Here is a 72,089-nt window from a genome sequence, read left to right on the forward strand (position 1 = left end):
AAATATGCTTCTCTCCTGACCTTCTCTAGGCAATTCCCTCCTCTGTGGTGAATGCTAGCTGATCACAAGGTTTAAACATCAAACTCTCATTTCTGGATTCTATTACTGGAGCACATGAAAAAGCATCTCTGTTGCCTAAATCTTTGTGGGTTGTATTTCAGAGCCCAGTGTTCCACACAGCAAGATTCAAGACATGTTCCAGTACAGTTTTAAAATGTCTAAAATATTATTCCAACATCTCCTTCTGTTGTTGAGTGTGCAACACTGACATTTACACTGCACTCAGTTCCTGAGTCCATACAACATATACTTTGTGCCTATACATATGCAGGTCTGCAAAAGCCATAGACACAATTTTTAAAATTATGCACAAGTATATGTATGCTTTTTGATGATATCCACATTATATAGTTTATCTCCAGCACTAACGAATTTTTATGTACTTTTAATTCACTTGAGTGCAATGGACTACCAGTATGCCAAGAGTGAGAACTCAGGGTACACCATGTGTGTACATCAGTTGTTCATGGGGGTACATCAGTTGTTCCATATTCGGTAGCAGCTAAAGCTACTTAAATCACACCCTAGTCAGTTTTGGTAAGTTACGATATAATCTCCTACTACAGTTTCCCATTCCACTTAGATCAGGAAATAATTTTCTCTTAATTAAGAATCATTTGATCATTTGAGTTTAGGTCATAGAGTGTACTGCTTTTCTTATTGACTACTAATTACTGGGAATCCAAGTTTTGGCAAAACAGCTGCAGTAATTCCCAACTTCTGGTTTTTCATCCTGGCTGGGTTGTTGGGGTTTTTTTTCTATTTTTTAAAAAACAATTACTTCCTCTTGGAGTATCACCAGGAGGTGCCACTGACATCAACAGAACTGAGAAGATAAGGGGGCAGAGCGTGGCTTCTTGACCTAGCTGGATAGCCTTTATGTGCTAGGCTTGTCACGTCTCAAGCTTTGGGCATAAGACACATCCCCTCTGCCTCCAGCTCTGCTGTGTCATCTGTACCTCATAGAAAAAAAATAGTAGGGACCTACTCCAGCATGAGAGTGCTGCAGCATCGGAGAAGCTGCAGTGCTCTGCTGCAGCTGGGGGAGGCCCTTCTCCCCACCAGATGCTTACTATTGTGGCTCCCCCACCCTGCTCACTCGAGCTGGCAGACAGACAGACACATCTTTCATGCTACCACCTACACGCACCATGTCAGACTGCACACAGGTGTGTGTTCACTGTGTGACAAATACTGGACCCCATATCACAGCCTGACATACCCATTTCGTAGCACCGGATTCCAGCAACTTGAAAGATCTGTGTAAACCCATGGGTAATCAAGGACATCCATTACTCTTGGGCTGCTAAATACCTAGTGTGGAACTATGTCAGTTATCAGCTGTACACTTTTGGCACCACTGCTCATGAAGGAGCACAAATAGCTCCATGACAAAGACAGTGCTGACTGAGTACAGGAGAGGTATTTTCAGAACACAAACTCCTTCATTTCCTTCATTCTCCTGCCAAACCCTCTAATTTCCTTCTCCTGGCAGCAATTACAGTGAAGCTATGTAGCATCAGTAAGGTTTCATTTCCTATGGTTATGGTTTCTGTGACCAAAAAACGCAAGATCTTATGAGGGAGATTTTTTTGTTTTTTAGTAATAGTTAGCATAGTGCCTAACTCTCCCTTGCGTCCCTGCTTGTATAATCGTTGAAACCTCATACAAAGTGTATGTAAAACACTACCAGATCTGCATGATATATTATTCACATCTAATTTTGTAAATGAGTGTGTTGTGAGTCAGGCTGTAAAGGACAGTATTTGTCATACCATCTGGTTCAATACAGTGATGTACAGAGTGACATACCTCCATAAGGCCCGTATTTTCCCCCATCTTTTCACTGTGTAGCATCTTATTTTTTAAGTATCTGTATTAGGATCAATGGAGCTACTTATGATGTAAGGTATTACTAAATGCAGGGCTGTCAGAATCCCATGCTATTTTTCAAACTTACTTTTAAACTCCGTGAGTCTTAAACCACATTTGTTCATGAATCTTGACATGAAGCTATAGTACTCCAATATAACTAAGCCATGACTCTTCCCATTTTTGACCTAATCTAATGACCTGTAGCTTCTGAGTTCTATTGTAAATTTAATTTATGAAATAGCAAAACCCATGTATTTATCTTAATACATGACAACCTAAAACAAACAGGTACACCTTTTTATTTTATAGTAATAAAAATAGGTTTAGTGTTTCTAATAATTATTTATTTGCAACAGAAGTTAAAAATCCTTGTGAAGTTCTGCTAAAGAGTTTAGTGCCAACAACTTACAGAACATTTGGGTACCTGAAAATAGTGGTCTAATGATCTATCTAGTGTTATTTTTATTGAAAACTGGAAGTGGCTAGATTTCAGCTACCATGTTAGCGATAAAACGATTCGCTCTGCATTTAAGATGTTGACTTAGTTATGACAGCTTTTTAGATTAAGTTACAGAGTCCCACAGATGCAGCTTTTATACAAGTCATGTAGCAATTTCCTGACATAGAAAGTTTTTCAGCAATTTATCACATACAAGGGGACAAAATTAACAGTACAACAAATCACTGTGAGCATCAAGTAGCCAATGTGTAAGACACACCTACACAATTGTTAGAAGATGAACATTTGTATGGCATTTTCAATCTATAAAAGACTATACCCTCACCCAGCAACTCTTAAATAGATGCACGATTGTAAATTGGCAGTTTCAATGAAACCCAGGACGCTATTAATTTACTTACGTTATGCACATACTCAAGGGCTTTGTTGCATCATAACTTGTCAGGATGTCGCAGCATAAATCCCTGTAAAGGTCTCTGTAATTGTATCTCATTATGAGATAATTACTGCCTGTATTGTGCCAGAAATCTGACACTGTATGTATGTGTATTCACTACCAAAGTGCTAAAGTTTGCTTTAATAGAATCCAACCTGTTACCACTGATGGGCTTTGAAGTTATCAGTTAAAGCCCCAAACTCATGAAGCTCTATGATTTGCTTTAAAAACCTTTTCTTTTAAGGGACTGTCTGTGAATAACTTGAACAGATAAATAACCACAGATGTTGATACTGAAGCAGCTGCTTCAGCTATGATCAAGAAAAGTGTCAGCAGGAAAAATAAGCCAGACAGGAAGAAGGTGAAGGTGATCAGCAGTTACAAACAGCCATACTTTAATATTTTAGAAATTCTGGTCCTTTTGGAAGATTTTTTGGAAATTCCCATTCCGATCACAGTTTTGCTACCTCTTATTATTCACTTTCAGAAATACAACAGAGAGTGATACTGTCTTGTGCTCAACTACTTGAGCACTAAAAACTCAAACCAAAACAACAGTTAATGACAACAAAGGAGTACATAAATTAGCAGTCAATAACTTGAGGTATCCACGTGGTTGGTAAAAACTGGAGCCAATATTTTCCCTTTTTTAATAGGAAGGTACAGTCTGTGAGAACTACTGGCACAAGCCATAACAATCCATTACAGCAAGAACCAAGTCTTGCTTCACAATGAAGAAAAGCTAAGCAGAATATAATATCTGTAGTCTCACCAGCCATCCTCTAAGATAAACATTGTTCCCTAAAAGATGTTAAGCTATATCATACTGCAGGTTATGCTGTCTTTGACTACATAAGGTCTAACAGCCACTCACCAATGTTGCCCTAGCTTTAAGGAATTGACCCAAAAGTCAGCAGAATACTTTCTTAGGAACTGGAGACTTCCTGCGTGCTTTAGTCCAGCCCGTGCTATCTCAGACAACCACATCACACAATCCGTTCACAAATGTATCACTTCCTTTACAATATTAGATGTATCTTTCTCCCTCCTATTATTCACAGGGTGTTACTACCACTTCTCTAACAGTCAGAAAATATTTTCTGATTTCCAGTCCACAATTATTTCTGTCCATTTAAACCAATTTGTTGTCATGCCTTGTTAAACTAGTCCTCTTCCTGCTGCTCATGCAATTTATGTGCTCATAGAGGACAAGTATACTCCTTCAATCACTTTCAAAAGCTGGGCTCTTTCAGCCTCCATCATAAAACAGGTCCTGTATTTCCTCCATCATCCTTGTAGCCCTACTCTTTCTTTTTCCAGTTTTGAATTCCTCTGTTTTGAAAAACTTTCCACTAAAACAGAAGGCCAGGCATTAAGACTTAGGATCAGTACTTCTCATGAAATGATTTTCAGTTTATAAAACAAAGGGAATCCTTAAATAAAGATACAAATCTTACCATCTGGTTCCAGTTGACGGCAATTCTATTTGCATAACCAAAGAGGAAGACACACAGGAACACAATGGACAGGAACCACGCAGTCACTGCTACAAACATTACCCATCCCTGCAGCAGTGGTAGTGGAACTCGGGTAGAAGCTACCAAAATCCAGACTATTGTTCCAAACAGCTGCAAGGAAAGGAATATAGACGATGAACTGAGAGATAACTTTTATTCAGTCCTTTCTGCCTAAGAACTAATATCACACATCAACATGTCCTCAGATTACTTTTAGGAAGCAAGTGGAAACACTTCAAAAGTACTCAGAGAGCTCAAGTGCCGTTCTCAGAAATGATAGGCACTAAGTGGCGGTAAGACGAAGCCACTCTGCAATTCTTAAAAGCTCTTAAAATAGTCTTGAAAATGGGATTTACAAACCCAGTTGACTTGCGTGCTACTGCTGAAAATTTTACCCTTACTCTTATTTTGAGGGAAATAAAAGAAATGTGAAAACATGGTTCACACATACACAAATCTCTCTCTATAGATACTAAAGTTAGCATGACAAGGATGTACATCAGATTTGGATTCAATCTATTAGTGTTTAATTTTGTAGTCCTAATCAGATGAGATACAGAAAAGAAATGAAACTGCATCTGCTTTTTCAATGCATTTGTAATGAAATGCTGAAAGAGAACACATTAAGCAATAAAGTGAAAACTAGAATACAGAATAAGGCAAGTTGTAAATTATGTTGTAATGACTAGAAAAACACACATCTTTCCAGAATTATCATAACCCGGGGAAGAACTCAGCACCGCCAATTTTCTTTTCAGCATACTGATCACAGCGAATGAGTGGTGGGGATGTTGTGCTATGACGGGTTGATGGAGAATTTACGTACTCTAAGGCTTGCCTGGTTTAATCAGCTCTTGGCCTAACAAAGGGTACTATCTCTCCCTGCAAATCCTGCCTCTTTATTAAAAAGGATAACTGGAGAAAATAGCAATTGCCATCTGAAGTATATTCATTTATTACAAAAATATTTAACTTCATAATCCAACCTGCCGTGTAGCGACAGCTACAATCAATTCCCAAGCAAGTTACTACCTTCCCGTTTAAATCCTACAGATTTACAACTACAAATTCAGAAGCTACATTTTCAGATTCAGAGAACTTTTGAATTGAGGTTGGATAAGAGATACCTTTCAAAAGATGCCTGCTATAAAATGAGTTGGTTCCTCTCTCGTGTTACATTGCAGCAGCATATATGTAAAGATGCATTGCTAGTCTCAGTTCAAAACTCCCAAGGGTTTATGTACTAGCCTTCAAGTTGTTCTCTAGGGTTCCTTTTTTAGCTGCTGTGAAGAACCAAACTTTCTCTAGTTTCACAAGACTGCAGGTGCAAGCCTGTTACTCAGAGACCAGACAGTGATGGGCAGTGAGGAAGCAGAAGGAATAGCAGAAAGTGTTTGTTAAACAAAAAGCAGAGTCACATGAAATGTTTTAAGTATTTTGAATGTGCAACCTTGTAGGCTTCTTTAAAAATAAATTCAGAAATCTACTGTAGAGACTGCTAATCTCAGTGCCCACTGTTGTGCCATTTCCCTCATACTACACCTGTCCACTTCAGCCTGGCTGTCATATGTATAACAGGTTGGCCAACCTAATTAACCTCTTGTCCCTACTGACTCAGGGCCTGATTTAGCACCTAGACTTGTGCTCTGGGCTCTTTGCTCGGATGCAGTTTTACAGCTTGCAGCGTGGGCTCCATCTCACAGACTGGCACCCAAGCAGTATTCAGCTCTGACCCCAAGAAAAAAAAAATTAATAAAATCCGATGAGTTCTGCCAAGGGCATTTTTGATGGGTGGTTTGTTTTTTTTCCTCCTCCTAATTAGTGCCACGGTTCTGCAGAGCCTCATACTAAGCCTTAGCTCAAAGGTCCCCAGCCTTGTGTACACCAGTAAGGTGTAACACGCACACGAAATTAGACATACTTGTAGGAGTTTGCACAGGACCCGTAACACACGCGAACAGGCAAAAACCAGTGCAACTCTCCGCGGTGGGGTTTTGGGTCCGAGACTCTGTGTGGCCCTTCCCGTCTCTGCGGGCCTCCCGGCGCCGCCCGGCCAGGGCGGGGGGGAAGCGCCGCGCCGCCGCCCGGCCCGAGGTGCGCACAGACGCCGGGGCGGGTCGGAGGGAGCGGGGACGGGTCCCGCTGCCCTTCCCGGCATAACGCCGCGTCCCAGACACCAGTCCCGGGGCCGGAGCGGGGCAGCCCGGGGGCTCCCTCCCTGCCGCAGCCTCGGCCGCCCGCACCTTTCCCGCTCACAAAATGGCAGGTGAGGATCGCGGGCGACGCGGAGCTGCTGCTCGGCGGTCCCCGGGTAGAGGCACGGCCCCCCCCGGCTCCGGGCACCACCGCCTAAGCGGGAAAGAGACGGGCGCGGGGCAGCGGGGCGCGGAGCCGTGGTGGGGCGCTGAGGGGAGGGAAAAGCGCGGGAAGGCCGGTGGCCGCCCGTCCCCCCCCCGCACTCACGATCTCCAGGAAGATGACGGCTCCCGAGTAGGTGCGCAGGATCTCCAGGCCGGAGGGCAAAGTGACCCGGGGGGGCGGGAAGTAGGCAGCGGGGTTGGGAGGCGGCGGCATGGACGAGGCTCCCCTGGGCAACATGTTGCTGTGGCGGCGGCGGCGGCTGCTGCTGCCAAGCGCGGCGGGGATGGCCGAGCCGCGGCCAGGTGGGCGAGGAGGAGGCGGAGGCGAAGGAGGGAGCAGGTGCGGGCGAGCCTGTGCGCGTCGCCCCGGCCGCCTCCCTCCTGCCCGCCCCAGCGCCGGGCCCTCCCCGCCGCCTCACCTCTCCCGGGCCTGGGCGGACGTCCCCGACGTGCCGGGGGACCGGACCTGCCCTCCTTCACCACACCCGGCCGGGCCCCCGGGCCTCCCTGGACGGAGGCCGCGGCGGTGCGGGCGGGCAGCGGCTGTTTCTGCTGGCTGAGCGCTGTGCCCGCTGGTGGGGCGGGCTGGAGGGCGCTGCGCCCCGGCCCGGGCCGCCCGGCTCCCCCGACGAGCCGTGGCGTGGCCGGCCGGTGGCTTTCGGCTTCCCCGGGAGCGCTGTGAGTGTTTGCACTGGAGTGCAGAGCTCCTCGTTCACAGGTCCTGAGTCAGATCCAGCCAGACTTACGGCGTTATTTCCTAATGCCAGTTTGCAAAAGGTTGTCATTTACCTTCTGGTTACAGATATTTCAGGCTTCAAAATTATGAGGTGGCACCTTTTTCTTTTTTTTTTTAAGATGCCAACTAGGTTGCCCATTCAAAATACTAAAAACATTTCATGTGTACCTGCTTTTCATTCAGTCTGACTCTACTGTGCGCAACTACTTAACAGTAATAGAAAATGTTTGCTTGATGTAAAAGTTTTGGGTGGCTGAGGGTCTAGAAAGGTCCATGTTCATCAGACCACTTATAATGCATTTTCCCATGCTGCTTAGTATAAATACCTTCCTCAGATGAAGGATGTGGCATCGTCCAGCAGCTTTGTTATTTCTCCCTGTGTGGCTTAGGATGGCGTGTCCTGTCACTGGGATGACTAAGCACTGTTTCGGCCAGTGTTATCCCATGTGGTGTTTCTGGGTGTTTATCCTCAACATATACAGCTGCGATTTTAAATGTAGCATTTTAAGAAGGTTTCATGCAAGTGTATGCATCTGCTCCAGAGGTTGAACCAGCTAGGGTGTTAACACTGTATTCTTTATTTTTAGATGTGTGATGTTTTTCAGTTGTGCTTTTGTGATGGCAAGAAATGCCTCAGCCTGAGATGCCTGTCTTCCCCACCCCAATCCAAGCTCTAGGTGGGGAGCAGTCGGCTCCTCTAAACACAACTCATCTGTGCTTGCAGCATACCTAGTACATAAATAGGTTTGGGACACTAAATGCAGTAATAACTGCTTAGCTTTGAATCACGGCTGCTAAAGGAGGAAAAAGCAACAGTTTCTATTCTTTCTTGTGCTCTCTTCTCATCCCTACGCCCCTTGTAGCTGGATGCCTCTTGCACTCTTAAGAAGTGGGAGATGTGGGATTGAATCCCCACTAGGCTAAAGAAGGCACTTAGCCTGGCCTCCCCTCTTCTCTGATTGCTTTACCCCATTGGTTATCAGATAAGATGATGAATACCTCTTATTCCTCTTCTAGACCTATTTTAAAAGTGAACCTTGTGTCCCATCCATTTATCTTCAGGGAAGGGCTCCAGGCTCTGGAGGCGCATGCCTACAGATCCTGACTTGGGTGTGTTTTGGAAGGGAATGGGATTCAGACTCGTGTCTAAGTGATTAGGTGTAGGTGGTTCGTTCCTGGGGTTGCATTCTGGAGACCGTATGTCCAATTAACTTCATGGTCTGGCCCTAAATCTGTTGAGACTTCCCTGCAGAGGGAAAAATCTGAGTGGGTGGAAAATTGGGTTGATCAGTTTATGATTTGGAACAAGAAATGTGATTATCCTTATCTTATACAGAGGAAGTACAAATAACACTTGGTCATAAACATTTCCAGTTTTATTATCCAGCCACGCAATGAATCTGTGTGAACTCCAGCACCAGTGCATTTTACTGATGGTTACACACCATGTGCAGTCATTTTTTCTTGTAAATACCATTCATTTTAACCTGTACATTCCTTTTAACACTGATTTTCTTGAATTTTAGGAGGTTTTCACAGTAAAGTCTAAGTTTCACTGTTAGATGTACATACACACAAATAGCCTTAAAGTAGATTTATGGCCATACTTTTTCCTAAATCCTAATAATTTAAATTAAAGTAGCTGTGTAAATTATTTTTACTCGTAGGATTCGCTTCAATGCCATATGGGATTCTTCATATACTGATTCATATGCTGTTTGAATCTTTAAAAATCTGGATTACGTAAGAGATTAGTATCAGGATTGCATTTTTAAGTTTCCATGGGAAAAGAACATGTTTGTGTTGGACTGCTTTTTAATAGCATTTTTATGTGAATAATTGCATCTTGGCATGTTACAGGGTAAACTAATGATGCTGCTTGAAGTCCACCAGAGTCAACAAGTAGACAGAAGTATATTGATTCACTGTACATAGGAAGGTCTGTCTATACAACCAAAAGGACTAAAAACTTCTCTTAAATAACTGTTAACTAAAGTTCAGACTTTTCCCCCTTCATGTTCTTGTGCTTATGGCAGCCTAAAATAAAGTTAGGATTGTCACAGAACTGCAAAAACATTTGCTATAATTTTTAGATGATAAAAAATCATTGATGATTTAAATTCCAAGTATAGTGATATGTGCATATCTTTAATGTATATTGAAATTAAAATATCTGGTTCTGAATGTTGTAATTCTCTCCTTCCCCCAAGTGACCAATCATTAGAAAAATGCATTAAATTATGAAAATCTGTAGTCAGCTATTAACCATCACATATAAGCTCTAGGGATTAGAAGAGATAAATTAATATTTTGAAAAAATACAGACATACATCATGCTGGATATGAAAATTACTTATACAGTGGTCCTGTGTAGCAAGATTCAGACTACCTTTTGTGATGTATGACATAACACTTCTGGAAGAGCTGAATATTTTTAAGGATACTAGAATAATAGGTGAAAGTAATGTCAATATAAGAATTCATGGCCCTTAACACCTTATCTGAGTGTGTTATCAGAAGCCCCTCTGGAAGCAGATGCAACTCTGCTAATCTCATGTTTCGTGTTGCAGTGTGCACAAGGGTGGTCTGCCAAAATGGCCAAAGTGCTGGAAAGTTTAAAAACAATAAATGACAGTAACCTTATTCTCTACCTGTGTGGCTTTGTTTGCCTACATGTAGATCTGCACAAACAGATCTCCCTAAGCCAGAGCAGAGCTGAGCCAAGTTTTTCTGCTAGTATCAGGATCTGTTTCTTTCTTCCAGTTCGTTTCTTGATCTGGAGGAAGTTGCCCCCAAAAGCCCTTTGTGTTTCTTTTAGATTCGCAAAGCTGCTTTTCTGGAGAAAGAACATAGACTCTCTTAATCCCATGGTTAGTTATATATCAAAAATAGAAAGTCTGTAAAAAGCAGACTGTTTTGTTTATGGATGAATTAGTTTAACATGCTCCTGGAAATTGCATGCAGGATTCTGATCTCAGGCTGGTGCAAACTCAGGAGTCATTCCCCCTTAGACAGTGAAATTAAATAGGCATAAAACTGGTTTGCATAAGATTAATGATAAGGAAACCCATCATTTGTATAGTGTATTTACTCAGTAGTAACAGAATTTTATTGTCATGGTTGCACCAGCGCGAATTAGTGTGCAAATACCACATTGTTGAGGTTTCTTGGGAGGCAGCCTGGCAGTTTTTATTTTAACAGGCAGGGCCAGGCTTTTGCTTGCATGCTGCCCCTTTTTGCATCATCAAACTAAGGGAAATATAAGTGTTGAAATCACTTGCTTGATCCAGTTAAACTGAGCTTGGGATGCCTGCTGGAAAGAGAAGATGAAGATCAATGTGCCACCTGTTTGGCCCACCAGCCCCAGGGATGGCTGGTTACCAAATCAGTCCCCAGAGTAGCTTGAAGCGGTCTGAGCGCTGCTCTAAGGAGTGATTTCTGGCTGGCGTGTAAGGCTGCGGTGGTACTCTGGATATGGCCTCTTCCCGCAGAAGTGTCTTCTGTGCCCAGAGCTGTGAGAGGAGAGGTGTTGATCTGGCTACTTTGGGTCTCCATAGTCCCAGGATGCCTTTTAAAGCAGGGAATCTTTAGCTGGCTGGTTAAGGGAGTTTGAGGGTCCTTTCACACAAGGACCACACAGCCAAGAGGCTGGCGTCGAGCCAGAGACCCTCCTTGGTGGAGTAGGCTGCTGTTACTGAGACCAGAATGAGGTCTATTCTGACCTGTTCCGATAACATCATTTCCATGTTCCTAAGGATGCCACCACTTAATTTATTTGACTTGGTGGCACTGCAGTTCTCTAGCAGTATAGTATAACACGCGGTCAAAGGGCCAATCCTACTTTCATTTACACTGAGAAATTCCTCTTAGACATGTGAGGGTGCAGTGAAGTTAAAAATGCGAAATCTCATCATAGTAGAGAGGAGGATCCTGAACTCGTGTGGTGCAGGAGGCTGGGTGCGTAGGGAGGGACATAACAGAGCAGAGCAAAGTCAGCAAGTGGGAAAATGTTGCAAGAAGTCAATGTGCTGCTCTTGGCATAGGTGGGCCAGCAGGGAAAATGGGTTTCATGAATTGTCCCCAGCAGGGAACGCAAAAGTCTCGGAAGTACAGGCTGGAGCATAACATTCTTCTAGATGAGGGATAAGTAAGTGGCACTGGTTGTTTCAGACAGAATTGCCCAGGGAAACTGGTAGACGGACTGCACAGCAGCAATACTTACTGCTTTTTCTGCCCTGTCCCCCTCCTGCTCCATGGTGTCAAAGAGGAACAGTTCAGCTGGTTGCAGAGGAACCCGAATTCAGCAGCATGGGCAGGAGGACATGCCATCTAAGTGCTCCCAATGGAGGATGCAGCACAGTGGTCTGCCATTTGCCATTAGGGTTGCTGGTAGCATGGGGCTCTTCTCACTTTGTCATCAGTCAGGGCTTAACGTACTAATCTTTAATCATAATCCATTGGCCTCCAATCTTATCTCTCACTGGTCAGGAGTATGTATCTAGTGGTTTGATGAACTATCAGTGCTGACAGGGAGTCACTTTTTTTCCTCAGTTGCAGTTTGTTTGCTTTTTGGGGACTGTTTGTTTTATTGAGCGAATTCCTTGCTAAAAATCCAATAGAAGGCAAAGGATAATTAAGCAAAAGACAACGTTGGCTTCATTTTGTGATGAATGAATTCAGGAAGGAGAAGCAGGGAGACATATTAAAATATGCTTGTATAAAAAAGCTCTGGAATGTTTTGAAATAGCATAAAAACACTGCTGCAAGAGGAGTAAGCCTATACATTTCAAAGCACTCTGAGTTTATTCAGTTGTAAATAAAAAGGATTTATCTTAGTGTTAGAATATATACACATAATTAGGCCTTATCTCATGACTGTTAGGATGGTAAAGAGCTATTTGAATCTAAGTACAGGCATCATTAAGTGAATCATAAGTAACCTCTATATTTGTAGTTAGTTTCATTTTGCTTAAAATAACAGGGTCTTACTCTACTGGCATCTGTTGCTACTTACAGTAATTACTGGAGTTATAAGGCTGAGAGGGTGCTCTTCAACAACCGAATAACTGGCAGACCTGTAATCCTTTTACTGACTAGGCTTCATCTAAAAACTGTCTTTGACCCCGGCCTCCAAGAATCCTGTGCCTCTGGTGCTTACGAACTTTCTCGTGGTGGTTCAAGGTGCATGTAAGCCAGCGTAACTGAGTTGGTGCCAAATGAAGTGATCCTGTTCCCCCAGCTGTGGTTTCTCTTTGCCTCCTTTGCATCAGAGCTAGTGAAAGTGAGGGTGCAGAGTGGGTCAGACCAGGGCAAAACTGTTCCTTTTTTCTCTTTGATTGATTAGGCTTGTGCTGAAATTAATTTTCAGTACTAACAGATCAGTTTAAAAATAAACACAAAACTTAAGAGCCAGATAAACTGCTATGTTCTGTCTTCTTTTTGGAACATACAGTACATGGACTTTGTTTCTCTTTTAAGATGATAGATGGAAAACCATTATTATGATTTTTCTTTTAGGTAAGAAATGCTGATGCAGCCTTTAGAAGCCTTCATATAGTCTGAGCCGTGTTTCTGCACTTCTAGACACTTCGTGCTGCTGTGCCCATATTAAGTAAAGGGAAAAATCAGATCATCACAGTGGTCTGTTTATACCGAAAGAATATTGATTTCATTATGAAATTCAAATTGTACATAAAGAGGTGTTCGAATGTTCTTACGTATAGGTGATTTTAGGGAAATTAGTATCTGGAATGTATTTTACTGAGTCAAGTTTACAGTGATTTACATCCTGGCATTCTTCAAGGGTCTCAGTAGAGATGAATGGGTCACAATGTATCAGTGTTTGTCTCATTTTTTTGTTACTTAGAGTAAGCACAAATACATGTTCTGTAACCTTGAGCTTTAGATTATGAGCTTGCGTGTCCTCTGCAATGATAAACTCCCATAGGGCACTCAGGTGTTTGCAGGAGCTGGATGCCCCTTACAGAACACGAACCCTATTTCTAATGCACAATCTTCTGATGTCAGATTGAGAAATGCTGCCCGCTGATGTGCTTACATCCTCTGAAAACCAGCCCTGATACTGATGACAAGTTCCAAATAGTAACTGTTTCTGATTCACCAAGTGCTGCAGCAACATCAGAAGTTAGTATAACACGTGGGAACAGCATCTTTATTTCAAAAGACCATGACTTTGGGAAAATCTGTGGTTGCTCCCACCTGCATAAGGGATTCCCGTTCTGGGGAAGAGGCTGGAGGAATCTCAGCTGCAAATGCAATGAACTAACAAGTATTTATAAATGGGGAATTACTGTGAATATATTTCTTCAGGCTTATCTCAACTACTCAATTCCTACTGAACTCAGCCTCAGGTTCTTTCACAATGTTTTAGTAAGTTTAAGCATTTGACTAAGTAGGTTTTGATTCACAGGAAAGCAAACAGGCTTGATTTTTTTTTCCTTTCTTTCATAAATCCTAAACCAGTTAAACTGCATTCCTGTTAGCCTGGCGTCCTTCGTGAAGAAATAAGTATTACACACAGTATGTATGCGATTTCTGGATAGAAAACAATCTGTGGTGCTACTAGCATCCTTTAACTTACAAAGCATTAAGGGAGGTGAAGTGGTTCGTGCTGTCCTCACACTGAGGCACTCTGCTAAGATGTGGTTTAGACGATGAAAAACAAGTTAAAGACCAACTATCTCACTTTCCCTTTACGATTTTCAATGTGACAACCACAGAATTTACTCACACATATAATGTTGATGACTTTTAATTCACTCACAGCTGCTAATAGTTTCTTGTGTTCTTTAGTGTCTGACTTTGTGCTTTGTTTCCTGACATCTTTCCACTTCTTGGACATGCCTCTCTTAGGTAGTGAGTGTTTTCATCTTCTACAGTAAATAACTCCTCACAATGGACTTGTACATTGTTCTCAGAGATGCTGGATGAGGGGAGGGAAAGGGATGATGGATTAGCTACCAGGAAAATGTTGTAGTTTATTTACAAGGCAGTGATTAAAAAATAAAACCAAACGAACTTGAAACAGCAGCCTCCCTGCACCTTTAAACAAAATTATTCTTCTACTCTGGAATCTGATTCGGGATGGGACCTTATGTTCCCATATCCTTCTGAGTGTTTACAGTATGTAGCAGTGCATTTCAAATACTTGGTTTGCCATTTTCTGCCTACCAGTAATTTTGTGGAGCTATTTAAGTAGCTTAAATTTTAATCCACAGGTATTTGGAAGAAAGATGAATCCATGGTCAAAAACACAGCTCATTAATTTTACATAATAGCAAAAGAATAAATAGGTCAGTATTCTGTGCATTATTTTACTAATAGGATCATCTAATTGGTGTGTAGTTGGTGTTTATATGGTACTTTGAAGATGTAATTTGTTGTACAGGACTAATGTTGTGTTCATACACTTCTACATCTAGTTACACTTGGAAAGAAGTAATTAAACTTAAACGAAGTCCTTTTGGGTTTCTGGTGCACAGTGGAAGAAACCAGGGTGGGATTCAGCTGACCAAGTGCCTATGTGTATCTCTGAGCTACCTGGCTGGACACCCCACTACAAACAGGAAAGAAATAGCTACATTTGAGGAACAATTTGTTTTGTACTAAAGTAGGTATCTGAAAGTAGATCATATGAATCATGTGTGTCTGGTTCTCGACTGCAGAGGAAGTTTATGGTGGCTGGGCCTGATGTGGACATCTACCTTGCAAATAACTAAAGTTAGGTGAGAGAAATCCCTGGACCAGGCTAGTTCAGTGTTTTCTGCAGTGATTTGGAGTTAAATATAAAGGCTGCTTAAACTGAGTCAAATAACAGCCTGGGCTGGTTGATTGAAGAGATTGACTCAATGTAACCTGAAGAAACTGTGTATACCATATACATATGTACTTGGTTCCAAGCATGTTTGACATAGTGAATGAAAAATGTTGTTACACACTTTTTCTTTGCTCTCCAAGTCTGTGTTTTTCTTTCTGTCAAAATCTAGCAGGATCAGTTCCTAGAGCAAACCCATCCAGGCTTGAAGCTGTGTCAGCCTACCCTAGCTTCCTTCCAGAGACTTCTGAGCTTCTCAGCCTCTCGTGCTGGTCAGTAGTGTGGGTGGTATCTCTGAAGTTGAGTCACAGTCTCAAACGTGATCTGTGGTAAGGTAAACACAAAGCAAATACAAGACTCTTCTTCCTTCTTGGATCTATGGCAGACATGGAGCTCTCTCCAGCCTCCCCCACACTAAACTGATTGTCTTCTGCTGTGAGTCCTTCCAGCCCCACAGAAACAGTTGTTCAGGGGATCAGTGGAATCCACACCTACCCACATTCTGGGTGCCAAATACTGAATGGCACACTTTACCTCAAACCTAAACCGGCTGTTTCCTTCCAGAGACATCTTTGCATGTCCCAGTCTGGCTGTTCTCTCGAAAATCTTTATTTTCAATTTTTTGCTAACCTATTAGCAAAAAATGAAAAAAATATTTTTCTCGGTGTAGGATTGTGTTGTGTTCCTGCAAGGCTTTCTCCAGTTCCTTCCCCCAGAATTGGTCTTCTGGATGGAACAATGCAGGGCTGTGCTTCTGAGGGGCTCTCTTCAACCTTTTCCAAATCTGTCCTCTACTTTCCATTTTTTGCTGACCAGTACAAGCAGCTGGCCCTCATTTCCAGCTTTTCTAGTAAGCCTCACCTCCGTTGGAATAGGAACTGGCTAATACCCTTCTCTATGCACAGAGAAAATTACCTGTCTGCAATGACCAAAAGGGGATGAATATAGGGACTGATGATAGAATATGCAGTGTGACATCTCTAAGATACGAATCAGATCTTGTGTGTTGGGAGGACCCACGACCTGAATCCTCAGAAGTTAATGAGTTATATGTAATTAGAACAACTGGGGAGGATAAGCAAGGATACCTATCTTTATTCCATAACCTCCCTCCTCTGCTTCCCAAACTCATGGCTGCTAGGATAGTTTTGATGTAGAGTTCTGCTGCTGCTATTATTATTATTATTATCACATTTTCTCTTTTATGAGAGTCTTTTAGTGGCATGGCATGCACAGTCACTACCATCTGTCACACACTGTCCTGTCCAAGGAGAAAACAGTGCAGTGCAGTCACATAGATTCCTTGCTTAAACTTTAATGGGTCCACTGGTATGTGCCTACACTGGAAAATGTTCCTATCTGAGAAAGTAGGAATGGAAAAAGTGTGCCTTTCACAAGGAAAGGCTTGTAATTGTCCTTGGTTTTGCAGAAAATGTATTTCTACTTCTTCAGGTCCTGAGAAAATTCTCTGTCCTGCATATGTGAACTTACAGAAAGCTCTGGGGTTCCTGAGCTATTGAACTGAGATTTCTTTCTGGATTTACTGACAAACTTTTAGATTTCCTCTGTCAAGCTTTAAAGCATTTTCAAGACCTAGAAACTGGCTCACAGTGGGAAATAAATTCCTCAGTTCACATGCTAAGCATCCGCCAACTCTGTATTCACATTTTTCTGCACAGTTTTACTTAATCTTCTACTGACTGACTGACCATCATTGTTGCTCCTTCCACCCTCCACATGGTAGAGTGCCCCACATGCTCAGGGAATGTTGTGGGGCAACTGATACAAAGACTTCTATTGTATGAAGTTGGGAAAATTAGCATCTGTTGCTAGACAATTCACTGCTGAGAAGTTAATAAGATAGCAAAGGCTTTAAACATCTAGTCATGGGAAAAAATGAACAGAGGATTCATGACTGAAATCTGTGTCCAAAAAGACATTACTTGTATCTGTTGTACTCTTAAGGATTGAACTCTGTCTGCAGTGATAAGACCAAAGTAATAATTGGCATCTAGCTACTTTTTAAAAGTTATGCCTGTTTTGTAAAATACATGAGCAAAGACAAATGCAGCTCTTATCAGGGTGGAAAGGGAAGATACATAATGAAACTGCATCGTGTGAGAAGGTCATGGCTCTGCAGATGTGCTCATGCTGAACTGCATCATACCAACGAGGAGCTACAGCCCCTTTATTGCCCCAACATCTGTAGATCTGCACTTGATTAGGCACAGGACTTCCATGGGATTTAAGCATAGGTATAGCACTGAGGATGTTACGGGTCTTAGGGATTCAGAACTCAGAAATGCACATGATCACTCACACTTCCCAGCCATGGAGATTTTTGTGTACTTAGTGACTATGCTCCGGTAGGCTGCTACTGCTGTCTGCAGAACAGGGCGATGCATGTTCCTGGTCCCACCCACCTAATGAAAATCAAGTGAAACTTTTCCTCCCTGTGTTGAAACATCCACATGGAGAAACCTTTCCAGGCCAGGAGCGGGTGGGGCCCTGGGGCTGCAGTCGGGCGTGCTGCACAAAGCAGGTAGGCAGAGAATTCTTCTACCATTTGCTGTTCTCCCTTACCACACAAGCATAAAAGCAACCCAGATTAAGCTATTGCTTTGATCTTGCTCATTCTTTCTTACACATGTTGAGTAGGTTATGTATGACTTTAATACATAAGAAAAGAGAGAGGAAAAAAGAAATGGCAGTTCATGGCTTTTGTACCTGTGCAAACATATTCAAGCAAGACAATCTACATCAATGCTTTCCGAATAACCATAAGTTAATCCCTCTCTCTGTGACACATTTACTATTTTTATCATCATATACAGTGTCAAATTGCATCTCTTAATAACCATTTCAACCAGTTGAACTACAAATACAATGTACTATTTAAGACTGTATGTGAAACTAAATAGAGATGCCTGTATATTCTTGTGTCTGTGCTCAAGAATGTGGCACTCCATGGCTCTAGGTGCTAATTTTATTTTTTTTAAAGTGATTGAACAGGTTAAAGGCAGTGAAAGAAGTGGGTCTGCTTAATGCCCTTGTGAGATTCTTTGAAAAGTTTGAGGAAAATATATTGTTAATGGGATATATTGATTCTGTGATAATTTTTATTAGAATTAGTTTTAAAAACATCATATTTACCATGGCTATCTGTATCTTATGTGCATTCTGGACCTGGGGAGAGCATGAGGTAATGCTTGCACTGAGTGAGATGACAGTCTTCAGAATATAAGAGATGATAAAATCCTGGCTCTCCAAGAGCAGGAAGAACACTGTAGTGTTCCTGCTATGAAGTAGCAAGATCTTTAGGCAGATGTCTTGTGTTTGCTGTACATATACAAGCAGATGTATCAGTAGACTGGTGTGGCTAAACAGGGAGCTTGGTGGAGCTCCAATGCAAAAAGCCAGTATAGAGGAAATGGAAGCAGGGACAGGCTACAGTGGAAGAATTTAGAAACCTTGCCTGAGTATGTAGGGGTAGCCTCAGGAAATCCAAAGCTTAAATGCAGTTGAGACTTGCATGGGAAGCGTAACAAGAGCTTCCACTGGTATCATAGTATAAAAAGACTGTGCAAGGAAAATGTGGGACCATTGCTGAATGGAGGAAGTGATGTAGTGACAGCAGACACAGATAAAGCTGAGGTATTCAGTGGTTTCTTTGTCTTCTTTACCAACAAGCTATCCCATTCCTCTGTGCTTAGGGCAAGGGTTCAAAGAGGTCTACCAGCAGTAGCTGAGGGCTGAGCCAGGGATTGCTTGAGAGAGTTTGACTGGAAAGCTCCATGGGACCAGACAGACCACATCCAAGGTGCTGAGAGAACTGGTTGATGTCTCTGCAAGACCACTCTATCACCTTTGAAAGGTTATGGAGATCATGGAACGTTCCTAATGGCTGGAAATAGGTGAATGTTGTAGCCTTTAAAAAGGCCAAAAAGGCAATCTAGGGAACTATAAGCTGATCAGCATCCCTTTGATCCCCATGGAACTTAATGGTGCAAGTTCTCTTGGAGCACATTTCTGGGCATATGAAGGAGGAGAGGCTGACTGGGAACGATCAGCATGTATCTACCATGGGTGAATGGTGCCTGACCAGCCTGATTGTGTTCTATGATAAAATGACTGGGTTTGTGGATGAGGGGAGAGCAGTGGACGTCACTTACCTCAACTTTAGCAAGGCTTTTGACACTGTCTCGAACAACATTCTTGCATCTGAGTTAGGAAGTTATGGTCTGGATGGGTGGGCAACCAGATGGATAAGTTGTTTGGATGACTGGGCTCAGAGGAGAGTCGTTAATGGGTTGTACTCTACCCAGAGGACAAATAGAGTGCTACAGGGGTCTATATACTGCAGCTGTCCAGTTTAACATCTTTATCAATTACCTGGAGGAGGTGATGAAGTCCACTGTCATCAGGTTTGCAGATGACACCAAATTGGAGGGAACAGTGGATACGCTCGTGGGCAGGGGTGCCGTACAGAGGGACCTAGGCAGGCTGGAGGAATGGGCCAACAGGAACCTTATGAAATTCAGCAAGGACAAATGCAACGTTTCCTTTGCCTGGGAATGCCAAGTCCTTGCACTGATACAGGCTGAAGCTGACTGGCTTTGCTGAGGAGGCCCTGGGCAGTCCTGGCAGACAGCACGCTGCCTGTGCGTTAGGAGCGTGCCCTGGCAGCAAAGGCGGCTAACAGCATTCTGACTGTGCTAGAGGGAGCACAGCCAGGAGCTTCAGGGAAGGGATTATCTTCCCGCTCAGCACCTGTTAGACCACATCTAGACACTGTGTCCTTTTGAGCCCCCCAGTACAGGAAAGGCATTGAAAAATTGGGGCCAACTTCACATGAGAGCCCCCAAGATGGTTGGAGCCAGAGCCGTGTGAGGAGGATCTAAGGGACCCTGATTTGTTCAGCCTGGAGAAGAGGTGGCTTCAGGTGGACCTCATAGCACCCTGCCAGGACCTATGAGGGGGTCTTCAAGAAGATGAAGTCAGGCTTTTCACAGTGGTGATAGGTGGGTGGACAAAAAAGAGTGGGCATAAATTGAAACAAGAAAGGTTTGGACTGGGAATAATGAAAAGAAAAACATGGGAAAAACATATTATTGGGATTGGGTAAAATGGTTTATGTGCTGAGCTCTAGCAGACCATAAATCCTGAATAGTCAGGCACCATGTCCTGTGCTCCTGGCTCCATCCACTTCGTGTAGAAACCTAAGGTACTTTACCTACCACAGTGAATTTCCATTGGCTAGCAGGGAAACCTGTGCTATAGCCCAAATTCTTAGTTATAACAAGAATATTTCTTCTGCAAAACTCAGCTGTAATATTTGAGTTAGTGCAGGCTCAAGCTTGTGTCCGCATGGCATGGTGCAGAGCTGTGTGGACCTACCTGCCATGTTTTCTGTGTGGGACAGCCTTTTTTATTTGGCTTCGCCTATGAGTTAAGGCTTCTTGGCAAAATTTATTAACTGGGACCTAGTGCTGCAGGAATGGGTTGCACAAGCACCTGATCACACTTATGCCTGGCTAGCTTGAACATCATCTGTGCTGTGCTCCTCTACTGTTCCTCTTCTGTAGTTAGCAAAGGAACAGCCACACCAAGTCTACTTGTTTCAGCTGGTATAGCCTTGCCCAATGTCACATGAATACATAGTGGGTAAAAGGGTTGGGTTTGTTTATTTTTTCTATTTAAGAAAGGATGAAGATGGTGTGGTAGGAGAGGAGGAGGATGGAGGAACTGGGCAGTTCCAGCCTTTCCATTGCAGAAACCCAACAGAAGTTCCTCACTCACTTCCCTCAGCCATGCAGCCAGAGGCTGCGACAGTCATTCCTTCCCGTACATGGAGCATGCTCCAGGATTACTTCTAACTGACAGTCTCCTAAAAAGACCAGAGTTTCAATTTAGATGTGTATTCCCTGATTTTGTATGTGAAGGAGAGTGCCTGGTCCAATCTCAGGCAGGGCTTGATCCTGCAGCAAAATAGTGCTTTTCTTTCACCTTCTCCCAGCTCTTGAGTTTCCTCCTAAAGAACAGGAAAATGGCCTGTTCATGATGATTGTAGCATTAAGGACGCCTCTGGATTTTGTCAGCTGGTGGTCTCAGTATGGCCAGAGGGTTCCAGAATTTGGACCCCCAGTCTGGCAAACATGTTTTGGTGACTTTTTGGGTCAGAAGTAAAGATGAGGTCTGGAGAGGGTATCAGTGTGGTTGTGCCTACCCACAGGGATGTTACTATGCCACTTCTGCATAACTAGTAAGAACTGACTTACTGTGAGTGAGGCTAGCAGCCCTGGGCTTGGACTTCTAAAAGGCATTACTTTTCCTCAAGAAACTTTGCCTTGAATTAGTCATTTATTCTTTATCATTACCCATTAATGATTCTAAACCCAAAGTGTTTATCTTAATGAATTTATTACTATAGATCCTAGAAAGTGTAATTCTGCTTAATTTGGGGGAATATCAATTCCCAGGAAGGGAACAATTCACGATGAGTTATGTTGTGCTAAGTGAACCTGTTTCCCCAAATACTCTCACAGCAATGAAAAGAAATGTGGTCCCACCCTCTTCGTTCACGGGTCTGCATAGTTCCCTGGAGGGTGTGTAGCAACACAGATAATTTACTGCTGGTAGCAACAGGTGGTTTGCTGGAGGAACAAGTGTCAGAGAAACTGGATTACAAGAGTGGTTCTGAGTCACAGAGTCTCCTGGGATGCTCCTGCTCAGAGATGAGCTTGGAGTCAAACTAACAACCAGCTAAATGGTTTGGAGGATTTTCCTGTGGAGGGTGAGGTTGAAGAAGTATGACGGTTGTCTAGTTACCTTTGCAGTGCTGTACACAGCGGTAGAAGGGAGACTTGGAGCATTGCTAGTTGACGGCATGTCCAGCTCTTCATATACCCAGAGGAAGACTATGTGCAATTGATGCTCAGAGAGGCCTGCAGGGTACATTGCTGCACTGTGCCAGTGTCTAGCATTCTCCTTAGCCTCCAGATATCATTCCTTTATTTTTAGTCTCAAGTGGGAAAGACAATCTGTAGACTTTCTTCACAGGGGCCCTGGGGTTTCTCTTGATATCTCCTGCTCTGAAGAAAAGTGAACTGTGACTAAGAACAGGCTCACTTCTGAAGGCAAAATGGTTGCTGTGTCTGAAGAAAAGAGCTCCTTCAGTATTATCAAAGATACGAAAATGTGAGCCATTGTGGGCATACTGACATGGAGATCTGAGTAGCCGGGCACTGACAGCAAAGCTGCTCATCATTTGTGGAGAGTCCTGCTGAAGTGCATGACTAAGTTGCTCAACCACACCAGAATCTGGGTTCTTGGGGGATAAAGCCTGTTCTATAGCTGCTTCCTGTGTTGCAAAAGCACAGGTGATTTTAGCATTAGACATCAAACGTCACTGGCTACTGAGTTAGGGAGTTAACATGTTCCTAGAATCACTTGTTAAACCAGCAGTGTACATTGGTATAGCTGATACTACATGTGCCTGTTTACAGCCTACACCAATGGTGTTGCTTCCTTTGCACTGTTCTCTTTGTGCTAGACTTTTCTTTGTTTTTCACAGATTTTGGGGGACATCAGAGGCTAGAATTGCTCCATCTGTTCTCAGGTTGCCTGCAAGCTGTGCAGGCTTGCATGCAGAAGTGCCATTGCTAAGTTAATTCCTCACACCTCAGACCAGCCTGATGGGCGATAGGGTTGGAAGCAGAGATAAGTGAGTCCTCCCCTGCATATCAGGCAATATAATTGTGCAGCCAAATTAAGGAGACTACAACAACTTCTAATCTAAGTTTGAAGTTGGCCCTGCTTTGCATGGAATATTCAACCAGGTGACCTCCAGAGATCCCCTCCAACTTAAATTACTCTATGATTCTAACAAAAGAAGGATTTTTTCAAGAGAAACCGCAAATCTGTTCTCCCAGCTGTGAATTCACCAGGGAAGTTACTGGGACTTCCTGTACAGGTCAAAGATGAGTAAAGATCACACTCTTTCCATCTGTGGACTTTATGAAGCACATCAGTGATTATTAATATACCAGTGAGTTTATTATTTCTGGCATTAGTGAAATCATATTCACCTCTGCGTGCTCTAAATTTGCCCCTAAATTACACGTAGCAATGCCCACCCTAAATTGCACATAGACATGAAATAAAAATTCACAATTGGCTAGATGCCGCCTGCAGACCTGTGCTGACTTCATGGTCACTGCCATCTTAACAGTAGTTGCTCTTGCTTAACCCAGTGGGGTGAAGGCTGGATTGAGCCCTGTCCCTGGTTGTCTGCTCTCCCTACGGTGGATGAATGAAGATGGGTTATTGTATGTACAGCAGGTGCCAGGCACATTCTGCGGCACTTCTATTTCCTCTTCTTGAGGAATTCACAGACGAAGTAGATGGTGACTTGGCACTCGGAGTCATTCCACTCTCCCGTGCTGAGCATTTCCACACAGTCCTCGCGGCCAGCTAGGTCGTGAGGTTCCCCTTCCTTCCAGTTACTGTAGTTCTGCAGCGGGCTGTTGTCTGCATACACAAAACGTCCTTCTTTTTCCATGTCATTCAGCCCAATGAAGGCTCGGAAGAGGCCGCTGTTGGAGATGTAGTCAGCAATCAGGGCGTTGGTTGCCTCATCTTTAGGCATGGCCAGTGTTCCTCCTCTGTCTCTGCAGTGGATCAAGGCTTCTCTATAATTCTTCTCTTCTTTCACGATGTAATAGAATTTCTCATCTGTCTCCCTGATACCTGCTATGACTATTTAAAGGGGAAAAAACATTGCTTAATGGCATGTGAACAGATACTGAAGGTGCTTCTGCTCCAATATGACAATGAGATGATTTTTACATTAGAATTAATAAAAGGGAGAGAGGAAAAGTATTCCCACCACTGAATTTGTGATGAATGATGAGGACATGATCAGAGGCTCGTGCTGCTAATGGGATTGACAAGCACCTTGCACACATTAGGACAAGAACTATTCAGTCCTAATTGGCATGTGTCTCCTGTGACACTTAAGTTTTACTTCATGAATATCTAGTACTAATCAAATTAAGGCATGCTAAATGGTCAAATAGCAATATCTAACGCTGGATCACCCCTGTTGCTTTGCACATTTTTGAATACAGATTGTGAAAGAGTGCCCTGGAATAGAAACACAGGGGTATAGATAGCTTTTCAGGCCCTTTCCATGTAGAGGAAAATCAATGTGACTGCTAAAATAAGACATTTTAAATACAGCCTGATATTCAGAGCTGCTGTAGCCACTAAGTGGCATTGACTAGGAAGAAAACTGTGGCTGCTCAGCAGCTTTAAAAGGCAAACTTCTTAAAACAGCATATGTCCTAGTGAATTAAGTAGTGCCAAGGAGCATGCCTGGGCAGCTGGAAGTTGATTGACCCTGCTGATGGATTGCTGGAATGGTCCTGAGCAGAGCTTTGGACTGGGGCAACTAACACTCTCTCAAACAATTCAGGAGTTACTCCAGATACAGTTTAGGAGTTATTAGAGGGACACTCCTGATAATATGGCATTCAGTTTTGTAGGATTTGATAATATAGACGAGTGCTGTTTTGTGCTGGTTGCCCACAGTGCCAGAGAACAGTCTCAAACACAATTTATGGATACAGACTTAGTCCTAGAAGGACTCTGCTATACCAGGAAATGTGCTTCCTTCCTTTCAGCGGGGGCAGTTTGCACTGTCCACCTAACAGCGCTGCCTGCAAACGTGGCTTCTTATAACCCATGTCTTTGAGCATTGGTCCCTTGTTACAGGAAAATGATGCTTGCACTGAGGGGAGCGCTAGGAGTACCGCGTCTGCAGCCTTCCTGTGCAGCAGAAAGATCAAGAGGTTTCTATTGCTTTTCCTGCCTCTCTGGAGCAGATTGGCATGGACTTTTTCCTTTAATTGTCTGAGTAGACACTGAGACTAAGCAGACTGACAGTGCAGATGTGGTTAGCAAGCCGTGCCTTGTGCTTTTCATTATTCTTTCTGTTGTGCTGTTGATAATTTCTGTATTGTTTTTGCTTTTAGTCACCTGCTGCTTATATCCTTATAGGTGTAAGACTGTCTCTTTTCTGTATGCTTTTGGAGTGCCTCGCACAGTGGGACCTTCTCTCTGGATCATCTATGGATGCTGCCATAGAGCAGCAATGGTAGAAGAATAGCAATGATGAATGTTATAGGAGCCAAATAAATCACATCAAATACATAAGGATCCTTACCATTCTTTACAAACTTGATGGACGTGTTAAGACGAGCAACATTGATATTCAGTTGTCCAACAACTCTGCGGTATCTTCCACAGTCACAAACTGTGCCTGATGCAATACAAAGGATAAAGGATTTATCTGTTTAGAAGCATTTGTGTGTGTGCGTGGAGGGTCGTCTGTAGCCCACTTCCAAACCTTCTGAAAACTTGGCCTCCACTTTTGGAGAGCCAGTCTCACCCTCCCCCGCTGACCATACTTCTGTTGATCAAAGCGCTTAATATTTTGGCTTTGTACACTCCCTTGCTAACTGGCTTGAGAATGCCTACTTTTAAAAACGCGGATAGAAGAGTTTGCCGTCTTCTTTCCACCCACATCAGTGTGGGATTTGCACATCCTCTGCCCCTCTCATTATTGATTCCATCTAGCTGCAGAGATGTGGCTGGTCATGGTGATCACTACAGCATTACATGTGAATGCCAAAGGTCTACCTTTGTATCCATAAACAGCACAGGTTCCCCAGCCTTCCATTAGAAACAACAGCATCCATGAAATGGGAAACCGCTGCTTTCTCAGTGAAGGAGTTTTGTGAGTATGCATAGAGGTGGGATTGGCAAAACTTTGGTAGAAGGACTATGTTAGTGAATTGCTGCATGCAGCTGTGGTACAGCAGTAATAGTCGATACCAACTCAAATAATCGATAACTTTAAAGCATTGATGTCTCAGTTATATTTTTGTTGGTAAACTGAAATTCGGCTTGGTATAGGTTTTGTTTGTTCCTTAGGAAGAAAATAAGTTGCTGATGGTTTCCCATTAAGGACCAAACTGGCATTGCATATGAAATCTTTTAAAAATGAACACAACTGTACATTCAAGGTGGGAAAACATTCAGGGTTATTAGGACTGAGAAGAACTTTCAGATCCAAATTCTCCTCCTGTAAGCAAATGCATTGCATTCATCTAACAACAGATTATGCTCTATCTAAAATCACTTATTTTTTCATCCCCATGCTCCTGTTAGGAAACTCTTAAAGGACTTCCTTCATTCCTTTGGTATTGAGAAACTTCTAGTTTCCAGTATAAATGTACTGCTGGTGTGTCTATGTGTTAGTTTTTATGATATCAGAACATTGACCATTAATTTAGGTAACTATTCTCCATATTTTGCGCATGTTGGTATATTCATAGGCATCAGTCATGTCCCTACCCAAGCCTTCATTTTGCTAAACAAAACTTTTTCAGTCTCTTCCTGTTCATTTAATCTATTTTTGAGTTTTTTCATGGGCCTCAAAATTTTATGAAACTCCAGACAAACTAACCCTGAAATCAAAGACCCAGCAGACTTGACCATTCTGCAGAGAAGGATGCATAGCATACCTGCTTTTCCCTTTTTTCCAGGAACCCCCAATAAGCCTTTGGCTCCTTTGTCACCTGAATAAAAAGGAAAATACATTCTCAGATCTCTGACAGTGCACATGTCAGGGGAGCATATTTGAAAAACCTGTTTAATAATACATTAACGGTGTGCTGCTGATAGGAAGCCCTGATGTACTGTACTGGCAGATGTGCCAAGTCAAACAAACCATGATTAATTCTGGTGTATGGAAATAAGGAGAACCCTTTAATAGCTAACTCACTGATAACACAGGCATCTTGTGTGCTGCTGGTTCCTGGTACCACTTACTTTAGATATAAACTGCAAAATGATACTGAGGCTGAAAGCACTCAAGAAATCTGCGAGAAGTGAGACCTGGGTTCTGTCACTGCCTTGCAGGACAGAGCCCTTCCCTGGGTTCAGTAGCTCCATGATGGGATGAGACACCAGATGAGGCTGATGTGAAACTAAACTACTGAATTAATGTGTGCAACAGATTACTTGTGTGGGCAGCAGTTAGCACGTGCACAAAATGAGGTCAGTAAGGAGCAGCGTTTCATTTCAGATATAGTTCATGGAAATGTGATTGATTTTCATCCAACTGCTTTCCTGCTCTTCTGTAGATCATAAAAATGATACAAATACTTCTCCAAATGCTGTGCTACTATATAAGTGGAGGTGACTAGCTTTTTGAAAAATCTCAGCTGTAATTTGGATCAGGAACAGCTGGATTTTATCTGAAATTCATGTCAGCTCTTCTTTTAAGAATTAAAACCTTGAGAGGTCAAAAAATACTAATGCTTGCTCTGCCTTGTTGATGGCTGTGTTTTGATGTGCTCTTTCCTTTACATGGTTGTGGTTTTTTAAAGAAATTAGGAGTTGGCTGTCATTTTAATTAGCATTGCTTGACAGTGCACACTTACAAGCTGAAATGTCATGGTTGCTTCATTAAGAACTTGAATGTTTAATGGTATATTTAAACAGTGACTTAGTGACCTTTGCTTCTGCAAATAAAGAAAGAAAATGAGAAAAACTAGAAGGGGACAATAAATTGTACATTCAGGTTGAAAGAGAGCTTGATTTAAAAGCTGAGAGCATTGGTTTACTTAAAGATAAGCAATTTGTTGGATTCTTAAATTCTAGTCTCCTGTAGTGATTGAAGACATCTCAGGAGATAACTATCTGTGTTTTCAGTTGTCTAAGTACTTCTGAAAATTAGTCCCTCAGGCCAAATTCTTTTGTTCTTCTCTGATATTGAGGCTGGCTAGAGGCCATCAAAGGTTTATTAAAAACATTGGCTTGAGAAGCTCCCCAGAGAAATTGTTCCACCCACTCACCCACATGCCTGGGTTGATGTGCTGGTTAGAGACCACAGAGTTCCCCTGGGGATGGTGGAGTCCCTGCTCAGCTTTCAAGGCAGGTCTCCCTGTGGCAGATGTAATATTCCTTCTTAAACAGCTCTTTAGGAATACCGGAAAGGAATGCCTGAGCCTTTTCTCAGATGACTAGAGCATAATTTAATGAAATTATTGTCCAGGTAGACTTGGAGTCTCTGATTTGCAAGTAGTTGTCATCCCTGGTTAAGTGACTGCTTTCTTAAAACTCCTAAAATCCTTTCCTTACCAAGCTGTCCTGTGCATTGCTTGCTTACATGTCACGCAGCAGTGCAGGTGACAAGGTGTGGCATCCTGAGCAGCAGCAGAATATTGACTTAGGCCTTCAGCGTCCAAAGCAGAGGCACAAATTTGGCTTTCTCTTTTAGAGCGTTCAGAGGATTTACTTCACAAGGGCTGGATTTCTCCATTCCTCTTTTACCATCAAAGAGAATTGATCTCTTAACTTGTAAAGCAAAGTATTTTAGCCAAGTAAGTCAGATAGATTACACGTGGGAAACAAAACAAGAATATCTTGGTTAGCTCTCATCACCAATCTTTATGCATAACTTTCTTTGGAGAGCATTGGTCACAGCCGTTATTTGATACTATTCCATACCTGGAACTCTCACAAAACACATATTTACCTTGAGGGAAAAAACAAGAAAAATCCCAGACCAGAGCTTACCCTTTCCACCAATTGGACCGATTTTTCCAAGCATTCCCTGGTCACCAACATCCCCCAGAGGTCCTTTGTTTCCTAAGAGAAGAAATAAAGAAGAAAAGAGTATGGATGGTTTCTGTCATTTCTTTCCCAAGGCACTATTTAGGTCTCTACTACTGCTATTTTTCCTGAGCGTGGCCAGTCTGCATGTGTGGCGAAGTCGAAATGAGTAGAGCCCTGAGGATGGTTGGAGGAGGGCAGCACAGATCTCTGCTACTGTAGGATACAACTACTGTAGGACATTGCAAGGCACCTTAGTAGAACTGCCTGTTCAAATGCCCAGAAATGTCATGTTTTCTTACAGAAACTATAAACTAAAACTGCTAGTGAGTATTCAAATATTGATTTTACTTCACAACCAAACCAGGCCGACAGCAGGTTTTATTTGGGGTTTTTTTCTCCACCCCAGACAAAAGCCTTTCCTTCTTCCTTTACGTAAAGTCCTTGCAGCTTTGCTGGGAATCCTTCTCAAAGCAGGACTGCAGATAGGGCGCTACTCATTTTGCTGTATGTGCTTTCCCAGTCCTCAAAGCACCAAAATAACAGATGCCTTTTTAATTGATTAATAATTTAAGTTCTAAAATAGCTGACTAATGATGACAGACCAATTTAGGGAATCTCAGTTTGAACACTAAATTTTACATCACTAAGATACTTCGTAAATGGTTGGTTACCCAATTCCCTTGTATTTTACCTGATCTTCTTTGTAAGGTAAGAAGCAAAGTCATATGAATTCATTTAAAAATGGAAAAGTTTTTTTATTACAACAATAATAACAGGGTGATTTTAAAGTTTCTATAAAAGTAAAAACTTCCCTGATGAGTCTTAAGCTACTGTCAAGGAAGAAAGACCATGGGTATGCATTATCATTAAACTCTAATGATAAATTAAGCTTTTGAATTAGAGTATGCAAACAAGGCTGACACCATCACATCTGGTGCCTCCGAATGCTCTGCCCAGCTCACACGGTGGAAACGGGATGTGTTTAATAGAGCTGAGTCCTGAGACATCTGTGACTTCTTGTTCTCAGCTCAGATGCTCTTTCATCAGGGGAACTTTGTTTCTCAGTGTATGCCTCTGTTTGCTTTTCTGCAAAATACGGACAACTGAGACCAAATTTTGTTGAGCATCCTGATATATTACTAGGAAATAACTCTCAAAATTTAGTTTCAACTAAACGGTCATTTCAGTAAGAGAACAGTAATCTTTCTGATTATACATGTGATCTGGGTCTTCTAGATCGCACTCATGACAGCTACTTGGGAGAGCAGCAGTAAATGTACTAGTTTATTACATGACTCTTCAAATTTATTGCCATATATAGCTGTCTTATGTATCAGTAGGAATTGCATGAAGCTCTCCAAGTGTTGTTAGGTTCACTGATTAATGTTTGACAGGATTGTGAAATCTACTGCGGCAACAGGAATGAAAAGCATTAAACATCACTGATCATATGCACCAATACAGTTGTGTATAATGATATTCATATACCAGTATATGGTATATGAATATATATATATTCATATATATATATGAATATATATACACCATATACCATAGCCAAGAAACTGTCAGAAATACCTTTTGGTCCTTTTGGTCCAACCTTTCCTTGTTTGCCCACTTCTCCTCTATCTCCTTTTTCACCTTCATCCCCTTCCAAAAAAGAGAAAATAAAGCATCATGGTATATTTCTTTCAGTGCAGTAAGTGCAACTATACATTCTCAAAAAGTGAAGTTCACAGGGTGGTTTTTTTCCTACTAATTTCTTTTTATTTCACATTGAAAGCACAGTAGTCATGGGATAAATTTTCAGAGAAGACCTGATGAACCTGACCATCATTAGGAAAAGCTAAAAACTTTCCCTTTTGGAGAGGCTATTCCAATGTGAGAATTATACAACACCAATTTCTAGTCCTACCCTTTAAGCCCGATCAGCTATAAAGCAGATAAATAAGCCAATCTTTCTCTGTTGGGAAACCTGTACACACACAGAAGAACTGCCAGGGGAGGCAATAGGAATTTATTAATTGTTCCTAGTGACTCTGTTTGTAGTGACTCTGTGTTCAAGGTATGCAGATGCTTTTAGAATGGGAGGAATGTAAATATGTTGAAACAGATCTTAACGTAGACCTTAGCACTTAGTATGGTAGAAGTCTTGCCTTCAGTTTTTGACAGGTGCCATTTAAGTGTTGACGTAACAGACATGTTTTGCAATTACTTCAATGCTTTAATTTGAAAATGCCATACACAGAGTATCTGTAAGAGGTAAAATCATTGCATGTATTACCCTAGTGCAGAGATTTCTCCAAATGAGATCAAGACCCTATTACACAGGTTCCTATATAGTACTGTATAAATACTCTTACTATTGTAAGAGAGAGTCTCGCACTGAGCAGCTTACAGTCTAAAGGAGCAAGGCAGCAAATTAGTAGGAAAGAAATGTTATCTCCTTCCTTAGGATACAATTTCGTTTCACATTATGCAGGAAATTGGAGGTACAGCTGGAGTTAATTTCCTTATTGTCTACTTCTTAGTTTTGAGCCAAATCCCAAGATCATCTTTCTCTTTATTTTAGACAAATGCTGAGGGGGGACAACCCCTGCACCCCTTTGCACCAAATGACTAGCACTGAATACAGGCAGCCTTCCAAAGCCTCTCCCCCTGTCTCCTACCCGTGTCTGCAATAAGCCTTGCTGTGTGGTGGGAAGCAGTGCCACGGTCTCTTGGCCAAGCCAGGATCTCATGTGTGAGTGGCAGCCAGTTGTGTCTGCCTGCAGCCCAGAAGGGGAGAAGAGGCTGCAGTTCAGCATATGGAGTACTCAAGGGAGGGAAGTCTGTCTGGATATCAGCAAAAGAGAAGTGAGGATGGAACAGCATTACGTGACCAGACCAATAACCTGTCTCACTGAGGATGGTGCCTCCAGCCCTGGCAGAAGGTGTTCAGGGAACTGGGTGTGCTGAGGGTGACTATGACCCAGGCAGCCACTTCCAGCTTCCCATGAGCAGTGGCTTAAGGGGCTTGCCTGAGCCAAGCACTGCATCCAGACCACGTGTGAACAGCCACTAGTGATTCTTCCCTGCACAGATTAGTCCTGTGCCTTTTAAACCCATTTATTTTTTTGGCCTTTATAATATCCTGTGGCAAAGAGGTAATGATTTAATTTTGTGCTGAGGGAGAAAGTAGCTTCCCATGGTTGCTTTCAGACTGATTGTTTTATTGGAGCTCATTCTTGTTTTCTGAAAAATACTGCACACTCATTCCTGATTTACTTTCTCCTACTTCTGTAGCCATAGGTAGCATATTGTGGGCTGTTCCATGGGGTCATGACAGATGAGAAGTGGTGCATAATCATTGCAGCAGATAAAATGTAGTATTAGCTCTTTGGCTCCTTTCCATGTCAGTTACATGGACTGGGCTGAGTCTGTCCCTGTATGCAGGAAAAAACTTCAGTGTTGGGACTCTCTTGTGGAGGGCAGACTCACCCCGTTGGTCAGGATGCCCTTTGGGGAGGATGGTCAGTGGGCCAAGCTGAGGAGGATAAAGGGCTGAACTTCAGTCCGCGTTGGAGGAAGGAAGCATTTGGTAGAGGGATGGACAAGGAGGAAACATGGTGTGGTGGGTGTGCTGGCTCACTCAGGTGCTTTGTTTTTAACATCAGCTGCTACAGGACAAAGTAGGAAGGGAAAAGGCTATAAGCAGTCAGCAATAGAAATTTTAAACATACCTGTTTTCACTGGTTCTTAAAAATACAGGAAAAGTCAGTATATATTTCCAAAAGGCAAGCTCCTTAAATATCCATCTGAAACTGTGGGTCTGGGCCTGCAGCTGATGGAAGGATGCCTGCTTCTACTGGGTTCTTGTCTACTGATCATCAAACAGCAGAGCCAGAGCATGTACAGTTTAATTTTGCTGTTGACCTCAGTGCTAACAACATTTGCAACTGAGAAACCAAGAAATTGTTCTTTCCAAACCCATCTATGAAACCCTTGAGAGAAGTGTAAAAGTCACTTTTCAGTGAATTCAGTTCAGAAATTCAGAAAAGATTCACAGAGGCTGGCAAAGAGCTTGTGAAATGAAATTCCAGGGGAAGGTTAAGAGCGGATCTAATCACGGTCTGCAGACCTGTATAGTGGGAGAAATGTGTGATAATAGAAAGGAAGCAGGGTGTGATTCAAAGGCTGGAAAAGCTGGATGAGTCTTGACTAGAAATGTAGTATGGAGATATTTAACAAATAGACCATGTTCTCCAGAAGGGGAGGGAGACAAGGAGGCTTTTCATGTCCAGCCTTTCCCCATGCAATGAATTCCTTTGTGTAAAATATGCGGTAACTCTGGGTCTGGTGTAGAAATTGCTGAGGGAGTTTCTTTGGCCTGTGTCATGCAGGAGAGCAAAACAGATTCCTGCTGACCCTTCAAACCAGGGCTTGTCACCTTGGCAGTCCTCATCACCTCTCTCAGGCCAGCTAGTTACATTCCCTGTGGCTTGCAGAGTGCTCTGTTGGGTTAAAGGCTCTAGAGAGACTGTTTGCTGCAGAAGAAAGAACTCTGTGCAAGAAAGATGCTTTTTTTTTTTTTTTTTGGTAAGAGACATTGCTTAGACAGTTAATCTTAGAAATAGAGCCCAGGAAAGAAAGTCAATATGCAAGTGGAGAAGCTATGATTACTTTCCAAAGATGGTTTCTTCCAATCTCAGTTTCAACATTTTGAGCCACTGAAAGCTGCCGTGGCTTTTTCTGAGAGACTTTGGAGCAAGTTTTTCACACACGGGGCTGCTGGAGGTGAAGCTATGTTGCCCTGTATGGGCCATCAGACTGAGAGCCGACAGATGAAAGGGGTAAAAGGTGTGGGAAAGTTTGTTCTCGAGATTTTCAGAGATTAGGGAGTGTCTCAACTTTTATAGTTAATGCCTCGTGTAGTCCCAATTTTTGCGTAAGCCCTCTAAAAGCCTAAGGGAGAGGGAAGTAAGGTCTATCACCTGTTTCATCTTGGCATAAAGCAGCCTATTACACTCTGCCTTAGTTTCTCTACCTAGGAAAATGGGTAGAATAATAATTTGCCTATCTGTAAGGGAGGGAAATCCTGCTTTTCTCCCCATAGTGTATCTGAGAATGGGTAGGCCATTACAAAGCAAGGGTAGATGCAAACAGTATTAATTAGTGGTAACATCTCATGATAATTTAAGACTGGACTAAGCCCAGTGCTTGACAATATGCTGTGATAATTGTAAATGAATTGTGTCCCCCTTTAGCTGCTGTACGCAGTGATCTCAAATTTTGTCAAGAAACGTGAACTCTTGGGTTATGCTCCCCCCTTGTGGTCTTGCTATGATTTGCAACTAGGTAGGAGGGATTGTGAGAGGGTGGTTGACTTTGTTTTGGGCAGGGGTTGAGTTGGCTTCATTTCTAATTTGTAATAAGTATCCCTCCCTTTCCTCTGGGACTTCATGTGGACAGGCCATTCTGCTGTATTAGCCACTTTTTTGTAATCTGCCAGAAAAAAAATTCTAAATCCTGCCAGTGCTCTTGACTGGGTTTTTAAATTTTGTACTACTGTGCTTTGTGCAACACGAGTTTTCTTACAGAAAAAACCCACTGATCCCTGACCTCATATGCTTGTAGACTATACCTAGAGGTTAAACTCTCCTTTGTGCTGCTTTACACTTGGGGCAGTGTCAGGTTAAGTTTTAACCTAATTAGCAGATTGTCACCTTAAAACTGTGGTTGCAAGGATGTCAGATAATGTACTGCACTGGCATTTGAAGCATAGGTGAAGCACTTGCGACCAGTAGCTGAAGCTAGACCATTTCTCAACCTTGTTAGTATTCCCTTAAGCTGATTCACTTCTTCTGTGTCACATATTTAAAATACCAGACTATTAAAATGAACACACGGAATAATAAATAACTAGACTCTTCCAGCTTGGGACTGTGCGAGACAGAAGGAAAGCAGAAGCCATAAGCAGTAAATGACTTTTGCAGCCATTAGAAAATTTTAATTGTAATTGAGAGGGAACCCCAGTCCCTTCTTCTCCTATAAACAAGCTCAGGAAAATGCTGAAGGTCTAATAATCAGCAGGATTTTTAGGCAGTTGAAAGGGGCTCTGCCTTTTTAGTAGTTTCACTAAATAATACAATGTTTAGAGGTTACATCTGGTAAGAATTTAATTAGTAAGAATTTACTGACATTCAGGTGTTTTAGATTTCCCTGCTGAATATTTTGTAGGCAATTTATCTGGTTTGTATTCACGAATTGAGGAAGTTTTCAGGTTAAATAGTTCACATATGTTTAGTGATGCTCCAAGTTTCGTGATCAAGGGCTGACCCTGGTTCTTGGAGAGTCAGGGTGTAATCCCTGGGGATTACGGAGTCCACATTTATCTACAGAGGCAGCGCTGCATCAGGGTGAGAGCATGTCTGCAGGCTGCCTAAGGCTAAAGCCGGGAGGAGACCTCCTCGCTGGGCTTACGCATGTATTTCTCTGTGAGCACATATTCTTTTCACTCAGCTCTGCTGAGAGACTCCCTGATTCCATGCAGGGTTTTACTGAGACACTTCACCAGGTGTGCTGGCAAAGTCATGGCCTCAGGTCAGCTCCAGTTCCTGCCTCCTGACCAAAAATACTACAGAAATGTTAATGCTTTCTCAGCCTCTTTTTTGCAGGTATACCTTCCTACACATTCCAGGGCATACCCACCCTTTCAAATGATAGAAACGACACTTATGCTGGGCTACAGCACAGTTGTCCTCCTACATCAGATGCTCTGAATTGAAAAAAGCCCACCACCAGCCAAAAAGTCCTTGAGAAGCCCTGGGGGCATGACTGTTCTCTTGTGAGGGGGCAAGGATGGTTAATCTTGCTTAGTATGCTCATGGATGCTTTGCACTGCTTGCCTTGGATGCATTTAGCATTCCTAGGCATAGCCAATGTCCCACCACAAAGGCTTGGTATGGAACCTGTTACGCAGTTTTACCCTCTGATCACGAGTGACACAGTTCTGCTCCATGTTTCATGGTTGTAGTCCCACTTGAGGTGGCATAGGGACTCACCCCACCTCCACAGACAGAGTGTGAAGAGTACAGGAGATTTCTGCATGTCCTGGGTGTTGAACTAACGGGATAAGGAAATGTGCATCATTCTGAAGCCTTGAGAACCCTCCAGATGCAACTGAATGCCTTGCCCTCCTGGAATAGCCTTGCAGATAGCCACAGGATTAGCTCTGCAGCCTATGGACACTGGGTGACTCTGAGTATGGTGAACCTTTGCAGCACTTGTGCATGCATAATCTCCGTTGAGAAGTTTTGTCACCAGAGGGAGTTGCAGACTCCAAGAAATAAGCAAATACAGCCCAGTTTGTCTTTCCAGTGTATGAGCACGTCACAGCTACGTCAATGGAAAGCCTCAGGATTTCCTCTAATTTCACTTTCAATGTCTTTTAGATCCTTAGCAAATTTTCCATTGCAGTGGGGATTCTTGCTTTGAAGCTATATATGGCTAGTGAGGACAGGATTTCTTGACATCTTCTGCCTATCTGACATGATGTCCTCTTCCCTGTCCTTCTCCTCCCTTCAGCCCCCAGTGCTGACCTGCACGCCTCCCTCCCCTCTGCTTGATATTGAGCACTCTTCTGACCCTGTGTTGAAGGAATTCAACACACTAAACAGAGGAATATCAATAAGGCAAATAATACACATTTTAGTGAGTGAGCTGAATCAGCTCAGTGGAAAGTCTGATGAGTAAATAGCTGAGCCAGTACCAGGTGAAGGTAGGACCACATGGTCAGAGTGAGAGATGAAAAAGGTGTTGGGCCTCCCCTTTTGGCAAAAAACCTGACAGATGAGTGCAGCTGTAGCGTGCAACTGCACCCATAGCCACTCTCCCAGGTATCCTGCAGGAACATTTGCACCGTGAGAAATAAAGCATTTTGCTCACAAGTTCTTGGACACATTGTCTTTTTTCACCCAGCTCCAAATTAGACAACAGGGCCCCAGACACCTTCCCTGGTGAAAAGGAAAGAATCTTCTAGAATAAACTGGATTCTCTGCTCACTTTTCTACTTTCCACTTGCAAACATCCATTGACCTCAGTAGAAATACCCTGTTCTCCTATTGCATTGCATGAGCCAGACCCAAGCCTTCAGCAGGCTTCGTGAAGTTCTGCTGACTTGTATTATTTGAAAGTGTGGGCCTTTGTGCATGACTGGAACATATACTACTTTTTTTAGTAACAGAGAAATAATTTAATTTAAATTACTCCTGATTCTGTTTTCACTTGGTCTGCCCAATTTAATTTTCTCAGCCTGTTCCCCTTCCCCTGCCATTCTGACATGATCTCAGAGACCCATGGATTACAGTGGCTTCAGTGAGGAATCAAATGGACGTTGGTAAGAAATACAGAACCAATATCTTTTGAATTTTTGTATCTTAAGTCCCCACATACATGGTTTGTAGCTCAGGCTGACAAACTTCAGAAACTTAACTTATGCTAAAATGAGGAAGTCTAAGAAAATGACATGAAAAATAGAATTACGTGTTGAAATTAAAGGGCTCTTCAGATCGAACGTGAGGCACTAAGAGGGAAGTTTAGTTATAGGTTTGAACAGCCTATAGGATGTGGTAAAGCATTTTATATTTTCGGAAGGAAATGTGGATAGCACCATATCTGGTTTCTGAGAGAGTTTGAGATTTTCCAGGATTGGAATTGCGTAAGTAAGTGCAATGAAAGCTGAGAGATGGACAGCTATACTGGAGACCACAGTAAATGCTATTTTGAGGCACCAGCCAATGTCACAGAGTTTATAAGCATCATTTGTCAAAAATAATAATAAGGAAACATTTTACATCTAAATTGCTATGGGAAACTCGGGGTATTCTTCAGATCCAGTTTCTCAACCTGGATCTGATTCAAGACCTTTGAAGTTCCTGTGTCTGGATTTCAAAGGAAATGAGCTAGGACCTGGGACAGATAGCAAGATCTAGAGCCAGTCTTCTGAAACACTGAGCTCCCACGGATCCATGTGAAATCAGCTTCTGCAGAGCCAGCCCACGCCCCAGTCATCTTCTCCCCCTGCTCATGCTTTTAATGGGAGTTTAAGAATCAAAGTTTTGGGCTCCCTGCTTATTTCTGCCCTCACGTTGTTGCTTATTGATTTACTCAGACCAGGTGAGATCCCATCTCATCTGTGTCAACAGCTCACTTAAAACTTCCTTTGCAGGTTAGACAAAACGGAGCTTGCAGTCTCCAGGTGAAAGCAGGCTAGAAGAAAGGAGAGAGCTAGGACACTGACTGAAGGCAGAGTCCAGGGGAGCAGAGCCTGGTGCTCCTGCTGCTGCCACAGCATGGACCAACAACTGGTGCTTTTGTTCTCACCGCACTAGCTGCTGGCTCCCCACAGACCCAGTTCCTCTCTCCGCAGCATCAACAGCCAGCCTGCTTCCAGGCTTGGAAGGGTGGAAAGTAGATGACAGGGCCATGACTAATTTTGCTAGGCCAAGCACTTGGCCTCTCTGGGAAATCTGTTGTTTTGTTTATGCTTGATCTGGTTCTGTTTGGACCCAAGAAGTCCATGGACTACAGAACTTGGCCTTTATTGCCTTAGTTACTCAGCTGTGGTTCAGTGTTACCTAACGTAAGTTTTCAGAGGTCCTGTGCCAAATCAGTCCAGCTAAGACCAAGTTGTTCTTAAACATCTCAGGTCAAACACCAAAAATCACTAGTTACGAATACTGAAAATCTGTTTTGGTCCAAAGCACATAGTTTTTTCTTTTTTTCTATTTCAATAAGGGTCCTAGAAAACACCTCATACATTTCTATTTTTAACTGCGATATAAACCAGCTTGCTGCGTACCTCAAAAGCTTTTCCAGGAAGGCAGAATGAGACAGCCATTGCACTAGGACTATGTTCATTAACAAGAATCCCCTCTTTTTGAGAAGAGACCTGAGCATTGGCTAGAAAAGAAAACTGGGAGAGGAGTGCCAGCTTTTGCTTTTGCCTTATTCTTTTTTTCCCTTTTTCTGGACTGCCTATTTAGAAAAACTCTTTGCATAATTCTTTACAAACAGACTTCAACTTTCATTTGCTTGCACCAGCATTGGAAAAGCAGCGGATAGATGGAGGGGATAGCAGGGCGCCTGGTTTGCATCACGCAGAACCACCAGAGGTCAGACTTAAACTCCTATTCCTTTCTAAGCCTGAGCAGTTCAATTCAGACTGACTTATTGCAACAGAAAGTGCAAAGGGCTTACAGGGCATTTACTGCATTCCTTCTGCTCCTGGGAGGCTGCGTCCTTCGAGTATTTACTAGCTCTTTGTGTTATACATAAAGGCCTCTGGTTTTGCCTCATGCTTTTTGGGAGCTGGTGGGACTCTCAGAACCGGTTTGAAGACTTTCCTGATAATCAGCCTGGAATTACCCTTTCTTTTCATCCCATCACTCATATCATACTTCTCTTGTGACATCTCAGGTATGAGCGTAACAAAGAATGTATTTTTGAAGGGGAAGAATTTGGCTTGCACAAATTAACTTGGACAAGTTACATGTGGCTTGTACAAGAAGTGGCCAATTTTCATAACACTAACGACCCTTTTTGAACGGATCATTTTCAGGGCAGGCATGCGGAGAGGTCGGGTGCTTGGTCCTGTAGCAACCGTGAATGCCTAGATGATGAAGTGAGTAATGCAACCTCCCAACAGTGCAGCACATAAAGGGTTTTAAGTTCTGAGCCTCTCCAACCTCACTTCTCCCTCAGTTTTCTCCTCTCCATTGTGCTGTGTGATGGGAACAGCAGTACTGCTGCTGCATAGCACCAGGGACCATCCCACTTGCAGCCCACAGACTGGATCTAGCCTACAGGACAATTTGTGCCTTGCACTGGGATAGGGGAGGTGGGACAGTGTAGGAAGTCTTACAGCTATTGAATACCTTTTAATTCCTTGCGCTTCTAGGTGCTTTGGCCCATTAGACACTCCCATGTTCATATGGAAGGAGGAAGTTGCTACAACAGGAATCTGACCTGTGGTGGTAGAAAAAGCTGGCCAACGTACTGTGCGAGTTTAGCACCTCCGTCTTGTGGGAGCACAATTGTGTTCGACTGTAGCTGAAGATGCTCAGCAGATAAGGGGTGAGAGGGTTAAACTTGTGCAGGGTGGGTCAAAACACATTTTCAGGAGAATGGTGGACAAAGGGGCACAACAAATGTAGTACAGAAAATAAAACTTACAGCAACAAAAGTCAGAGGCTTGTCCATTGTCAGGGTTAAAGTTTGAGCAGCAAAGTGTTGCCTGTGGCTGTGGTGTGGTCATAGGCTAGGGATCGTGTGCTCTGAATCCGTAGACATAAGAAGGATAGAGGAAAACTGGCAGCAGGACAGACTGTCTTCTGCCTTATTAGGTTAGCATGCTTCATCCTTGACTACAAGGGATGCCTGAGGAGTAACAGGGTAGTTCATACACCCAGCAGGCTCAGTCCTTAATTGCCCAGCTGACTGACAGTCAAAACAACCAGTGCCATTGAGAGCAGCTTGTGATTGTCCTGGATGAGCTCAGATCTGTTAGGAACTGAAATTAATCTGTAGGTTCATACCACATGGACTGCAAAATGTATTTGATGACCTGCACTGGATGTGAGCCAGTAATCTGGAGGTGATTTACTCAATACTCCTTTTACCAGTCATGGATTTTGGGCATGGTAATCTGATTTTAAAGTAGTAGTGAGGACCGTGCCAATATACTGTTTGACTCTTCTTGTGCCTTGGTGTCAGCCAGGAGGCAGCAGGACTGGTAATGACTAAATCCTGACTTTCTCAGTATCACACTTGCATAGAACCATAATATCTAACCTTTAAATGCACCCTATACAAGCTAGACCACAGAAACCAGCTGGAGTCCCAGCTACTCTCATGTTGTCACCAGACCACCTCATTAGCCTTGTGACTTGTTAAACACAATTCTGTCAAACTTTGTTCTCCAGCCTGCCATTATTCAGATACTAACTAAACAAACTCCCACTAGCTCCCTTGGGGATCATTACATCTCTCTGCATTTACGCTGTGGCAGCAAAAGTTTAAGCTTGGATTGTAATCATAAAGAAATTAACTTGCTGATTAAAAACAGTCCTTTAAGCAACATGCATTTGAATAATTCATCATAAAAACAAATGAGTCTGTAGCAGTGCTTTTGACTTGATAATCTTTTTTCTGCTTAAAATTTAAATCAGTTGCATTTTTTTCTCTCAGTCTGTAGCCTATAGAAAAATACAATGAATTACTAAAAAGAAAGCAATAGTTCGAACTGCAATAGCCATGGTGTGGAATATATATTTTAGTTCTGTCACCGCAAGATAGATTTGTATGTCATGGACCTAATTTTTGGCTGAGATACCCTTCAGGCAATTCCATTGATGTTAGTTGTGTTACACAGAAAGTAAGTTAATGCAGAAAATTTGGTTTCAGATATTTGCAAAGTGTTTTGAAGATAAAAGAACTGCATATGCCAGAGCTGATCTAGTTCTTGTTGAAATCTGTAGTGAAGGTCCTGTTTAATTCAACAGGAGCTGCTGGATCAGGTCTGATGAATGCAGCAGAGCTCCGTTTACAAGTAAGCATTTGGAAATAATGTCAGTTCAGTCATTTTAAATATTGCATGTATCTACCCACATATAGGTGCAAAGTGAACCATTAACAGTTCACAGTAGGTGCCTAATTTTAGACAAAGTCACTCAGTTTATAGCTGGTAGCTGTACTGGTTGTGTGATGAATACAAGAAGTAAGAGAAGATTTATGTGGCTGGAGAAAAATGCAAAAGGACACCTCTAACTTATATGACACTGTGTGGCACTGTTCCTGAAACTAAAGAAAAGCAAATTCAGATCTCCTTGCTTCATCACTTTGCCCCATCACAGTTCCACTTTTCTAGATGTTTGTACAGTCCACAGTAATTCACATCTTTCATGCCCAGCCCATGCCACAAGCCCTCCATGTCTCTATTTTTAAAAATCAGCCTTTATGAGTACTGGTCTCAGCATTAGCAACCTGATATTCCTCACCTTTTGGTCCAGGTAAAATTGTGTGTGTCGAGCAGACATCTGTTGTAGGTCGATTGTCAACATCAAAACCAAAAATCTGAACTTGGAAAACAAAAAGCACTACTAGGGTCCCGTATTTCCTTAGCTGTTCTTTCTTGCTGCTCATCCTTACAGCTTCTCAGGAAATGCCTTTCGTTGTTACAGTCTTAACAAATGCAGCTGATTCAAAAATAAATGCTCCACTAACTGAAGCAGTGCAAAGATTGGGAGCTACATGCAAAAACAGCTAAATAAAGTGAAGAAAGGAGTTTGACGATGCTGTAGTTATTTCTGTCCTGCACATTATCCAGGATATTTATTTAACACTGACAGCTGTTTATTCCAATTTATCTCTTATCTGTGAGATGTTTAGCTGCTTTTGCCATGGAAAATTTCTTCAATATGTGGGGATATCTTTTTTGTCATCTTTTTTTTCCTTTTGGCACTGACTTCTCATGCCCAGCTTTTCACTTACTCAAGAGACAAAAGACTTCAGTATTGTATCCAAGTGAGTACTAATTAGTTATAGGATACTTGTGGCTGGTTTTGTGCTGGAAGAGTAACACAGACTCCATGTAACATATAGAGAGACTTTTTCACAAAGGCTTTCATCCAAGCAGACCGTTAGTGACAATGGACAAGCTGCCAGTCTGCTGTGGGTGGAAGTCACTGGTGCTATTTCACACCTTTTGGGTGCCATGTACCCATAGCCCCCAGAGTAGCAAATGAAAAGTTGATGTTACCAATGGGTGTTTGAGCCAGAAACCTACAAATGATGGTTTTATGCTTACAGATTGCTCCACAATGGTTGCTCCAAGCCCAGGTAGTGTTGGTAGACACAGTACAGAAGGACAGACTTCAGGATTGGAGCCATAGAGTAGGGTGAGCTTGAATGACTGCAGTACCTCCTCCCATACCACCTTTCTCCTCTGCTTGCTAACTGGGAGAGACCATACATCAGGAGAGTGGTACAGCATAGGTCCCAGCAGAACGTCATCTTTGGGTTGTCCAGGAAGCTGCTGATGGTTCAAATGCACATGAGGTAGCTATCAGATTTTCAGTTGGGTGTTGGGACTTTGAAACCAGGTGTAGGAGGCCTCCTGGATGGGGGAACAGATAGCATGCAAAACTGCTATATATCCTCTTGGGTGGAGCTGTGACAGATATCTGTCCATATGCAATCCCTTCCTAGAAGAAAACCTCTAGCTTCCGCTTAGGGAGAGCACTGTAGCCGGGGACAGCAGATTGTTTGAGGTAGCCTGGCAGCAAAGAAAGGGGAGATTAATATTTGTAATCTTTCCTGGAATTTCGTTAACTTCTTGTTTCTTACACGACGGACACAACAGCTACTCAAAAAGCTGAACTATGCATTTGAACTGCCTAGTGCGTGAGAGCACGTGTTTGCTTTCCATTGTAGGCAAAAAATGTATTTTCTATGATAAGAGCTTTTGAGATGCTTTCCTTGTTATTTAAGAGAGTGTTAGTTCCTTAGTCCTACAATGTTTCAGCCTTTTGGTAGACAGGAAAAGTAGCAACACTGATGTAAAAGTGAATACCTTTTCTTAAAGGCTGAAAAAAGGCTTTGATTTCAAGCTTTCATATAGGATGAAATGTTGGCCAAAGTCCCAAGAGGGGTCAAGACACTCCTCTCCCTATTTCTTTCTATCCTAGTCACAGAGTGTCCCACTTTTCAAAACACTTTTCTTTTTTGTTAAACTGTATACAGTACTTTTCAGAAATAAATAGTGCTCTCTATCCTAAAGAATGTCATCTAACTAATACCCTCAAATGTGGTCTTAATAACAGATACACCACAGCTAGAAGGGGAGGAAAGAGAAAGCTGGGATTATAGATGGATGGAGTTGTACCAGGAATAAACTCGTTCCTCTGTGATTTGCGTTGGGCACCGTGCCTCTGACTTGTACACTGTAAATCTGTTTTATTTATCTTTTTCTTCTCTTCACTTTCCATTTTGTGAGCAGAAGGTCAATGTAAGAGCAAGAATAGAGAGCGTAGGAGTGGGAAGCTAGTGTACTTAGCTTTGGAGGAGGCATTTTGGGAAATGTTGCCAAACTGACGTGAATGATGCTATCTGTTCCACAGTACTGAGACTTACAGTGACGTCTTTGTTATTTATCAGGGATAAAGAGGGGTAAGTGTAAGTGAGAGAGGAAACCATTTGTTTAACCACTTCAGTCACTGACCAGGACTAAGCAGGGAACACTTTTCTGATACTACAATTGCTGTGATCATTTTCAAATGTTCTCATTCCATGTTAGAAAAGGAAACAAGACCCTCCTTTTTTTTTTTTTCTCCATGAAAGTCACAAAACCCCTAAACACACAGTGAGAAATGAAGCTTAATATATCCAAGAGCTTGGTAATGAAGGCACTTACTTAAAATGTAGGTGATCCAGATGCAAATTCTTCCTCTGCCTAATTCAAACCAGTGTTTGCACTAGAGCCTTAAGGTTATATTGCCTTGTTACAAAGCTGTTTGCTAATCAGTTATGTCTTCCTGTATGTTGGACCACAAATCCTGTCCTGGAGCTAGGAAACCTGCCTTAACAGGCAATCCATCAAAACTGATATACTAGCAGGAAAAGCTTAGGTTTTGGCAAATTGATATTTATCAAACCAGTTTCATTGAAAAATCTTCAAGCAGCTTCATTGGTGGTGGAGATTTAATGAGGCACATTGCCTATTGTGGATGTCAGTTCTTACTGGATCAGGCTTAGAGAAATGTCTGTAGGTAAGAGAGAAAAACAAACTAAGCAGTGTTGTCCAGGCATAAAAGACATAAAGCAAACATTTCCTAGGGCATTACAAGGAAACCCTGAGAAGACACAAAAGAAAGTAATGAAAGATTCTGTTTCTTTGAGTTGAGTAGTAGTCAGGTAACCTTTGTGTAGTGCACTGCCTCCTTGGTGTCCAAGTACTTCCTTGGCAATTTGTATTACCTTCACTTGTTTATTTTTCAGATGTTAGTCGTTAAATGTCAATACTATAAAGAGTACAGACAACATCCTGAAATAGTGCTTGTCAAAAGGTGGCCAGATCTACAGCCAATTTTAATAATTTGTAGAGTCCCAGATCTTGTGGTTGGACTCCAGGCTAACACATGCTGCCTATTACCACGGCTGATTCAGCCACAAGTGCTGAGAGTCCGCTGACATCCCTTCTAACCTAAATTTAGTATTAAGGAGAACTTTCCTCTTCTGTACTTTACTATACTGAATAAACCTGGGGGCATCTGAAGTAAAAGAAAAAAAAAGTACAATATTTCTCTGCTTTGGGATCCTAGATGGTTTCAGTTCTCCTGGTATCAGAGGTTATGACAATTTGGAGTGTTTCAGCCTGTCATACTGGATACATCAATCACAGTGGCAAAGCTTAGAGAGAATGGAAAAGGAGAAGCAGTAACATGGTTTGCCAAGTGTAGGGAGGAAAGTAATCCTAGGGCTATTTTGTAAAATGTCATTTTTGGTTTTGACACAATGCAATGACTACTCGAGCCTGTAAACACAGTCTCCACCAGTTGTTCCTCTGAGTAAGATATAAACAATGACTAGACCTTGATATGCCTGCAAATAACTGACAAAAAGAACTAAACTAAGGACAAAATTCTTCAAAATCTCCTTGCTTCGATGTTCAGTAAACAGAGCTTGTAGGACTCTAATGATTTTAGGTAATTCTTGGATATTTGAGGGGCTTCATCAGCCTCAGCATGTTCCCCTATCAACTATGATCTCCCTGGTTTCCTGCTAGTGAGTCTGACTCTCTGTTGAGTTGGGTGCCTTGAGGGATGGGCATGAGCGTTCCCCAGTCTGACACAGGAATGGCGCTCTAGGAGAACCTTAGGTCTGCTTTAGAGCTTACAACCCCTTCTTGGGATAGTCCTTCCTCTCCTTTCTCACTCCTATCCCCCTCAGCTTTTAGCCCTTAAACAGAAAAGCTGACCCAGATTCCAGGTGGAAGTGTCTGCTGTGAGGCAGGAGGGATTTGGAGACAGCTGGTGCCCACAGAGCAGAACGGCTGGTCAGCACCAAAATCTCGGAAGGAGCTTGGGTTGCAAACCACAGATTCAGAGAACTGCTGGACGCTTTATGAGGTGCAGTACTGAACCCTGTACCCCATTTTTTAAACAGACCTCAATTGTGTGTAACTTCTGCTCACTCAGGTAGCACTGCGTTACAAATTTGCATTTCTAACTTTTGCACTTTGTAAGAATTTACTGACTCACAGTGAATGTGTTATAAGCACTTTTATGGTGAACACTTTCACTGAGAACAATTCTCTGACCGTTAGCCTGCAGGCTTTCAATTCTACTGAAGATGCCTTTGACTTTACTTATATGGCATCAATCTTCCGGAGGGGCCTGAGACACATACCTATTGTGTTCCATGCAATCAGCTGGAGAAGTTGTGCAAAAAAGTAAGGCATTCATATATGCATTCAGAGATACGATAGAAAGTGAAATACTCAGTGTGGTTTGTAATTGTGTTTATCTATGTGCAGCCTCTTCCTGTGTCAGAACAGATTTTTGCAAACAAGAGGGCAATGATTCAGTTCCAGGGGAAGACTGACAAAATAAACCCTGGCTCCTGCTGACCTGATGCAGTGCTGAGCAGTGTCCTACCCTGGGAAAATATTTCCTGCTTCATTTTCATAAATATTTATGTAATTCCTTCTGGGAAACATGTCTTCTTCAGAAAACTGAACATGCTGCTCCCTGACACAAATTTAACTGTTTGTTTACACATGAGAGATTATGGGCATGTACCCAACTTCGGATTTTTGCATTCTTATCTCAGGCATTTTTGTCTTTTAAAGTTCTCCTTCGCTCTCCTCCTAGAGATCGCATAATGTCTTGAGACACGGGAGCTTAGTCCTGGCTCTGGAATTTGAACATCCCTGGTGCTCTTTGGAGAGTTGTTATTTTGGGCTGCAGAAAAAGGGACCAAATGTAATGTTCTGCCTGGAATCACACTTCTGTCCTGCCCAGTTATACCCTTCCGATTCTGGTTTGAGGCTCCTCTCTAAAAAAAAAAAAATCATGTAAGCAATTAAACAGAGAATTGCATGGCTAATGAAAGTATTTATATTTAGAAACAGACCTAAACACACTGCTGTGAACTGAAATAGAACTGGCATGCAGTCTTTTGAGTTTGCTTTCTAAGTTTATAGCAGGGATTAGCAGCAAAGTTGTGCACAAGTTGCCCCAAGAGAACAGGTATACTCCCCACCACAACAAACCGAAAAAGGTTGATCCTGCTCTCTTTAACATTTTTTAAGAGAACAGAAAAATCACTGACCTTGAAGTACAGACTGAAAAGAGCTTTGTACGAATCCTTGTATTAATGCAAAGCTGAGCTTTGTTTGCCAACATGCTCACAACCCTTCCATGAAGTGGTGAACTGTGTGGGGTGCTCTGGAGAAAGCTGTGTGATGGGTGGAAGACATAGTCGCAAGAGATGGCAGATGCTAAGCTTGTGCCCAGGAGAAAACATGCAAATGAGTATGTGGTACCTAGGTGATGTGCTGATCTGTGGATTTTATATGAAACCTGTTTACCGTGCAGAGCAATGACAAAAGTTCAAAGCACAAGATCTGTCAGTCCTACAGGGTCTTAGTCTCTTGGTCCTAGCATTCAGCTGCTGTGCCTTGCATTACCCGTTTGACCTTCTTTTTGAACATGCGTATTTGTAGATTATATAGGTTTATAATTATTTAGTTACTCATTTTTTTCTTCTTTCTCAGTTCAAACTCTGCTGCACCCTTTCCAGAGCCAGAGCCAAACAGCTTTTTTTAGCACTATCTTCAGCAGTTTGCAAAAGAAACCCCAACGAACCAGGAGACAGCTACCTGCCCTAGAAGATTTATGAGCTCATACAGCAAAAAGGGAAGGCAAGGGTGCGAGGAAGATGAGAGAGAGGGAAACACAATGAACAAGGAAGGATCCACAGGAAACCAGAGAAAGCCTGGAGACCTCCTTCCTACCCCATAGGTATGTGATAATATGTGCATAGTCTAAAACAGGTATTCCAGACTTTTTTTTTTTTTTTGCTGTCTTGTTGAACACCATCAGTGGTGACAGTGGCTGCTCACTGCTTCAAAGGGGCTGACTTGCTGCTCTCAGAGCTCCTGGCCTTGGTCACTGCCTGAACCCTGCTACCAAATGTGTCTCAAGACATCTGCCCTGCTCAGTGAGCTCTATCTTATCTCCTGAGTTGCTTCCCTGATGTTTGGGGACGCACAGTGTTCTGTAATGTGTATCGTAACGTTGGTTTCATGTCTGCGTGGGTGTCTTTCTGGCAAGAAAAAGAAAGTTTTGAACCTCATTCTCCCACCTTCCTAGTTATTGTCTGCCAGACTGTTTGCTAGTGAAGGGGAGGGAGGGTGATGGTGGTGGCACATTTTCTGCTTGACAGCCTAACAAAACCAAAGGAAAAAAACCCCTTCACTCAGCCCATACTCAGAAAGCTGTTTGGTTTGGGTTTTTTTAACCTGCTGATGAATTAGACTTTTTACAACTTCAAGTTTTGTGTAATGAAGAAAGATAAAAAAATGAAGGTATTTTTCTGCTCAATTCTGATTATTGCTAGTACCTCTGGAGCTTTTGACCTATGATTTGGAAACTGGAAGGCTGGATTCCAGTCCCCATTTCATATGCATGTCTCTGAATTGTGGATACTTGCTTAGGTATACAATGTGGTGTCATTATGGCTGGGTTTTAGTTTAACAGTAGTTTAACATATTAAGTACAGCACTAGCACAGAGTGGATAAAAGGACTGGGATGACTTCTACCATTTGGAGTAATTCACATCCCTTGGAACTACTGCTGAGCCACCCCTCGCAAAGAAAAAATTGAGCTACAAGGCTTATAAAAAGATTCCTGAACATTAATTATTTTGCCATTGATGGGAACTGTTGGAACCTCTGAATTTTGAGCATTTTTCCCCAAGGCAGGATTCCTCCAAACTTTTAAGTTTTTGTTTGTCTCATCCCCACATAGGAAGTGGCACCTGCTTGGGTGCTTTTTGCTTTTTGATCTACCTGCTCTCTGGCTACAGCAATGGAAGTATAGACATAGAAGAAAGACTCATAAATCAGCACAGTATTTCTCATCACCAAAAAATGGTACATGGTTTTGTTTAACGTGTGGGCTTTTATGACAACATTCAATAGAATTTATGAGTTTAGAAGTAACATGAAATCAGTTCCAAGGACAGTGTTAGACTATGTCCAACACTGTCAGTAAAACATTATGTAGCATTGTCATTTCTCCAAGCGTTTTGGAGATTCCAACTTTATTATGGGATTCACAGTAATTTTCAGTCTAAGGGACAGGAAATTGCCACAATCTGATAGGTGCTTGCAGTTTGGTCAGCATGTGCTGGGAGGAAATGGTAGAACCTGGCAGGTTTTTGTCCTACACTGTGCTGGTGAGGTCTTACCCCTTGAGCCACAACCAGCCAGAAGCAGCTAAGAATAAACCTGAACTTGTGAGGAGCTGGGTTAATGGCAAGAGATTGCCTCTAATACTAACTGGTCCTTGGCTTTATAGGACAGAAGAGATTTGCCATGCAAAGCATCCACAGTGCTGCATCACAGATCAGATGTTTTCTTTCCAAAGGCCAATGACCTAATCAAAAGAATAGGGACTATGCAAAGGGCAGGCAGAGCTTGAATGCCCAACCCATCATTAATAAATCTCCAGTTGCTCTTCTTCTTCTTTTCTTGTGCAATATATGTCCTGATCCCTTGGCAACAAAAATGACTTCACACAGTGGGGGAGGCTGTTTGGCTGATCTCGGGGGTTATTCCAGCTTCATGCAGTTGACACAGTCCATCAGCTGTTGAATCTGTGCAGAGGCTCCAGCCATGCTGTTGCATTCACATTTCTGGTTTTGGATTCGTGCCCTTCTTGCCTGCAGTCAGTGCATGCGCATGATTGCTTGGCTGCCCACCCTAGTACCCATGCAGTAGGATTGCACAGTGCCTGCTCACAGAGGTGGGAAGCCAATTTCACAAGGATACAGATGAGCACTGGAAGTAGATGTAGACTGTCATCCTGCTCGATGCTGTCTATGCCAGTTCCGCAGCTGGAACTGGCCTCTTTTCAATGGTAACTTTCTTGTTTTAAATTTCTAGGCTTAATCGATCTGGAAATGAATTACTGCCTGTTAGCACTAGGAAGAGATTCACAGACAGCACATGTTTTCCTTTAAGGAGGATTTGTGGCAGGGAATGAGTCAGTAACTGGGAGTCTTTCCCTGTGTGTGGATGCCAGTGTGTCCTCAGTGCCGACTCCCTCAGATGTGATGACCGTACCCACTGTCATGCTATGCTATACGGACAGGCACATGTTCAGTGAATGTCTCTCCATGCTGTGGTGGGGAGGGTGATGGAGACAGAAACTGAATGCTGAGCTGCCTTTTTTCAAGGAGACGATGGACAAGAGCTGAGATTTATTGACTAGAGCCCCTAAACATCATGGCAAAGGCATGATGGCTTTATACCTCCAAAGATTTGCAGCAACCAGCACTTAGGAATTGAGCGATCTTAAAAAGAAAGCAAGGATGAGAAAATGAGAAGTTATGTTTTATCTGTTACTCTAATTACATGGGATTAGAACCAGACTAGAAACATCTGCTGCTTTGATTTTGCTGCTTCTGGTATTCCTCAGCCCTTTCCTCCTAAGTGGAACATTTCAAGTGAGCAGGATCTGGCCTGAAGAAATCCATAAAGCTGTATTCATTACTTAGGTTTTCTGTTTGTGCTGATTTAAAGATTTGGCCGTTTTGATTTTCTTTGGATTAGCTGAGCTCAAGGGAACTCTCTGAAGGAATGTGCCATTGGTTTTCTGTTGGTGTTTTTTTATGTGATGCAATGCATTAAAACTTTCATGCAGGCAGTCATTAATTGTCAAAACCAAAAATACCCCTAAACTCCTGTCTACAATTATCCATACTGTGCTATATTTGGGACACATTATGGTTTCTGTCATTAAGAAGGCCTCCTTGTAATGCCCCATCATGGATAAAACATAGCCACAAAAATGATGCATATGGACAAAATATAAAGTGAAATTATGGGTTTCTATACTGAAGTGGAACTACTGATGATGCATATGCCAGACATGAGTGACACACCGAACAAAACTGTTAGTAAACAGAGGGAAAACTATAAATATGCTTAAGACGAGACATCACGCATTGTTTCAAGTGACAAACTTTGTACTAAAAGAAAGAAAAAAGATCACAAATCTAGACAGACAGCACTGCTAAAAGTTATATAGCTGCATGATTCATTCCCCAAAGAAATCAATGTCAGGATGACATTTTTCTTCAGGCAATACTGCTCGTAATTTGGGTAAACTTTCTCTGCCCTATAAAAACAAACCATCAAACCAAAAGGTAACCACTGAAACAGCTACCACTCAACCAAAAAAAATAGTATTTTAAACAGAGCACAACATAAAACTGCATGAGTCAATCTACCGTAAACTTTCAGCAAATAGGATGTGTCATAGAGATCAACTTTGGTGTTTCCAAAGAGCATAGGCTTATACAGCACGCTTTTTAGAAACAGACTTTGCTCCAAATAGTAATACCCTACTTTCAATAAACCCTGACTGGCTGCAACTAGTTATTTCTCCTGATACAGACAGCCAAAATAACTGGCTCGTAAACAGAAGCCTATGGAGCTAGATTAATTACAGGGATTACATACAGTATTCAGAGCTCTTAAAACCAGAAGGGATCATTACGATGATCCCGGCTGGCCTCCTACGTAACATAAGCCTTGGAATTTCACTGAATGATTCCTGCTCACAGCTGCTGGTAGTGATGGGAAGATGTATCATCTCTGTTTAACTACTTCAAGTGAGTGAAGACACAACAACGACCCCGTTCCAGTGGGCAGTTACCCTCGTCTTGTAACCTGCTGGATCTTCTGTATTGCATATTTAGTAAAGTATATTTAATATGTGTGCCTGTTTAAATAAACCATTGAATTTGAAGTATTTATAACTTTCTATCATTTTTAGGCCCAAATGCCAAATAGTTCTACATCCTATATCCTAAAAGCTGATTTATGATATGGTGCATTGCAGTTAGCGAGTGTCTTTCATCCTGAAGTGTGACACTTCTTACTGGTGAATTTTTTTTTGGCACACAGCAATACATGTTTCTTGGTTTGCTTTCCATTAGATAAGAGTCCTGAGGTCCCCTGTTTTTAGCTTGTTGCAGTATATAGTGTTCTTGACAAAAAATCCACGGCTAATTAAGTTGGAGTCTTTAGTCTTACCACTGTCTTTCATGTAGGGAGGTGGCTGAGATGTTGCCTGGCTGTCCTTAGTGACCTTGATTGTTCTCTTTTGATGCTCCTTAATGTCTCTCTTGAGAAAAAACTGAGTTCAGATATTTGCAACAAAACCTCAACACTTTGCCTGAATAACCTTTTAGATGAGACAGCCAATTTGCCTGATAAAGCAAAGAGTCATCTCTCCATTATGCATGGGAAGACGATTTGGTTTGCAGATCAACCAGTGCAGTGGTTACAGAGAGAGCTAAGACTATCCTGTGTGAGTCAGTTTGGGCCCAGCAAAACTAAGGAGTTTAGGCACAATGCCACAATATTGCTTATGCAGTTCCTAAGAACAGTTCAGATCCAGAAGGAGTTGTGGCTGTATTTTTCCTTTGGCTGTGGTATCTCTTAACTCTGGAGAGTTGATTCTAATAGATTTCTGCAAAGCGTTTGACTTTGTACCTATATGCGGGGGAAACAAATTCCACCATGAATAAGAAAGCCAGGTAGCTCTTTGAGTCCCACCTTGTTATACTGGAGAGGCATGTGACAAGAGTTTGGGAAGGATGCATGATGCAATTGGGAAAGAGATGGGAGCAACAGAGAATATCCCAAGCTACCTTTCTGTGGAAAGGAGGAAATAGGGTAAAGAGAAAAATATAGGGAAGCTACAGAACTGGAATGAGCATCTCCAGTGGGTCTTTGAATGCAAATGAATGAAAAAGCATGACTCCAAGGAAGCAGTTTTGCAGGTGAATATTCAGAAGGACAATGAAACAGTAAAGATCTGTGATGGAGAAATAGAAAAACTCGCATTAACTTCCCTGAGTTTTGTACCAAATCCTTTATGAGTTATATAGTGTGGAAAATCGAGTGTTTAAATATGAAGAGCCCAGTCCACCTCTTCACTAGGTTCACTTCAACAGAATGACATAAACTCACAATGGGAACAGGCATATGTAGAAGAACATAAGAATGGGCATATCAAAGGTCCTTCCATTCCAAGTGATTGTTTTTCACTTACTTTGGAAAGCAGAAAAAATAAAGGGGGAATTCACATGACAAACAATATGATAGTGAGACTTAAGCAGAAAGGTTTCTATTGAAGACAATTCTCTGTTTTTGCCCAGCAATCCAATTTTGTGTCCATGAGTGCTTTCATTTTGGCATGGCTCATCAATCTGTATTAAGTTTGGTTCAGAAGTTTCTGAGGTTTGCAAAAAGAAGAAATCGCAATGAAGGGTTGTTACATTTCATGTTGATGAACAGCTTATCTATTAACAACATCCCAACGAGGAAGCAAGGTATAATTTATTCCACCACTGCTGGAGCAAGGCTACATACTTTCAGTGAATCATGCTGGAGAGCAGTAAAATGGGCCATCATTCTCAGTATTTAGTCAAGTACACAGAATTTTACTAATTTGACTTGATTTTTTCTTAAGATAGAAAATCTAATAAAAAAGAAAAACAGTCTGAATGCCAGATCTCAACTACAGAATATGTCTGAGTGTCAGAAGATCAGAAATTTGGTAGTTTCTTCAAATGAAAGAATTTTTTTTAAGTCATAGATGTATTTGCTCACCTAAGGGCTTTTCAGCTCTGATGGAAAATTCCTCACTACCTCGCTACAACTATTACAGTGGTGTCTGTCAGAGAATGTGATGAATATTACCAATAATTCAAAGAATCACCTAAAAATCAGTTGTTGATATGACTTTATAGATAGAAAGCTTACAAATTATTATCTTCTACACAATTTCACAAAGGCGGACTGTGTCTTCCCTTAGCTTCCTGAGAAAATCTACTATCATTTGCATCAGAGACTGAAGCTGCATGCTCTTGATAGTCACTTGGGAACTATTAGCATAACCTCTGTTTTTCTGTCCTTTATTTCTGTAATGCTCACTGACTGGAAAAATGAATAAACATGTAACTGTAAACGGCCATTTGGAAAATCCAGAATTTTCACAGAAGAGTCATGTGGACAATCACTTGTTCTCTGTGTCTCAACTTTGTGGTGGTCTGGGAGGCAAAGATGAACAAGTTAGTTAGAAAAATAGCTGTACTTGGGTGTTTTGCTTCCTGACATCAAAGCTTCTTGAGAGAGAAATGTGCTATTATGTGACATTATTCTTTTTTAATTCCTGTAATAGCTGTGGCAGACACTCAGCATTTGCTTTGCACATATAAAATTCTGATTCATTCAGGGAGACCAGATAAAAAACCTGCTGAGGGTTCCCCTCATCCTGAAGTCAGTGGTAGCACTTTTATTGGGATTATCTGGACCAGCAACTGGCACCCCATATGTGGGTACGCACTGGAGGAAAGGAGGAAATGGAGGAGGAAATTTTTCTCCAACGTGGTGCACTGTGGTAGGCTGTATCTTACATTGCTTTAATCATCCGGGTGGCAGCTGGCCTACCTGCACGCCTGGGAGCCCTGACCCATTTCAGCATAAAAGGTTCTTGTTACTTCATCCTGATAAGTTTTAACATCTTTGGTGCTTCCAACAGGGCTTTGAAATATGGCTGAGGAGTGTGAACATATGTATATGGTAGGACAAAAAGGAGGGAGCTCTTAGTGTAGAAAAAAATACATTTCTTTTTCTTTCGTCTTGCAAAATCGCTTTTCCAGAGATGTTTCCCACCTCTCCCTACCAGACCTCAGGGAAGTTGTGGCAGCCTGCCAGCACCACAAGCTGAAACCAGTGTGCCTGTAGGTCCACTGCAGCCAGCACAGCAGGAGAGGTTACAGTGATGCTGGAGCTGCTCTCCAGCAAAGAGGGCTGGGAGAGGCTCTCTCCTTTGCCCCACTTTAGGAGCCCTCTCCACCCCCTCTTCCACCAATTCTCTCCACAGGCAAGAGATGTGTGTGGCTGGTAGCTGAGAGAGTTCATCTGGTTTCTCCAGCAGCTCACTTCTGTGTAGCTATCATAAGCGGTCAGCATTGATGTCCCATTGATGATGAAGAGGTGCCTGCATCTGAACAGTGTAGGCTTTCTTTAAAAAATACATTAGTAACGCACACATGAAACTCACACTTCTTTTTTTTAGGTAGAAAATCAAGTCCTCTGACATTGGGAAATGCCAGGTATTTATCTGTCTAGCCAACCCATGTTGTATCTGTTGTATCTGTCTAGCCTCATGTTTGTATGTTCTGCTATGATCTTCATTTGCCTTCGTCATGGACTCTTTCTTCCCCAGGGCCCTGATTCGTATGAAGTTCGGTCTGGTTTCAAAATCAACACTTAGAAATTAGGAATTACCAAATCTGGGGTTTCCCGAGTATCCTTCGTTCTTCAACTTTGCATGCCTGCCCTTCTCCATTTCATTTGTAGCTTGAACACAAAGTGTCAAAATTAAGGCTATCTATCTGGGCAAATGCAAATGTGTTATTTCCTCACTTCTAAAAATTTGATTTTGCCAGTGTTGCAATCTCTTAATGTTCTTTCTTTGGTAAGTAATAAACAGTGTAGAAAAACGCCCATTGAATCCAGTAATCTGAAAGGATCAGTGACGTGAATGAACTGTGGGCTACCAATAAAGCATTAGTGCACTTAATGGATCAGTTCACCCATTCATATGTACCTGTCACTTTTCAAGTACCTAAATCAAAGGCTAGTATAAACTCCAAGGCACAGGAAAGAGAAAAACAAATAATCTGTGGGCTGTAAGCTGAAATTCAGCCTTTGTACTTAACAGTAGAGCAGAATTTTAAGAAAACCAGCAGATATTTTAGAATCAATAGGAATATAACCCCACCAGCCCCCAAAACAAATTATGAAGAAGTTTTAAAAAACAACTTCAGACAAAAAGAAGACCAAATATCATAGACACTTTTTTTTACTTTGGGTCTTACACCAGGCTGCTGAGCTGAGGCTTGGCAAACCTATACCTTGTTTTTGGCTTTGTCACTGACCTGCTGCATAACACAGCAGATGCAGACATTCAGTGTTTTGCTTATTTATCAAGTAGGCTTTTATGGCACATTTTCCCTTTCCTGTGAATCTTCCTTCATGTGGATGTCTACCCCTAAGATTAACCTAATAATAACAATATAGTGCAAGTCTTCAGCCCTAACTTATTTTCCTTTTCCATAAAGAATCTTTTTCTGATTTTTTGGGTATTGTGGTGCCAGTGGAGGTGAACAGAAGCAGCTGAACTGTTAAGACAGAGCCCCTCCCCAATTGTAGTTGAATTGTTCAGACAGAGCCCTTCCCAAATGTCTCTTGTTCATTCTAACAGACTGGCTAAATATGACAAACTTTTCGGTATCAGCAGTGCTTTGCTGGGTCTGAGTGTGTTGACCCCTTCTCAGTAAAAGCTATTTGACGCAAGTGCTCAAAGGCATGTGAGTTCCTGTTGTTTGTAACTATAAACAATTGGTTAAAAGTGACTTGAGTTTTGAGAAGATATTACTGTAAAATATTTCTTTGTCTGAAGCAGCATGGCACTTGACAACATTTTCAGACTAAATGTGCCTAAGCACCATTTTGATATATTTAAGTATTAAAGAAACAGGTTAGTACCTCCACAGGGAAAACTGTTAGGAGTTTTTCTGTTCACCAGAGTATCCTCAGCTGGTTCTGCACCCAGTCCTGGGACTGGATGTTTCCCAAAAATAACACAGGGATGCACTCATTTTGCTGACTGGGTGCAGAACACCCACAGAGCACTTTGGCAATTGCAGTTTTGCTGTGTAAAAGGGATGAGGCTTTACCCAGATTCAAAGCAACTTATGCTTCAAAACAACTCTTACAAATTGTGTCTTTAGTCCCTTCAGCAGGCATGTTTGTTACAAGATGAAAGTAGGTAGTTTCCATACCTGGAGAAACATACACCATGGCAAGAGAGGTAGGACTGCTTCTAGTGCATGTAATAGGTACCACATGCATAAAATCTCTGCATGACTTTTACTAAGCCAGCATTTAAAGTGAAGTTGGCTCTGAAGTGAAATCCCCTTAGGAAGTGCAGGTGGAAAACCTGTGACACCTTTATTCTACCTAACTGAGAGAAATAAAAGCTTTTAATCATCAGTCCAGTATCACAGGTGGCTGATTTCACAGACTGTCAAGGATGGGCTGATGTGTTCAGCCTTGAACAACTCTTGTCAGCTTTATTGTCTGCTTTGCTCTTACTTTCAGTTTTCCCTTAGCTAAAAAGAAGATGAGCTGAAAAAAAATTGATTAGTTATTAAGGCATCTCTTTCTATCTTGGAGATCTCCTATAAAAATTTCTCAGGTGACTCTCACTTCCCTGAACACCTCTAGTAGACTGTCCAGTGAACTAGGAGTCCAATAGGAAACAAGAGCAGGTCTAGATAAATTTGTTTTCAGTTTGATACTTTTCAGCCTCTCAAGCTTATATGTTAAACAAGAAATATGAGTCAATCCTGATACAGTTAAAACACAGCACCATAGTCTGCGCCCAGCCAGCTTCTTCATACCCTGTCCCCAACAGTTTTACCTGTGGAGCTACCGCTGTTATTTTTAGCATATTCTTACTTTTTTTTTTTTTAAATACTATGGGTCTTTTATAAGTTTATTCAAAATTACTTGCCAGTAACTACTGCGACTAACTTTTGTGGTAATTCAAACCTTGCAGGCTAAACATATGAAAAGGATTGTTTCAGTAAGGTCTCCGTAAGTTTGATCAAAGCTTGCTAAAATTGAACTTGTAGAGCAGTTTGGTCAGGAGCTGAGTTGGAGAAAACCCTACTTCTCCCAGAAGGCTGCCATTCCAGTATATGAAGAACTGGTTCATTTCTCTTGAGAAAAAAAAAGAAAGGTATGTTTCAGCATGCCATATTATGTAACAGTTTTGCCACATTATATAGTGATTTTACACTAAAAATGGGCACTTGTAAAAATAATTAATGGAATCAGATTGAAGCATGAGAGCTGATAGATGCAGCATTATGAGGAGGGCTGAGAGGAGCAGGTCTGTCTGCAGTCACTTCACCTCACTTCACTCAGGAAGTAAATATTTAACCCACCTGAATGGGTAATTAAAGTCTGTTCTAGTATTTTAGTATGCTCGGGGTGTTCTTATTCTGATATTTCCATAGATAAAATGGACTGCACAGAAAAAAAAAAGAAAATCATTGTCAAAATGTGGTTTAATGGATGCCGTTGAAAGTGGGATTTTTGTTTTAGATATGACTGATACTGTTTATCAGTACATATAGCTCAATTCAATAGGAGAGGAGATGATAAAATGTTGGTACACTTGCTTGTCAAAAACATTTTTCTTTGATTTCCACGGGCATATGCTTTTGGCCTACAGCTTACTAAATCTGTTCGGTATGTCAGTTTCTTTGCGTATTGGATGTGGGTTTGTGGTAACTGCAGTAGAGAATTTAATTAAGAGGCATAAACTCTACAAATAGGTTCAAGATGTCTATGGATCTTTTTCTTAATTGGCTTCCCTTCGCTTTTCTACCAATTTCTCTTGATCTCTACTTCTTGCAAGGTCTATAGTTATGATGTGAAAATTCAGGAAATATTTTTTCACTATCTGTTCTGTACCCCATTTCTTAGTTTCATCTTTAAGTTATATTGTGCATTTTAATGCCTAAATTTTTGTAGTGTGTCTTACACAATTTTTGTAGCTCCAGTAGACAAAATCACTATTTTATTATATCCATTAGATATATAATTAGTGTTGCAACTATCCTCTTAATAAGTAAGAGTGTCAGCTCTTCCTTTAACATACTATATACACAGTAAAACTTACATTAGTAAGTAGCTCTACGTATCAGAAGACAGTAGTTTCAGGCTTTATTTTAAGTCTGCCTCTGCCTGCATCACAGGATCGTACAGATGCAGTTCTGTTAGATTTGTTTAGGGAAATACTTTTGAGAAAAGAGATACAATTTTGTGAGCGTGTTAATGAAAGAAGGAACAATTTCTGCTGCTGAAATGCTGGATTAGAGTTCTAGCCTCAGCAGAAGACTTGGTTATCTGCAGAAGCATCATTCAGTTTCTGTCACACATTAGACTTCTTCCAAAAACTGTAATATATATTAATTTTTCCTATTGTATCTACATAAGATAGATATTATGAGCAGGTAGAAAGAAGATGCCTAAGGCTTATTGCATTATCAAACCTATCTCCTTCAAAGGGTAGGAAACAATCCTCTTTCTTAGCAGCTTGACTTTCTTATAGTTAAACTGAACAAGAGCTGAGGGTACAAAGCACACCTGAAATCCATGACACAACTGAGATGGCATTATTTTCTCTATTAGGATTGGGATCTTTGTCCGTCCTTCTATGGGCAGATGTGGCTCTTACTTGCATGAATGCTAGGCATGTGTATGGTGTCTGTTTATTTATTTATTTGTTTAGTAATTGTTTTTAACAACTATTAATTACTCTGGTCCCTGTGCTTGCTTATTAAAAATGTAAACAAAGCTCTGGAACTCAATGAAATTACTCAGGTGCTTAAAACCAAGCATTGTTTTCAGAATCAAGTCCTTAGTCATGTTCCTTGTGTCCTGCTCTGGTATAGCAATTTTTGACACTTAAACTCAACTTCCTTTACCAGAGAATTTGTGCAGAGAGTATATTTCTGCCATAAGAATATGTTTTTATTGCAATGATAAATCCCTGAAAGACGAGTTTGTAATGGAAACACTGACTGCTCCTTAAATGACTATGGAACCAGAAGGCTAGGCAACACTTAACAAAAACAAGGGCATGTTTTAAAATTAGACCTACCATTCCTACATTTATATGGACTAGAGGAAATTAAATGTTCAGCTTCAACCTGGAGGCAAAGCCAGCAATGCTGTCTGTATTGCACCCAGCACAAACTTGATCCGAGACTTCAGATATATTCAGCTTTCCAAAGATCTTGCAATCTACTTAGTATCAGGCAGCAGGGGAATCCTGGAGGGAAAAACAGAGTGCCACAGGAAGTGGCATTGTGATTCAGAAGATGACATTCTTCACCCTGAGTCACTCATGCCTTGCTGGGGTGCTCTCCTGCAGGTAAATCCCAGCCCTGAGGCTCTGACTCCTGACCGCTCCATGCCATAAAATATTGGATGACACTTGTCACAAGAATAGCAGCATCCTGGCTTTGGCTATATTACAAACTGGGTAATTACCTTAAAGTTCTGGTTGCTTTAATTGCCTATGGTTCTTTCTTCTGCACTACCTTCCCCTTGCTCTGTGTCATGTTGCTGGCACTGTTATAATAGCTGCTGTGTTTCTAGGGGTGACTGGCTTTGCTTGATGCCCAAGGGGACCTGGCTAGATTTCAGTGATTTCTCAGTTGCTGCTTCGGCGTCGTGCCTTTTTAGCTTGTGACACTGCTGAAACAAAAGCTGAACTGCCTTCCTTTCATGTTTGGAAAATTCCCAACCTACTGAGGTTCATATCCAAATAAGAATACTGCTAGCCTGAGGAACACTGGAAATTTGTGCTATGCCACTAAATGAAAATAATCTTTACATAGCATCACAGGCATCAAAAAGCACAAAGTACAATAGGCAGAAAACACCATTCCCACATAGACATACTTGGCTTGAGTCAGTTATTGTATTTTATTTCTAGTGCATATTTTAACACTACTAGCAAATTGTCAGCCACATGTATCTACATCAGGAGCACTTAGCACATACTCATAAAGAATGAGCAATTACTCTACTTCTTTGCAAGTGATTTTTAAAATAAGGAAGCTCTTTCTTACAATTATGTAATAATAAGCATTGCAATTAATGTTAAGGACCAAAGTTTGCTAGGTAATAAAAGCACAAATAAACTTAATTCTCCTAAACTTCAGTTGAATTTTTATCTAGAATGCCATAATAATAACTGCATTGTTTTCTTGTCAGTGGTAACTACTTTAGAATGCAAATTTTAGAATGACTCTGAGGCTCAGAAACTGTGCACCAAATATCTGCTTTCCGTAGATTTTTATGGTGGCTTATAATGGAAAAGCTGATAGAACTTTAGCCATCGCCGTGCTATCAAATGCTGCTGTAATTCCAAATTAATATACCTCATGTTACCTGCTAGCTCAGCCGCTTGCTTTGCATTCATTACGATATAAGAAATGCTGGTTCCTTAGTAATTTTATTAATTTTGATGTCTGAGAGTGGGCGTTTTGAGATTCTTCTTCTATTCAAAGCATATAGCAGAAAACACTCTTCTACTGATTTGTTAGAAAACTGATCTCGGTAAGTACTGAGTCTCTTTTGACTCGGTTCTGTTAATTTCAAAGAGCTGAGAGTACACAGTGACTCACAAGACAGGTTGGTAGCTGGCAGAATCATGTCCTAATCGATCTGTGTGGTGCTTGGTGGTTTCAGTTGGCAGAGTCCTGCAAACTATTGCCTTTTATTGTATTATACATTCCAACCTGAGTGGTTTTGCAAGCCTTGAAGTTTGCTTTGAGCTCCAGATTCAAGTGTTTCTGAAGCTTTAATGTAAAAATCCTTCAAAGTATCACATTTTGTGACTTTCATAATGAAAGCATGCAAACTGTAAATTGCATAAAATTTTGGTGAAGGGAAATGAAGCAGTGTTATTAAGCTTGCAACTCAGGGTAGGTTCAAAAGCTCTGTGAGTCTTAATGGACCTTTTGATACATGTGCTGTGAGTTAGGGGTGTCTTTCTAAGCCCCAAACACAGCAAACTTCATGTAAAACCTAGAAGAAACACAGCTGATATTGCCATAATCAGCAATTATTTCATTCAGTTCTCTTTACCCTTTAGCTTTTGCCAAAATTTCCACTAAAGTCAACAGATTATTTAAGCACTAAGCAAGCATATCCTCTTAATTTATTTCCTTGGCTATTTTTGAACATTTTCAGCCTTCTAGTGCATGTACCTATGCACTTACACATGTCCTTTTAATACCTTAATCTGAACTGGTTTTACACTGTGCTTTGGTAACTATAGGACAGCTGTCTAGTTGCTCATTTTGTGCAGATTACAAAGGATGCAGATGAAACTAGATCTTAAGGCAAGAACTTAAAAGCCTTAGGAACGGCTTAAGAAATGCCAAATTTTAAAATGGAACCTGAGTTCCCATTTAATGTATATTTTTTCTGGAGTTGGGGCTTGCCCACATTGCAGAGCTGTTACCCTTTTACAGCTCACTTTAAACTCAATCTGTATTATATCCCTACATTATACATGATGGTGCTTTTAACTTGAGATATTGATCTGCCAGAGGGGCTAATCTAAGCTTCAGTTAACACAAGTCTTCAGTTATTAACAGGACACAAGCTGCCTCCTCTTCTTTGCTGCTAGTCTTCTACTGTCTGCCCAAAACTTCTCCCTTGCACCAAAAAGGCCTGGAAGTTCCCTCTCAATTCACACAGGAGCATTTTAGACCCACAGTTTAGATGTCCGAAGACTGAGGACAAGTACTGAATCCCTAAAGGGCTTCACACACACACAGACAGGTGACTCCAGTCCAAACTAAGCAGTTCAGGTGTCACTTCACAGTGTGGGCACCACCATTAGTGTGAGGCTAAATTGAGCTTAAATAACATAACACTGAAGTCAAGTTGTTCTCCTATATTCTTCAAAGTGTTACTGAAAAGTTGGTGAGACTTACATCCTTCCATGGTTTTTGATACCTATAAAAACCAGACCACAGCTCGTTTTGTGCCTTCATTTGTGCTGGATCAAAATTCAATGTTTTTCAATAGCAACCTCCAAGTGAGGAATGGACATAGGAAAGTATGTATGCCAGGGCCTCATCGACAGGTTGCATATTAAACAGTTTCTAAATGAAAGCGTGGTTTGCTGTGCTGTAAAATAAAGTGATCTTTTTGCAGACCTGCAGCCCACCAGAATGAGGGGGACAGGATGGAGTGTGCGTTTTCCAGTATTCCCCACCCACTGACCCAGAGCATGAAACCCACAGAGTTCTTGGAACTGCAAACAGTGTTTGAATTCAGACTAAAACTGGAAAACAGAAACTGGCCTTTTTTTTTTTTTTTTTTTTTTTGAGTCACATCAGTCAATGCTATTTACAAAATTGGTTTATGGAGACCACAGGTGGACACTCTGACTCATTACACATGAATACTAAATATATCCAAGACAATCTTGGAAAATCCCATAAAGAAAGAGGGAATAGCCGTCTGATTTTTATATTTATAACATTGGGTTTTGGATGCCAGTAATGGAAATTATATTGTTTTCACAAAAAGCAGGTGAGGGACAGTAAGGGACTGAATGATTGCCAGACTGCATGTGGCTGGAAGGAGAAGAAGGCTCTAAGCTAGACAGGGAGGAAGGTTTGTCATGCTGCCGTAGGTTGCCGTTCACATTTGTAGCAGGCTGTGGTGAGGTTAGCAATGCATTCCACAATTGTCAGGAGTTAAGCAAATGTTATGTCCTTTAGCCAGGGTGAAAAGCACACCTGCGCAGGAAGCTGGCACAAAATTCAGTACTGCCTCAGCCCTACTTCAGTGCTACATGGAGAATTTGAGTAGTACTTACAGCCTCATATCCTGCCACACGTTTTAGACTCTCTGATCTTGAAAACCAGGGAGGTCCAAGCTCTGTAATATATACAGGAAAGCAGATAATGGATCCCTTCATGTTTGTCATCACTGCGTTCTGTTTTGATGGATGTTTCAGTGCCAAGGCTTCTCTTATTCATACCACTGAAGGAAAGCTATTGCTGGACTCCCTACAGTCCCTAGCTTAACCCTGAGAAATGTAACAGGGTGAAACTGAAACAAGGCATATCAGTTCTAGCCTGAAAGCTTACTTTATACATAAGCTGAGAAACAACAGCTTCTGTTAGGAGAAACAAACTGAGAAATGAATTAGTTATTCTAATCTATACCCTCTCCTCAATGGCCAGTAAAGTGAATAAACTAGATGCCAAAATGCAAATTTTTTACTTATAGATGACCCAAACCTGTGTTGTGGGTTTATATTTCTCACTGCAAAGATCCCAAGCCAAATTCTGTCTAGGCAGTGCAGATCAGTTCCTTGCTACTCTGGTCTTTGAAACAGCCCCAAAACTAGAAAGAACTTCTCTGCCACTATTGTCTTGTGGGAAGTAGCAATGTATGGGTGGTTGTGAACATAGACAAAATGAGAAACTACTGATGCAAAGTCAAATTAAGTAGTCATAATCGTTCTAGTAGAAGCTGTATAGCAGAAGTGGTGTCACTTCTTTGTGAAGGCAATTTGTATCCAGTGGTTTGCTGGCTGAGTGGATGGAATGGAGATTTGCTTGTGCACTTTCTGACTACTAAGATCTGCTAATTTGGTTCAGCTTGCTGATCCTTTAGCAAAATAGACACAACTTCAGAAAAGCCACTCTTCTGGTACCCCGAATGACTAAAGTTCAGGAGCTGGAGCTGGAAATACCCAACCAGCCTATCTGCTTGGCTCGCTGCAGTCAGTCTCTAATGAGCTCTCCATTTGTTCTGTGCATCTCTGTAATACTCCTTCCAGCCTGCTACTAAAGTACTTCTAATGGCAATTTCTGTTTCTTCACTTCTTTCAAAGGTGTTGATTCTTCAGCATATTATGCTTGTTTCCATCCATTCACCTTTAACACTATCTACTTCAATAGACTTAAATGAAAATAAAATATTGCTTGAAATGTTCAGGATGTTGTTGTTGTTGTCTGTTGAATTTAACTCATCACCAGAGCAGAAGACGCAAACAGCACAGCACAAATGGAAAAGTTTATTGCAAAACCAGAGGGATGGCAAAGTAGTATCCCTTTTTTCCCCCTAGAAGAATAAACACCTTTGTTTCAGCCTTAGGTCCAGCAATTTCTACTGTCAGCTCACTGTCTGCAAATCTTGGTTCTGCGTTGATCATCATAGTCATATGAAATTATTTAACATGTATTTTTTTGCCAAGGTCACATGAAATTCGTTAACGAAAACTTAAAAGTGAATTTGCCAGCTCATCTCTCATTGAAACACTCTTTTGGCTTAAAAGAACCTGCTGAATTGTAAGAATGAGCAGGATTGGGCATTTTCCCAATAATAAGATGGCAATAACAGGGAGGAATGCTTGGCTATGTTGTATGGTAAGTGAACAATCCATCCATGAATTTTATATGTTTATATTCTTAGACAATTCATGATGACTTAGATCTGGGGCTAGTTTTAAATTACCCAGTGCAGGAAAATCACATAGGTGGTCTGCAGCTGTTGCTAAGCCTTTTGTAAGTAACCCCCAACAAAAGTAAAGGGAAATGTAAATCTTTCTGTGGGAGGAGGTGGAAAGGAAACTTTTGGGGGGTAAAGGACAATTTTAGGAGCCTGTGTTTCGTTTAAAGCTTTGCAATGGCTTTCACTTCAATCCAGTTCCACTCAGTGCAGACTTTGGTCTCTGTTACAAAGAAGCAGCACTATTGGAAGAGTCACTCTCTTTCATGAGGTAAAAGGGTCAAAAGACAAAAAAAGTTTGAGTGTTTTGATACTGAACACCTGAAAGCTAAGCCCTGCTTCAGAAGCAGAGCTCACTCACTGCTGAGTTACCAGCTGTAGGTGTCCTTATTGCTGTCTCTCTGGACTCATGGATCTCAAATTCAGGTTGCAGAGTGTCCCGATTTCAATGAGAAGCGATAGTGTACTCCTTACTCAGGGTGTCCTACGACTTGATGGTTAGGCTCTCTCCTGTGAAGCAAGAGCCGTGGACTCAGGCTCTGTCATCCTAGAAGGTCCACAAGCGAACTCTCCTACTTGGGGAAGTACCATAACCTCCGGGTTACTGTGTAGCTCGCTTCTTCCCATTATCTTTAAATGAAGGTGTCTGTGGCTGCAGGTCTCGGTGCACTCTGCTCGTGTTGTGAGCACACCCAATGAAACAAGCAATTTCTGGCTGCAGTTTCCTTTTGTATGAATCCCAAACAGCCCTAGGCAGGAGAATGGCTTCTGAATGCTGAGCTCAACCAAGGTAGTGGTTCTTGTGAGTAGAATTAATAACTGGAGGTGCCCATCCAGCTGCAGATGCGTATATGGATTAAATGCAGCTTTCCTGCATCGCTTGGGAGTCAAAATCATGCATTTAATTGCATTTTAGGAGTATTTTTCATTGCAAAGGTGGTTTGTCACTGAATGTGTGAATTGTTGTATTCATTCACCTTGTTTAGATATTAAAACACAAAACTATTTACAGTACTGCTGAGGCCCAGAGTTCATCTAAAAGTGAACAAGAAACATTCTGTATTTTGATAAACAAGGGATGAGGCCTTTCAGGAAAGAATCAAGCCTGTTCTTGTCTTAAAGGCAGTTGCTCTTTGACTGCTCTGACTGCTCTGCATCCTTCAAAGGAGACCACACTGTGTCAGCTAAATGACTGAAAAAATAGATTTTTTACCAGACAGTGTAAAGTTGGACTCGCCAAAGTGTTTTAAACAACGTTGAGACACCACAAAACTTCAGTTCAGTACGAATTGTTCTTTGTGCTGCTTCCACTAAAGAAAAATGCACGAGGTATTTCCTTTGCTGAACACAAAAATTCTTCTCACTTTTGCTGCAAGAGATTTGGGTTTAGTTGAAAGGCTTTACTTTCTAAACTGTAAGAATTTCTTGCTAGACACTGTGTATGTGAGCCTGTGTATACCTCTATGATTTTAAAATAAATATATTACAATTTTAACCTTTTAAAATTCTCCACAACAGCATTCTACTTTAATTCCATTAACTCCATTCCCAAACCGAGTCAACCAAAAGTCTTTCTTGACCTGATAAGAACCTGAATAAAGTCCTCCTTTGCCTAATTTCATTAAATCTGGGAGAAGGAAGGTTTGGATTTGTCTTTGTTTTTTTTCCCCAGTAGTAATAAAAGAGTTATTTGGTGACTCAGCCCTTCCTTACATCCCCCAAGGTCATACAGAGGAAATGTTGCAGCAACAAACCTTTGAGTCCTGGTCCCATAATATAACCATTGTATCACTGGGAGGGAAAAGGGAAAAGACTAACAGTTCTTCTAACAGAAGAAGAGCCTTGGGGCATCTGAGGATCTGCCAATATCTATGGGCTCCATTATGATAAACAATGTAGACAAGAGAAGACTTGTATCATACCTTCTGCTTGCCTGCTCTTCTAAGCAAAGGTTTAGTGGGGAATTAGTGGGGAAAAAATTAGTGGGGAAAGGGAAAGGGTGAACATCTGTATGATGATGTGACTCTTCACAGCAGAACATTTTAGGTAACTGTCTTTAAAATCTCGAGGGAGTTTGAGAATCGAACTACCAGAAACCAGAAACCATTTCCTCTGACTTAGGAGATTCGTTTCTCCTATTGGAGAACTTCAAGGAAGTCTGTGGCTGCCCTCCTGCAGTGCCCTCATTATAAATAACAAATGCTTAAAGCAGTTGCTGCTGCAAATATCCTCATGCCACTCCTGCAGCGAATAATCTTCCCAAGCAGTGCTCCAAGTCCATAGGAGCATGGCGCGCTGCCGCTGTCTGAATGAATGGCATGGCCGTCAAAGGCTTCCAGGCTGCACTCTGACCGCCTCTGTGGCCTCAGCTGGGTGGGCTGCTCCACACAGAAGCAGGGTATGGCTTAGCAAAGCAGTGCCTCTGGGGTCCTGCCAGTGATGTCCAGTGGGCTGGGTCTCTATCGTCTTCTCCAAAGCCAGAACGTGCTCAGCTGTGAGAGGCATACAGTCGGAGCTGGGAGCCGTTGCCTTGCTGTGTTTGTACGAGGCAGCAGCTCCTGCTGTCCTGCTGAGGCTGGAATGACAGCCTTCTTGTTTTCCTCACTCTACTTAGACCACTGGCCTCAAACCATGAATCAGGAAAACGACATACTACCGAAAAGCAAAGAGAGTGTGTATGTAACTCATGAACGCTGAATTCCAGAAATTCCCTCAGTTCAAATCCTAGCTCCAGTGGTAGTGACAAGAAACTAGCACAGCCAAAACCAGAGCCTAAGGACCAGGAAACCAGCTGATCAAATCTGCAGTGTCTGTTGTCCCCCGTTGTTTCCCTCAGGCAGCTATTAAATACCATTGGGTTCAAATGCCCATGGGCAGGGCCTGATTAACATTTATCCAGAATCTATAACTATCTCGTAAGTGGAATATAATAACGTAATGTTGTTCCTTCTCACAGAACCTACTGAACATTAGTTTCTTGGGTATATTGTACACTATGAGTTATTTACTCAACCTTATTGGTTACATTGGAGAAATGCTGCACTTTTTTAATCTAATGCAAAGCAGTGTTTTTATATTTTTGCATGTGCTATAGTCAGCAATGATTAACAGCTTACATGTCTCAGCAGTTTCTTTTTTCTTCCTACATTTTAAATAAAATGCAATGGAAATTCAATACTCTGATCTGTATTCTCCTTTCTACCCACATAATTTCTCAGAGCTGTCAGATCTCATTTGCAAGCCTCCCTTCTTCTGTCATCAGACAATTATGTCAATATTCCACACCACCTGATGCATCCTCTTGCCACTTTATCTAAAGATCAGAGAAAACATATGTAAAGTACTAACCAAAGCGTGAACAATTATAACTGTTGGGCCTGGAAACAACGTAGTTTGCAAAACATGTTGTCTTTATTATAACTTACACGAATAGCCCCAAAGTGAAAAGGCTGGGTGTGTGCAATGATCTCACACAGCAGTTATTACCTCTAAAATATAAATACTGAAGGAGCTTTGGAAATGTGTTGTTTCCCCTGAGTATTGGAAAGAGCACAAGCATAAAAAAGTCTGAATCCAAGACCACACTTAGGGTTTTCCTTTAAGGAATGTATGATGGAGAATACTGGGAAAGCTGAGAATTTGTATCTGAGCTGGTATCTGCTGATGTAAAAAAAAAAAAAAAAAAAACACCAAAGAAAAAGGAAAAAAAAACCCTCTTAAAATGGAGTGGAATGCATCATTTGTATTTCTTTGTCTCTCCAGTTCCATGGAATGCAGGTCTAAGGTGATTCACAATTAAGAGAGTCTTCAACTGGAAAGATTGAAGGTCCATTGAGTTTCTTTACTGGAAAACGCTGTCATCAGTCAAAACTTTGCCTGGGAAAGGAGAAGGCTGTTGTGATTCCAGTGTGAATTCCACTGTTTAATGAATTTAAATCCCTGCCAGTTACTGGCGAAGTTTAACCTTGGGATACCTTGTTCAACACTTTTCTTGTAGATGATAAATGCCTGAAGAGAAATATTTGATATGGTGCAGTCTTCATACCTTTAATGCCAAATTCACTGTGGTATGATATACCTGTGGCAAATGTAGGAAACAAGAAAAAGGGGCCACAATTACCCATCCACTTCTTAGTTGTGGCTGTTGGCGAGAACTTGCAATGGCTACAGCGATACTGCCAGCCATTCTTGGAAGAAACACCACCACAGAGGACAATTAATACTGCTTGTTTATTTTCTGGCAGCCTGCAATACATACTGGGCCACTGAGGGAGAGCCAGAGGCTGCTTTAATCTTCAAGAATTAGCAATAACATGCTGTGGCAGGATTTTAGAGATCGGATTGAATCCATATTAGATTTATTGCACTCACAAAACATTGAGATCACATGGACGCTAGTATTTTCCTGTACGCTCATAAATGCCACTCAGATTCTGGCATTGAACATCTGATTTTATTTTATTTTATTTTATTTTATTTTATTTTATTTTATTTTATTGTCATTTCATTTCATTTCATTGTTTTATGTTTTATTGTTTCCCTCCCTGAGTTACTTCCCTAAAGTTACATGCCTGCCCCCTACATTTCCTGTGACTGAAGAACAAGTTTCCTTCCATCTCCCGTCTCTGACTGTTCGGTAGAAACAGCCTCAAAAGATCAAGAAACAGACGGATGGACTGTTCTTGGTGTTTCTCCCAGGAATGAAGGTTTGGTTGCCAGTGGCTTTAGTTTCATTGGAAGAGGCAGCTGCTATCCTGCAGCCAAGTGGGCAGATTAAATGATCTAGGGACAGTGAATTCACCCAGGAGAGAAGGGGTGGAGAAGACAGTGTCTTGGCACAGTGAGTTGCTTTTGTATTGGGAGAGCAAGTGCCTGGACTAGGCTGTGCTGGGAGGTACAGACTAACTCAGAAATGACTAAAACAAATGGTCCTTGAAACATGATTTGGAGCAGAGCCTACAGCACGTCTGCAGCGCACATGAGATAAATCCTTGAAATGGTTGGAAGGGACGTCTGACTGCACAAAAGGCTGAGTCTTACTTTAAAGTACTCAGAAAGGATGGAAAGGCCCACTAGAAAAATTGACTGGGTGCTAAGAATGACAGACGCTACATGACTGCTGGGAAATTTAGTACCTGATACTGCCCCTGGGACCAGAAGAGGATGTGCCTTGCTTAGATAAAAGCCCTGTGGTGTATTTAAGAGCCTCAGCCATCCTTGAACTTGCTTCCTGATTCCCCAGAAGGGACTGTTGTAGCCTGGGGAAAGATTATTGTTCCAGATGTGCATCTGGGTTTCTCTCAGCCTCTCAAGACCTCCCTTGAACAAAGGGTCTATTAGAAGATGCTCCCCTGCCATTGCAAAGCTGCTCAGAGGATTTAAGTCAATATATATTAATTTTACGGTAATAAGAGTCCATAGGTGTATTCCCCTGTTCTTCCTTACCTGGCTGGTATGAATACCTGCCTGCTTCTTGTGGAGAACAGACCGAAAACTCAGCCCTGCACTTTGAGCTCCTTGAAAATCTGAGCCTTGCTACTTCCCCCATATCTAATCAAGCACTTCAAACTTGTTCTGCGCCTACTTACTGCTTCTTAGCCCTGCTAGGCAGGCACTATCAGGGAGACAGGAAAAGAAGCTCTACTTGGAGAGATTTTTCTTCTCTGTTTCCTGAAAAAGGCCTCTGGCCAGTATTAAGTGAAAGAGATTTTCTGTGTATAAGCCTTCTTCCTGGTGTTACTGGCAAAAACAAGAGACAGGTTTAAATAGCTCCTGGGTGGATCTCCTGTTGAAACCAACATCCCCAGCTCAAGTTCTCTTGCAGACTGTGTGCCCTCCTGATGTGCCCCTAACACACAACATATTTTTGCTGCCAAAGTACAAGAATTTATAGGAGACTGGTGGAACTGTATTTGGAGGACAAGACACACGGGCTTAGTGGGAGAAACCAGCAATATGTCTATATGAACAACAAATAAAAAGCTCTCCCCTGGTGACTCTGCCAAGAGTCCATTAATTTGGTTTCCTGTCTGCTGGTGTAAACATCCAATAGCAAATGTCCTCTAACCACATGACTTCATCCTTCCACCTCTGCTAACCCTCTCTCCCAGCGTGGTGGCAGTGGGTATAATAGGCCTAAGTCTTCAGGTGTACTTGGAAAGCCTCTCCCTAAAGCTTTTGGAAATGTTGCCTGGCTCTTTCCTGAGGTTTTCATACCTACTGCAGCTCTTGTGATTTCAGCGTCAGTTGGTGGGGGGCAGAAGTTGACAGAGTTTGTTCAGGACTGCGGCTGTTCCCTAGAAAGGTTCTTGAGAAGCCAGTGGAGACCACCTGCTGTCTCCAGATAAAATCAACTGTAGCTCACAAGGTTTATCTAACCTCTCCTTATACAACCCTAATGACACTGAAGCCATAGCTTCTCCACACAATCTCTTCCAGTATTTAACTGTCTTCCAAGTGGAATATATTTTTCCAGAGTGCAGCCTACATCTCTCTTGCTGTCTTTTAACTTCATTTCATCTTCTTCTGTGCTTAATATGGGTAGAGAATGGCTAATTTTGCTGTTACTTTTAACTTGTTCAGAAAACTTGTCCCCTTCTCCAGACTAAGTCATCCCAGTCCTTTCAGTCCCTTCTTTGCATAATGCTTC

The 72,089-nt window shown here is 41.8% G+C and overlaps 2 protein-coding genes across 2 annotated transcripts in view; both read right to left on the reverse strand.

Annotated features, from left to right (window-relative positions):
* Positions 1 to 6,946, reverse strand: part of MAL2 (mal, T cell differentiation protein 2) — a 10,242-nt gene extending 3,296 nt beyond the window's left edge. The window contains exons 1-2 of the mRNA XM_059815744.1: positions 6,812 to 6,946; positions 4,289 to 4,459 (exon numbers count right to left, since the gene is read on the reverse strand). Coding sequence (XP_059671727.1) covers positions 4,289 to 4,459; positions 6,812 to 6,946 — 306 coding nt within the window. The remainder of the gene's footprint in view (positions 1 to 4,288; positions 4,460 to 6,811) is intronic.
* Positions 6,947 to 22,777: 15,831 nt separating this feature from the next.
* Positions 22,778 to 42,282, reverse strand: COLEC10 (collectin subfamily member 10). The gene is made up of 6 exons (XM_059836350.1): positions 42,002 to 42,282; positions 30,543 to 30,614; positions 28,926 to 28,997; positions 26,867 to 26,920; positions 25,504 to 25,599; positions 22,778 to 24,035 (listed from the first exon to the last, which is right to left on the reverse strand). Exons 1-6 carry the CDS (start codon positions 42,144 to 42,146, stop codon positions 23,644 to 23,646), a joined length of 831 nt encoding a protein of 276 aa, XP_059692333.1. The 5' UTR covers positions 42,147 to 42,282; the 3' UTR covers positions 22,778 to 23,643.
* Positions 42,283 to 72,089: the final 29,807 nt, after the last annotated feature.

This window comes from Gavia stellata, chromosome 3 (genome assembly GCF_030936135.1).
Source record: "Gavia stellata isolate bGavSte3 chromosome 3, bGavSte3.hap2, whole genome shotgun sequence".
Taxonomy (NCBI): Eukaryota; Metazoa; Chordata; class Aves; order Gaviiformes; family Gaviidae; genus Gavia; species Gavia stellata.

Coding starts and splice junctions, on each gene's coding strand:
- COLEC10 (XM_059836350.1), bottom strand. CDS start 42,146: ATGAGCAGCAAGAAAGAACAGCTAAGGAAATACGGGACCCTAGTAGTG. Junction 30,615..42,001: donor AATTTTACCTGGACCAAAAG/GTGAGGAATATC, acceptor CTTTTTTGGAAG/GGGATGAAGGTGAAAAAGGA. Junction 26,921..28,925: donor CGGTCCAATTGGTGGAAAGG/GTAAGCTCTGGT, acceptor CTTTTTATTCAG/GTGACAAAGGAGCCAAAGGC.